At 35.4% G+C, this 72,089-nt stretch overlaps 3 protein-coding genes across 3 annotated transcripts; 2 read left to right on the top strand and 1 right to left on the bottom strand.

Moving 5' to 3' along the window:
* Positions 1-1,055: 1,055 nt before the first annotated feature.
* LOC149409269 (uncharacterized) lies at positions 1,056-6,935 on the top strand. The gene is made up of 4 exons (XM_089649981.1): positions 1,056-1,217; positions 2,097-2,290; positions 3,100-3,240; positions 6,901-6,935. Exons 2-4 carry the CDS (start codon positions 2,152-2,154, stop codon positions 6,933-6,935), a joined length of 315 nt encoding a protein of 104 aa, XP_089506107.1. The 5' UTR covers positions 1,056-1,217; positions 2,097-2,151.
* Positions 6,936-10,108: 3,173 nt separating this feature from the next.
* LOC149409268 (uncharacterized) lies at positions 10,109-10,756 on the top strand. Its single transcript, XM_089649980.1, has one exon. It carries the CDS (start codon positions 10,109-10,111, stop codon positions 10,754-10,756), a length of 648 nt encoding a protein of 215 aa, XP_089506106.1.
* Positions 10,757-19,612: 8,856 nt separating this feature from the next.
* On the bottom strand, positions 19,613-64,995 carry LOC149409267 (ionotropic receptor coreceptor Ir8a-like). The gene is made up of 11 exons (XM_089649978.1): positions 64,882-64,995; positions 60,790-60,888; positions 57,111-57,210; positions 50,762-50,939; positions 44,616-44,799; positions 38,882-39,003; positions 38,453-38,656; positions 35,474-35,697; positions 34,851-35,159; positions 22,183-22,309; positions 19,613-19,733 (listed from the first exon to the last, which is right to left on the bottom strand). The coding sequence occupies exons 1-11, from the start codon at positions 64,990-64,992 to the stop codon at positions 19,613-19,615; spliced, it is 1,779 nt and encodes a 592-aa protein (XP_089506104.1). The 5' UTR covers positions 64,993-64,995.
* Between the last annotated feature and the right edge of the window lie 7,094 nt (positions 64,996-72,089).

The raw sequence follows: 72,089 nt of genomic DNA, 5'->3' as shown, positions 1-72,089 counted from the left end.
TATTTCATAATATCTTTTGTTGTTTTACAAGCTATATTTATTTATAAGCTTTTATTATGTACACGATTTTTATTTCTTATATTATGGTTTATGTATTAGGTATGATTTAAATTATACCATGTAAAAGTCAAAAGGCGTTACTATTGTTGTTCGTCTAGTCAGGGTCGGCCCTGAGCCAAATGGCGCATGGCACAAGTAAAATTTTAGCGCTCCTTGTCAAAACCAGTAGATGCCTAGGCCCTATGTAGTAGATAGGCGATCACTGTAATCAATTATATTTTGATGATTTGTATGTATGCGTAGAGTGGTTTTTATGAAAGATAATCTTACGTTGATTTAGGTATTATCACCCTTGGAAAATCAGGGCCCGAAGTGGACTGCTCTAATTGCGCCTGCACAGGGTCGGCCCTGCCTCTAATTCTTTTTTTTATTAATTGACATAATGAATATCTTTCAACACGTTGAATATGTATTTTGTGTATTCTTGTATTTGTGTGCAAGGTCAAATAAAATCCTATTAAGTTGTTGCAGTAAGACAGAAATCCTGGGTTCGAATCCTAGTTGAGACCGTTACTTTTTATGTTTCTGTGTCTTGTTCTGTTTTATGTTTGGTTTAGATATATTAGTATTATCTTCTACTTCAATGATAAATCAATGCTCAATACATCGGTTGTACTGACCCTGTTTTGTATTACTGTCCATCGTCTTTTTGAAAATAAAAAGTATTTTGATGTGTGCATAGCTGTGGGTTTTTTTTATTTTCTTTTTCCTGCATTCCAATATTTTTATTTTTAAAATATAATCTTTTTGGGCTAGTGAATGAACGATGTTAGCTGGGATCAGTTATATTGTTTATGTTTGCACTTTTTAAATGGCCTTGAGAATTCTTTATGGTCCACAATATATTTACCTGTCTGGACCAAACGACCGTTTTATCTGTGGTCGTCTGTGGTTAAGGGGGTGACAAAATGGGGCCATACAAAAAGCCCGAAGATATCGATCTAAAGCGAAACGTCGAGCTGTCACTTTGAGTTTTCGATTAAATTCGGGTTTACGACTTGCTAAAGAGTACCAAAATCAGTGAAAACGGGTTTGTCAGTCATAAACCCGCGGTACGGACGCTTGTGAGAGATACAGAGTCAGCCCCCAGACTGTCTGTTTGTGGGTGTTAATGTTATATAATATGTGTTATATGATCCTGCCCCGACTGTCTGTCTGTTAGTGTTAATATTATGTAATAAGTTTTGCCCGAGTTTAATGATAAGTTATTGGCATCGAACCATTTATTCAACCGTTTATTCTACATTCGCAATGTGTACTGTTCTTCGGGCTATGGCTGGAGATAACCACTTTAACCAAAATCCAAAATAAATGCGTATTTTGGCCGCCAAAGAGGAATAATTATTTTACCTGTCTGAAACTTTTGCATGTATCGTTTTTTTATCAATTTAAATATGCATGCATTACTGCTGATGGCATAAAACATGTCTAAGACTTCATTATTGTCTGTGTAAAACTAACCCGATTTGTTGACTCATCCTTTTTTCATCGCCAGTTGGCCAGTCGCATCCCCCGGTTTTTACTCTCTAATTCTACTTTATATCGCTTAAACTGTTGAACCCACGAAGTTAAATTTATCTTCCCGTGCTTGTGATATTTATTAGAAAGTACTTATGCTTTTATGAATCACGCATCATCGTGTAGCGGCCGTTATCGGTACACCTAATTTAACAAATCTATTGGAGTTTTGTTTGCGGAACGTTCAAACTGTTACTTAGACGTCTGCTTATAATAGTAAAAATATTTTTTAAATTAGTTTTAAATATTCTGTTAAAAGCGCATTGGCGAACTTAATAAAAGCTTTACTTTAATAAAGTATTTGCATTACTTATGGTTATAGTTATATTGAGTTATCCGACGAATCTTTCAACAGATTTTAAATGTCAACTCCAAGGTCAAGATATTCACAATATGTATATCCCTATTTCCCAATAAAAGTTTCGCATATGATATCATTGTTTTGACAAAATATTTAACCAAACAAAATGAAAAGCTCATTTAAAATAGGGTTCCGTCACAATTATATTCTGTTTCAGGTATGCATATTTGTTTGGGCTTATACCAATTACCAAAGCCTATGACAGCGGTGCCATGGATCTAGTAAATCCAGAAACTGTTTCCATCAAGACGGAACCAGGGCCCCAGGAAGAAGGTGGAGGTGAAATGGATTTAGATTTCCCAGATGTAAAGAAGGAATGTTCCCCATATGCGGAGAGTACTCAGACAGCCAGTTAGTTGCATTGCTTTTGTATAATAAATTATGTGTTATTAATTCAAGTCCATTTTGGATTGCCATGGCGACAGAACATAATATGTTTTTTAACGCTGCCCTCTTTTGCCGTAGTTATTTTAGTTTTTATCTTTGCCAGAAACAGCCAATCTACAACATTAGTTAAACTAAATAATTTTAATTTAGTTTTGTGAATACTCCACGCGTGTTCCAACTGCTCTCAAGCTCTTGGCGTAGTAGTACGTTGTGTGGCTAGAAGTCAAAAGGAGGGAATGGATATAGAGTGGTGAAAGATGGGAAGTACTTGTCATTGGAACGTGCCGCAAGAATATATTGTGAAATATCATGTATCAATCAAAAAAATTGCTTGCGCACGCTTGGATTTTATCCCGGAACCTCCAGATTACAAGTCGAGAGCCATTCCCTTTGATTACAGAAGCCGCCAATGCTCACAATAAGTGCTCGATTCCTCAAATTTTCCATTTTCTTCCTCATGAATTAAGAATACATATTTATTTATTTGTTTGTTCACGCCCAATTAGGGCTCTTACTATTATTGGAAGAAAACAACATTTCGTCAACTTATAAAAAACTACATAATTCAGGTGCTCTAAAGCAAATGCTTATTCCTTCCCAAGCGGACATCTGGGGTTGTCCTTATTAATTTGATTAAATTAACCTTGAACTCTCTTCATCTCATTTTCAATTCTGCAGGATTAATCAATGGTGTATTTTATCGTAAATATTATAATTTGAAAACTTGTGTTGTTTAACATCGATTATCAATCTATGTACATGTTTTTTTATAGCTTACATTAATGTGGAGACTGTTACCGTTAAGGCGGAACTCGGATGCCGAGAAGATAGTTATGGGGAACTTCCTTGTATGGAAATTGACATAGACCTGCCGGATGTCAAAAAGGAATGCTTAGAACGAATCTACCTGTCCGGTATAAACAATTTCCTTCCTAAAATTTTACATTTTCTGCCATCGTAATTTGTTAATTTTTTTTAATCTATTTTAGTGCTTTATTGTGGTAAGTGTAGATATTTAGTCGAATAAAGCTTTTATAATCATATTATTTTTTTTCCACAGATATCAAGACGCATCCTGTGGAAAAACAATTATTTTGTCCTAATTCTATCTTCTCCCTTTCTAATAAGTCGAATTTAAATAGGCACCTATGCAACCCTACAGGAAAAAAACATTTTCCATGTTCCGAGTGCAACTATACATGTTCTCGAAAGGGCCATCTGACGATCCACATGCTGACTCACAGTGGTGAAAAACCTTTTTCATGTTCCGAGTGCAACTATTCATGTTCTCGAAAGGACCATCTGACGAGTCACATGCTGACTCACAGTGGAGAAAAACCTTTTTCATGTTCCGAGTGCAACTATTCATGTTCTCGAAAGGTCTATCTAAAGAGGCACATGCTGACTCACAGTGGCGAAAAACCTTTTTCTTGTTCCGAGTGCAACTATTCATGTTCTCGAAAGGGCAAACTGGCGATCCACATGCTGACTCACAGTGGTGAAAAACCTTTTTCATGTTCCGAGTGCAACTATACATGTTCTCGAAAGGGCCATCTGACGATCCACATGCTGACTCACAGTGGTGAAAAACCTTTTTCATGTTACGAGTGCAACTATTCATGTTCTCGAAAGGACCATCTGACGAGTCACATGCTGACTCACAGTGGAGAAAAACCTTTTTCATGTTCCGAGTGCAACTATTCATGTTCTCGAAAGGTCTATCTAAAGAGGCACATGCTGACTCACAGTGGCGAAAAACCTTTTTCTTGTTCCGAGTGCAACTATTCATGTTCTCGAAAGGGCTATCTACCGAGGCACATGCTAACTCACAGTGGAGAAAAACCTTTTACATGTTCCAAATGCAATTACTCATGTTCTCAAAAGGGCTCTCTGACGATCCACATGCTGACTCACAGTGGAGAAAAACCTTTTTCATGTTCCGAGTGCAACTATTCATGTTCTCGAAAGGTCTATCTAAAGAGGCACATGCTGACTCACAGTGGCGAAAAACCTTTTTCTTGTTCCGAGTGCAACTATTCATGTTCTCGAAAGGGCAAACTGGCGATCCACATGCTGACTCACAGTGGTGAAATACCTTTTTCATGTTCCGAGTGCAACTATTCATGTTCTCGAAAGTACAATCTGACAAGCCACATGCTAACTCACAGTGGAGAAAAACCCTTTTCATGTTCCGAGTGCAACTATTCATTTTCTCGTAAGGGCCAACTGACGATCCACATGCTGACTCACAGTGGAGAAAAACCTTTTTCATGTTCCGAGTGCAACTATTCATGTTCTTGAAAGAACAATCTGACAAGCCACATGCTAACTCACAGTGGAGAAAAACCCTTTTCATGTTCCGAGTGCAACTATTCATTTTCTCGTAAGGGCCAACTGACGATCCACATGCTGACTCACAGTGGAGAAAACCCTTTTTCATGTTCCGAGTGTAACTATTCATGTTCTCGAAAGGGCCAACTGACGATCCACATGCTGACTCACAGTGGTGAAAAACCATTTTCATGTTCTTAGTGCAAATATACATTTTCTCAGAAGAGCTATCTGACAAGACACATGCTGACCCACCGTTAAAGAAAACCTTTGTCTCGTCTCGAGTGAATATAATATTTATCTTTTGTGACGAGCCACATGCTGACTTACAATTAAATTTGATCGCTCGTCACGGAACCCCGGGCATCATCACCACGGACCATGGTCGTCAGTTCGAGAGTTGTCTCTTCAAAAAACTCGCAGAAAAGTTTGGCATCAAACACAACAGAACTACTGCGTATCACCTACAGGCGAACGAGATAATAGAGAGATGGCATCGCACGCTCAAGGCATCCCTCATGACATGTGGTGACCGGAACTGGATCAAAAATCTCCCCCTTATATTGCTCTGGTTGAGAGCGACTGTTCGAAGAACTAAAAAGGTTCGCCTGCTGAACTCACCTATGGTGGAACACTAAGGCTACCTTGCGATTTCCTCACTGAAACCCCCCGTGAGGAACCCGACACGTACGTAGGACGTCTATAAAGGAAGTTCGAGCATATTAAATCGACTCCTGCCAGCAAACACAGTACTAGAATTTTTTTCGTACACAAAGACCTACCTGTCACCACGCACGTATTCCTGAGAACGGATAGTGTAAGAAAACATCTACAGAATCCATATGAAGGTCCTTACAAGGTAGAAGAGCGCGACGACAAAACATTGGTCATTTCAATAAGAGGCAAACCTAAACGCGTCTCCATAGACAGACTCAAGCCTGCTTTCGTTCCGGTCGAAGAAAATATCACTCTGGACACACCTGTCGCTGTCACACCTGTAACCAAGACGACAACTCGCTCAGGTCGGCAAGTACATTTTCCAAAGCGATTTGGATCGGAATATGCACGAAAAGACATTTCTATTTGGCATTTTTTTATAACTCATGATAGTAATTAATTTATAAATTTCGCCTAGCTTTCTCTTGCAAACAATATTCTTAAAGTATATCTTTTTTTCTTAAAAAATACTGCAAATCAAACATTATTAAATTTACACATTTTTGATTGAAATTTGACTTTTATATTGTTTGTTATCAAATGATAGAATCTAAAACTTAGATAATTATTATGTTTTTTTTTTTTTTTTTTTTTTAATAATAATTCTTTATTGACTGAAAATTTTTAATTTTTTTTTTTGACAATGTATAGATAGTCCCACGAAGCTGCCACATGGCTGCTTGTCTGCAGGTTCTATCTCAATATACAATTATAACACAATATAAGTCTCCCGTTATATAAAATAAATAACAGACTCTTACATACAATCATAGAACTCACTAAAGCGTCCCAAGTACACTAACACTTTAAATGACAATACGATAACGTACATTCAAAAGTACAAGACAATATATCACACAGATAACACACATTCAAAAATAAGACATATACTATAACACACATTGAAAGTGAATAATATCGTACTGTAGCACAATGTAATAGAATTATAATTCTAGTTAACTAAGTGAAAAAGGTTTTTTTTTTTTTTTTTTTTCTGGAAATCAAAAGCTTGTTAGTGAAAAAATAAAAAAAATAGTTACATTCATTTATATTAGAATTAAAACTTTCAAATAATGTCTTTCCTTTTCTTATTTGTTTGCTTTATTTTTTATAGATATATATATAGATTTTTCATTTATAAGCCACACCTTTACAGTTTTCATGCTTAAACTCTTATTTTCTGAAAAAACAAATTTATTTTTGAGCTTATTAAAAATCACTGGTACACAGTACTCCAGCGTTCGGCTTCCATACTTATTTGTTATTTTAGGTATTTTCAGCCCTTTTTTTTCTGTAAGACGTGTGCTGTGGCTATGTACCAGTGGTTTTTTATAAGTACTATTGCCCCAGTTATCTTTAATGGTAAGGAACCATTATAAACCTTTTATAGGGAGCAGGCCCTCAGAACAATATAAGAATTGCACATTATGTCTTTGTCTATACATATTAGGTGATACAATTTTTTTATGATAGAGGTTTGCAAATTTTGAACATACTTAATATATGTCATGCTTGTATTTCCCCAGCTTCTAATTCCATATCTAAGAATAGATTCTACTAATGAGAAATATACTAGTTTGAGTGTGCTATGAGGCAAAACAAATTTTAATTTATAGAAACTGTTTGCTAGAGCTCTTAGCTGGTTACATATTTTAGTAACTTGCTTATCCCATTTAAATGTGTTATCTACTTTTAATCCCAGATAAGTATACTCGTTGACAAAATCAATTTTCTCACATTGGCAGCTAGATATTATTTTTCTATGGATGCATTCAAAGTTATGTGCGGTTAGTTTGGGAATATTCCACATTTTCAAACTTGGTGATCTGATATACATGCATTTTGTTTTCTTTACATTTATAACCAATCCTACATCGTGTGCCCATTTTAGCAGTTCATCGAAGTCGGTTTGCAATTCTTGAATCGCTATTTGAGGATTTTCATTAGATACTACAAGTGCGGTGTCATCTGCGAAAATGAATCTGCGCGCTTTTCTAAATAGTTTCGACATAGCTATGACATATATAATATATAATTTTGGACCCGAAATTGACCCCTGTGGGACACCAGACCTTACAAATTTAGATTTACTCATCTCATTCAATATTTTTACCCTCATTTTTCTATTTGATAAGTAGTTATTAAAAAAAGTTAGCAGTTTACCACGGATTCCAATAATTTGTAGAAATTTTATTATTTGTTTATTTTTTTTGTTACATACATGGTTTTAAAATACAAATTATGTTTTTTACATACATATTAAAAAAAGAAAGAAACAATGCGAATTACAGAAAAGTATATGTACACATGCACATATGTATACATATATAGTGTATTACACACCATACATAACATACACACACAATACACGTACACACACACGAGTTCATAAACAGCATATACATAAAAATAATAATATGCATAAATGTATGATAGCAAAAAAATCCCACATAGGCATCGCCAGTTCGTGGGTATACTTGTGTTTCTTTAAGGCAGTTCAGTTAAAATTACTCTAAATATACATATTTTATCTTTGTAGAAAATTGAAAAGAAAAGAATGAAAATATTTATAGTAAAATCATTATTTACTGTATTTACGGGATTAAATATGAAAAATAAAAGTTAATAAGGATTTGTTAAAAGTTAATAGAGATTAAGATCAGATGTTACAGCAGGTAAATATTAATATCTATGGTATTTATCCAAGACTTTATTACATTTTTATGTTTCCTGTAGGATGATATATTTTCACATTTGATTTCTGTATTGGTATAGAGTGCATTATAAATTTTTGGTGTAATAAAATAAGCATGTCTTTGCGCAAGCCTTGTTTTGCACAGTGGAACTTTAAATACATTATTTACCCTATTACTAGACCGATTTTCATTTTTTATAAAAAGAAAATTTCGAGCAAATATATATTTTAAACATTGTGTACAGTAAATTTTTCTTATCTCTAACAATTTAGCCTCTTCGAATAATTGCAAGGAGGGGTAGGTCATATCTTTATGCAACATTATTTTTAGTATTAGTTTTTGTGTTATTTCTAGTGGCTTAATATGGGTGTTATAAATCCCCCCCCATGCAATTATTCCATAAGATACTGATGATTGCACCAATGCATGATACACCAATTTGATTCTTTTGATATCTACTATGTTATTTAAACGTTTAAAAATATAAGTTAAATATCTAAGTTTATTTACAAGCTTTTCTACGTGATTTGTCCATTTGAGTTGGCTGTCTATTATAATTCCTAAATATTTAACTGTATTCCCCGATTTCATTTCTGTACAGTTAGTGCATAAGACAGGATTGCAAGTATTTTTGTGAAACCTTATACTTAGATGAGTTAAGGGTGCCGCTTTTTTGGTATTATAAAAAGGAATATATATAGTTTTTTCACAGTTCAGAGTTAGAAGGTTTTGATTGAGCCATTCTTTGACAATAATTGTGCACTTATTTGCATTTTTAGAGACCTCGTCCCAGGATTTACCATGAACTGTGATTGCAGTATCGTCAGCATACGAGAAAAGTTTTCCCGGAATACTAATATTACATAGGTCATTAATATAAATTAGAAACAAAAGCGGACCTATAACTGTTCCTTGTGGAACCCCATGTCTCATAGATGCTGGTTTACTAATATTTACGCCAATTTTTATGGATTGTCTGCGATCAAGTAAATAATTTGTTAAAAGTGACAGACAATTATTTTTGATTCCCATATTATTAAGTTTTCCAAGCAGTTTATTATGATTGACGGTATCAAAAGCCTTTTTTAGGTCTAAGAATATTGTTAAACTTTTCATATTCGAATCTAGATTGGTGTATAATTTTTTTGTTAGATTAAATAAAGCATCATCAGTACTAAGACCTGATCTGAAACCATATTGGTTTGGTGACAAGAGTGCATTAGATTCTAGAAACTCTAGTACTTGTATCTTTATGATTTTTTCTAATATCTTTGCAAGTTGGGATATCAGCGATATTGGTCTGTAGTTGTCAAGTTTAGAGATCGATCCAGATTTATGTATGGGTACAATAATTGAGAGTTTAAATGCATTTGGGAAAATGTTTTTTTCAAGGCAGGAATTAAAAATGTGTTGTAAGGGCATAACATAACAGATTACAGTGTCACACACACGTCATTTTTCGCTCTCTTAAAATAATTGCTTTCCTACAGTTAAAACATCAAATTGTATCATTGAACCTCGCAAAATTTTTCAGTGAACTCACATAAAATTGACTCTTATATAATCTCTACAGTGTTAATGTTAATTTGCTGTGAAACCAATATTATAAAGTCCAGTAAGGTGCAGTTCCGCGTAGCCATATTTAATACTACCTACTAGAGGCAGTGCAGTGCCGTGCGTGCTCTGACAGACATACATACTCAACTATATATCCACTTCATCGCCGGTGCCCGACAATCCAGAGGTGCCCAACCTTTTCAACATGAACTGTTCTAAGTGCCAACTAACTATTACCGACGGCATCACGTGTTACTCCTGCAGTAAGCAGTTTCATTACGAATGCGGAGGAACATCTGAAACTACATTCAGAAAGGCTAATAACGAGAAAAGAAGAAGCTGGCGCTGCACTGCATGCAAACCTTCACTCCAATCATCCGCTACGTCAACCAACCCAATAGAAGATGTAATGGTAGAAATAAAAAAAATATCTTCTGAACTTGCCTCTCTCAAAACACTTAATAAGCAAGTCAAGGAAGACATGTCAGAACTGAAAAAATCTGTGGACTTCAACAACTCAAAATTGGATGACTTTTCCAATAGATTCCAAGCTTTCGAACAGTCAATGAGCAAAGTAGACTTTTTGGAACAAGAAGTTTCCTCCCTTAAATCGACCATCAAACGAATACAAGAAGATTCCAACAAAAGGGAGCAATGGATGAGACTACAGAATGTCGAAATAAAAGGAATACCTCAAGATAACAATGAAAACATTCCAAACATTCTATCAGAGATGGCAAACAAACTTGGCTTACACAACTTTAAAACTAACGAAATTGAGTTCGCCACCAGAGTCTCGGCGAAAGACCCACTTCATTCCAAATTAATCAAACCAATAATTGTTAAATTTACCACCCGCTCGCGTAAAAATGAATTCATCACCGAAATTCGACGAAGGAAAGGAATAAGCACGAAGGACCTGAATTACCCTGGTGACGATAGAAAAATCTATGTCAACGACCATCTGACTAGTTCTAACAAAAACCTCCTTTTTCGGGCCAAGGGTATTGCCAAGGAGAAGGGATTCCAGTTCACGTGGATAAAAAACACCCGGATATTTGTGAGAAAAAATCCCACTTCGCCTCCCATACCAATTTTCAAGGAAGAGGACCTAAAGAAAATAGCCTGAGTCGATCTGCATTCTCTTCGCGTCGTAAAATGGATTTTTCATATACTCATGTGTCTCCCCATACATTTCCCCCCTCCTTTTATCCACTCCTATTACACTCACCCTCCCTCTACCATTTCACCCTCTCCCACAAACTTTCTAATTCTTTTCTAAATCAGTCAACACTTCTCAAGAACCAACCTGGAATACATTTTACCGCATGTTGGCGACCCCCTGCACTCCCGACAATCAGACCTACTCGACGGACAATCGCGGTCTCACACACACTAATTATATTCTCCGCCGTGGTAAGCAAATTACCGTATACTCATTTGTCAACAAATATTTCACTCAAATATAAACTGAATAGTATTATTAACCGCTCTTACCTCAAATATGGATATCTACCTCCATCTAATTATATCAACATCAGAATAATATTATCACTAGCCGAGCCAGAGATGCGTATTACAAGATTTTTATACCATTATTATTTTAAACTACTTTATGCACCCATACCAAGAAATTATTGTGTTAGATGTACTTACTTTGTAAAACTGCATGACCACTATAACCGAACTCACTTATTGAAGTTATCATTTATATGTATAACTTACCGCCTACTCACTAATATTTATTCGAATACTCCCCATGTCTTTAGCAATATATCACCAGAACTGTAGAGGTCTTCGTACCAAGACTACGACGATCCTTCAAAATACCTTTTCAAACGATTACGATTTAATTGCCCTCACAGAATCATGGCTCACCAAAGGTATCAGAGACGAAGAACTTTTCGATCCTCGATACTATGTATATCGTAGAGACCGCGATTACGCTTCCACCGGTCAGCGTCTTGGCGGTGGTGTAGTGATAGCTATTAAACAGGAGCTGATCAGCGTCGCCAGACCAGAATGGACTTCTTGTGCTGAAGACATTTGGGTCACCATTCGCACCAATACTACACCTCACAGTTTGGTCCATATATGTTGCGTGTACATCCCCGGAGGGACTCAACATCAATATTTAATCGAAAATTTCCTGAACATGTTATCAGACGTAGTATCAAATAACCCCAATGATTCTTTTATTATCTTAGGTGACTTTAATCTTCCTGAAATTTCATGGATCCAAACTACGCCATCTGCTCAATATGCAGCTAGTAATTACTCTACTCACGTTAGTAATTACTTCGTAGACTGTATGCATTTTCTGAACCTCTCTCAATATAACGGTGAACTAAACTCAAGCGGCCATATCCTAGATCTGATTCTGTCAAATCTACTAATCTCCGTCGAATCTAATGACGACCCGCTAGTTCCCGAAGATGAACATCATAAAGCTCTATCCATTAGTGTGCCATTTCAGGAAACTCCTTCATTGACAAATGCGAAAAGAAAAGTTTTTCTATATAATCGTGGAGACTACGATTCAATTAATTTCGCCCTTGAACAAGCTGACTGGGCTTCCATTTTTTCTACCTCTCAAATAGAACCAGCGCTTGACGGTTTCTATACGTTTTTGAAATACCTCATAAATCTTCATATTCCTCATAAACTTTCGTGGAACTCAAAATATCCTCCTTGGTACAGTGCTGCCCTTATTAAGGTAACTAAGGAAAAATCAAAATACTTTAGCAAATATAAAAAACACAAGAACCAGGCTGACTATGACGCATTTTCCCTGCTTCGTAAACGGCACAAAGACTTATGTCGGAAAAGCAAAGCCCGTTTCTTGAGTAATATTGAAAACAATATTTCCTCAAACCCTAAAAACTTCTGGAGCCACGTCAAATCTTCTAACGCATCCCAAGGTGTCCCAAAATGTATGTATTTTGGAGAGCTGAAAGCCAATAATGGAACGGAAATTGCAAATTTATTTTCAAAATATTTCAGTTCAGTTTTCAGTAAACCCTCCGATCCACTTACCCTTGATCCAACTGACGTCGGGAACCATACATCCAATATAAGCAATATTGAGGTGACACGAGAAATCGTCTTAAAATACCTTAAGGAAATTGATATTCGCAAAGGTGCCGGTCCTGACGAAATACCTTCAATCTTTATCAAACAATGTGCACACAATCTAGCCTTACCCCTTTCATTAATTTTCAATCGTTCCCTAACCGATTGCACTGTCCCTGTTATATGGAAATCTGCTTATGTGTCTCCTATTTTCAAAAATGGCAAAAAAACAGACGTTAAAAACTACAGGCCAATCTCCAAACTTTGTATATTTAACAAAATTTTTGAAAAAATAGTCTATGACCAACTATATTCTGCTCTTAAGCCCAGCCTGAATACGACCCAACACGGTTTCATTAGTGGTAAATCTACAACCACAAATCTTTTAACCTTCACAGAGTACCTGCAGGATAATTTGGATAACAGAATACAAGTGGACACTGTCTATACCGACTATAGTAAGGCGTTTGACAAGGTCGATCATTCAACCTTGTTGAACAAGCTTTTAAAGATTGGTATTCACGGCAATCTTTATCGTTGGCTCTCTTCTTATATCTCCAACCGTAGTCAAATAGTAGTGGTTGCTGGATTTAAATCCGACTCTGTTGCTGTAACATCGGGAGTTCCTCAAGGCAGCCTGTTAGGACCGTTACTATTTAATATCTATATCAATGATATTGGTCACTGCTTTTTACACTCGCAGACCATCCTATATGCAGATGACATGAAAATCTTCTCACCTATAAAATCAATCGAAGACTGTCACAAGCTGCAAAAGGATTTACAACGTTTAAACGCGTATGTTAATGCCCATTGTCTGGAATTAAATATATCCAAATGCTTCATCGTACACTTTACTAGAAACAAAAACATATTTATACACGAATACTCAATTAATCATCAACCTTTATCTACCAAATCAGAAATTAAGGACCTTGGGGTTATACTTGATAGTAAACTGAATTTCAATAAACATATTGACCACGTAGTCACTAACGCATCTTCTATGCTGGGTTTCATAATCCGTTCCTGTAAACAATTCAAAGATATTGCTACTTTCAAAACACTGTATTTCTCATACTTTCGTAGTATCCTTGAATACGCATCACAAGTGTGGAACCCAGGCTATGCAATACATAAAAATAGAATTGAAAGTGTTCAAAATAGATTTTTAAGGTACCTTAATTTCCGCTCTTTTCGATCTCACATCAGTAATGAAGACTCTGCAAAGTTCTTCAATATACAGACGTTAACTTTCCGAAGAAATATAGCAGATTCGGTAATGTTATTCAAAATTACACACAATTTAATCGATAGTCCTGATCTTCTTCAACGCCTATTATTCCATGTTCCCAATCGCAACAGCAGACAGTCGCTTACTTTTAATATCGCTCATTGTAAGACAAATTCCAAACAAAACTCATTTATCTACAGATCCACACACTTTTTTAACTTAAATTATAACCATATTGACATATTTAACTCGACTTTACGCGACATAAAACAAAAACTCAATAATCAACAAAACTCAAACTAGTTCAATTCCTATATATTCCCGTCCTTTGCCTCTTAATCCTTATCCTATATTTCCCCTTCCTCCCCCCACCCTCCTTTATTTTAATATTTTTAATATTTCCTAACTAAACAAGAAATTAATTTAAGAGAACATCTCTATGCCATTGTACACCATTGTAACACCATTAACTATTCATCAGTGGAAAGTTCATAATTGGCATTATTAATAATATTATTATTGTATCATTATATAATTACAGATTTGCTGTCAACTTTTCCAAATAAATAAATAAATAAATAAATAAATAAATAAAGGGCATAGAAATGTGTTGTTTAATAGACTTGATTGTGATACAGCTTAATTCATCTGGACCATTGGCTGTATTTGTTTTAAGATTGTCAATGTGTTTTATAATTTCAGATTCAGTTATCCGTTTAAATTGAGATAAATTAGGAGTATATTCGGGGGTGGGTATGTCTATTTGGGTTGATTTATGTATACTGTTTTGAAATGAGGGATTATTATTTATTAAATCTGCGGCAACGTTTGTAAAGAAATCATTGAATTTATTTGCGATTTTTCCTACATCCGTTATGACTATTTTATCGTCTGTTACAATTTTTTCGGGAAATCTTTTTATTTTGTGTGTTCTATTCGTTATTTCATTTATGACTTGCCATGTTTTTTTAGAATCATTATCAGCTTTTTGCAATTGGTTTGCATAGTATTCTTGTTTACATTTCTTCATAAGAATATTAAAAAAATTTCTATAGATTATGTATTGCTGACGTAAATTTCCATTAGATGGTACACCTTTTACCATACAGTAATTCTCATGGTTTTTGTAAATTTTGTACAGTTTGTTCCTGTGTTGACTTGCAATTATCAGTCCACGCGTGATCCATGGTTTAATTTTTTTATGTTTTCTTTTAGGTGTCCGTGTTAATTCTAGACTATTTTTGATATTATTATTTAATATCGAATAGAATGTATTCAGTGATTGATTTGGGTCATCATTGGATAAAACTTGGTTCCAAGTTTCTTTTTTTAGAGAATTGTTTAGTGTTTGGTAGTTAATTTTATTTTTTTCCACTTGTTGTTCTTTAGTTGTATGATGAAAATTTAATTTACTGTGACCGAAAAAGGTTGGGTAGTGGTCTGTGATATCGAATTTTAGGACAGCTGATCTGGGTATAAAATTTTTATTAGTTTTGAGTAATATATGATCGAGGCAAGAATCAGCGTGATGGCCATATCTAGTGGGTTTATTTATGTAAGACAGATAACCCTCGCTATATATTACATTTAGATATTCGTTTGCAATAGGGTTTAGGATCGAATTATCAATGTTGATGTTTATATCACCTACAATAAATGAGAAATCGGATTGATTGCAATTATTTTCATTTATAAAATATTTAAGTTCTGTAATAAAGGATTTAGAGTCTAAGGAAGGGGAGCGATATATAGCAAGTATAGAGTATGTTTTACTGTTATGTGTGAAGGATAAATGTATGGCATTAGAATACTTAAATTTGGGGATATTAATTATTACGTTAGTTATTTTATTTGAACTGTAAAATATTGAGAGACCATCGTGAGAAGTATGTTTACAGGGTAGTGAGTAAGTCTCATAATCGGAGATGTGGTAGGGTATTGAGTCACGCATTTGCGTTTCGGTAAGTATGATTACATTTGGACGAAAATCTAGAGAATTGAGGAAAATACAGAAATCATCAAAATGTTTGCGTATGCTTCTTATATTTAAATTTATTAAATTGAAATCTGTATTTCCCTCAATTATGTAGTTATTTAGTTCTGTCATATTTTCATAAACCTTAGTGTCTGGGACCGAAAAATCGTCATAGTAATCCATTTTCAAATTTAATTATAAAAATTTCTTACTCTAGTAGGTACATGATTATTGGGTTGGAATGTCGTTAACATCATTTATTCTTATTATAGGGGATTCTTCGTTCTTTCTCAGTAATACATTTCCATCCTTCGTCCAAACGTATTTATATCCCAAAGATTTGGTAGATTTTGTTAACCAAAGAAGTTGTTTATTCTTTGGGGTAAGTTTATCATTTATGAATATTTTTTCAGTTGATTCTGAGTACCTGATGTCCTTGGGAGTGAAGATTCCTTTAATTTTTTTTTTGTTTGATGACCTTATCCTTCGTTTCCTTTGTATCAAATTGAATAGTAATAATTTCACCGGGTTGTTATAGTAATTCACCAATGAGTTATTTTTTAGGAGGTCACTACAGTCTAGTGTCGACATCAGCATTTCTACTGGTTTTCTGATGTCGTCATTTTTTTTCAGTGTGATTCCTTGAATTTCAATGGATGTTTCTAGTGAGCTCTGTTGGATATGGTTTACTGACTGTTTAAGATTTTTTATTTCTTTTTGTAGTTCTTCAATTTTCGATTCATTTTTTTTTTGATGTTCATGGGTTTTTTTTAATTCATTTTCGAAATCATCAATTTTGTTAGAGCAGAATTCTACGCTCTTAACTATATCCTGAATTCCTTTTTTAATGTCTAAGAATATTTTATTGACATCTTTTTTTAGAAAATTTTTTAGTTGAAGGTCAATTCTGTCGCTCATTGTTAGTAACAATTGTTCTTTGAAACATTCTAATTTTTGTTCCATTGTATCACTTTTGGGAGCCATTTTTAAATGATTTTTATTTATTTTGGATATTATAAAATTTCAATTTTGGGCTAGAGTGACATCTATTGGCAGCAACTATTTATGGTGTTTTTGGCAGCAGATTAAGCTTCGTCTGTTGGTCGATAGATGTGATAAGATAAAAATAAATAATCAATATCAACTTTAGTATTATTTATTGCATTTGAAATTTATTTTTATACTTAATTATTAATTTTTATGTATGATGAGTAAAACCGTAGATGATTTAATGTCAAATTGATTGTTTTGAGTATCACTTTTTGTATCCACTATTAATTGTCCAAATTGTTATTGCCAATTTCTAGGTTAAGTTGATAAAAGTTTTTAACTGATATTCTTTTGCTTTATGTTGAACTAATCAGCTGATTATTATTATTTAATTGCTATGGAAAGCCACTGTTTTGTTCACTTTACATTTGCACTTATTGGATACTGAAAAAATATAGTGTTGACAAATTCTATTCAAAGATAGTTAGAATTTGTCAGATAAAGTTTGTTCTATTGGGTTTATTTTTATTTAGGATTCACTAACTTGTGTATCAATTTAGGATTAATTCACTAGAACAGTTTTCTGTTACTATTTCACTTCAAATTCTCAAAGATTTCAAAAAAATATCGGAAGATACTTTGACAGCTGGTAACTGCTATAAATTCCAGGCTTGCAAAAATGTATGTAAAATGTATGTTATGGCATAGTGTATCAAAGGCTTTAGAGAAATCAATAAAGAGTACAAGTACGTGTTTTTGAGAGTTGAGCTGGGTGTTTATGAAATTAGAAAAATTATTAAGTAGTGCGTCACAGCTTTTTTTTTTCTGGAATCCGTACTGACATTCGTCAATGATACCAAATTTATTTAAATATCCATCTAGGTATATTGCTATATATTTTTCGAGAATTTTTTCCAAGGCAGGTAATAGGGAAATAGGTCTGTAATTATTTATAATTGAATGATCACCGCCTTTAAAAATAGGTCTAACAATACTAGTTTTTAATTCTTCAGGTATTTGGCAAGTATCAATTATTGTGTTTATAAAATGAGTAATTACTGCGCTCAGAATTTTTACATGTTTTTTTTATATCATACATACGTATTTGGTCCAATCCTGGTGTTTTTGAGTTTTTCATTATTTCGATAATAGATTCGATTTGTTTTACGCTAGCTCTGGGTAGGTACATAGAATGCGGTAAATCGTCTAGCTGGCACGGAGACGCACGGACATCACATTTGTGTAGTAACTCATTTACTCCATCATCAAAGAAGTTAGCAAAATTTTCTGCAACTTCATCCGTCGGTTTGGTCTTCAAGAAATATTTGGATATAACTGCGTCACAACTGGATTTGTTTTTTCTTCCTAATATTTTGTTTATTTCGTTCCACGTTTTTTTTTTATATCCTTAAAACAATTATTGAATTTGTTATTAAAGTATGTTTTTTTTGCATCTAATATTTGCTTATTTAGATTATTTCTGTATTTTTTGTAGTCTTTTTCATATTTCTTGTTTGTTGGCATGTTTTTCCATTTTCTCCATAATTTATCCCTCGTTTGTATATTTTCTATGAGAATATCGTTCATCCAACTTTTTTGATTATGGCGATACGTATTTTTTACTAATTTTGTGATACTACTTTTTTCGTAGATTTTTTTAAAGTGTGATTTAATGTCTTGATATATGATATCCGGATCAGTGTGAATTTGAATTGAGTTCCAATCAGTTTTTGTAATCATTTCTCCAACTTTTTTTTCAGATAGTACAGTGTTGTATTCATGGTGCGATATTTTGCTTTTGTCCTTAGTATAAAGGTATACAGACACGGCAGTTATATAATGATCTGCTATCCTTGTTTCACATACGCATGAGTTAATTTCACACTTTTCTTTTTCTCTAATATATATGTGATCCAGACACGTCGCAGTTGTGTAGGTAATTACCACCGCTTCTCTCGTAATGTCATATATACATTTCACTAGACCGTAATTAGCCATTAAATTTTCGTATTGCAGAATTATTGAGTCGTGTTTATTTAATAGGTTTAAGTTAATGTCTCCAAGTATCAAGATGGTTTCCTTAATATCAATGTTTCGTATTATATTTTCGAGCCGTTGTAGGAAAGTTTTTTTGTTCGTGTTCGGGGGTCGATATAATGCAAATAGATGTATGCGTTTGTGTTTGTTTACGGAGAAGGTTCCATAGACGCACTCGAATGTATTAGCTATTATATCTTTTTTTTCGAATATATGGTTTTCTTTAATATAAACCATAATCCCGCCTCCCGATCTTTTTGTTCGGCAATAATAGAATGAGTTAAATCCTGATATTTTGTATAGATTTACACTGTTTTCGTCTATCGAGGTTTCACAGAGTATTATAATATCAATTTTATTTAGTTGACTATAAATACTTAGTAGGAATGTATTCCAGTACTTGGAGATAGACCTAATGTTCAAATTAACGACAGTTATTGCTTTATCGCCTGTTTCATGTTTGAATTGGGTCCAGTTTTCGAACTTTTGAATCCGTTCATATTCTATATCTGAGGTCTCAAAATCAATATTAGACGCCATAGTCAATTTTAGCTAAGTCCTTTTGAAGGGCTGCCTAGTAAGCCGGACAGTCCCTATCTCCGGACGGGTGGTTTGCGGGCTTGTGAAATCTCGTGCATGTCGCGCAGACTGGTTCCGCAGTAGCAGAAGGGCATGTCTCACGGGTATGTCCTTCCCGGGCACAGTGCCCACATCTCGTCGTCTCCTTGCAGAACTTGTAAGAATGTCCTATCATCTGACACTTTGAGCACATGTGTGTTCACGAGTGTGAAACATTTTCTATACGATTAACACAAATCATCATGTAAACCGCATAATTCATGCACCTTAAAATGTATAACAATAATTATAAAATAACTCTACGTTCGGATGAAATCTTTTTACCGCTTTATAGCATTTATATATGCATTGCTACTCGATTAATAGCATCAACCGTCATCACAAGTGTGATCGACTACCAATATAATGAGCATAGTTTTTTTTTTTTTAACCACGTACCAAGGTACTTTTGTGTACTTTCAAATATGCTCCTCCGGACGTATAAGGCACTATATACTTCTAGAGAACCATATAATCGAAATTTTCTGTTATTTAATATTTCTTTATTATTTTTTTCATGCTATAACAATAAACAGCTGATGATGTATCACTTTCTAACTACGGAACATTAACCCACTTTGTCATACGTATGTAAATAAGCAAGGTTATTCGACTTTTTGTCTCCAAAAAACACATATTTACATACCGATGACAGACGTGTTGCATAGTTAATTTCAAATTACCAATTCACCGCTACAGATTAGCGTAACACATTATATTTCTAATACCATAATGAACACCTTATTTAGGTTACCTTATACATGTACTTCTTTAATTAAGACAACTGTATTATTTATGCTTATATTGCTCTAAACATTTCATACTCTAGTTATAGCTCACTATACATTTATATTTTATGTCAAACAAATATTTCTCTAAACGCAGAAATGTTTCCTAAGCTAATTATGACTACATATTTTCGATTCAATTATCATGTACAATGCTAATTTCAAGTTTATCATAAATGATAGGATTAAATATTTTTATATTCTATTATATAATAATTTCATGACCAGCGCTACATAGTACGCACTCTGCGTAAAAATCATGCAGTTGCACTGAACATAGTTCAGCTTACAAAAATTTCACGATTTATACAGTGATCTAAACCACAAACTGGAATCAAACTTTGATTTCCATGCACCACAAAATAATAAACAAATGCTTCGAGCAATTAGTTCGTTGATGCACCTGACACCGCAAACGCGGAATATCAGCAAACTTTTAGTTTAAAGCTATTTTGTAAATAATTTAATATAATAATAATAATATTGGACAATTTTTATAGCGCCGCTTTTGTGAGTTATCACCTCAGGGGCGCTTTACAGTTGATGCAGGTATTACAAAAAAATATATATATATTACCAAAATAAAGTGAAGTTAAGTAAAGTAAAATGAAGAACAGGAACAGGTGACATGAAGACAGAAGATGGAGACTCTGCAGCAAGAATCCTAGGTGGTGAAGAAACTGGACCTGCTGCTGCATCGAGAGAGATTACCGCGTCCACCAACAGTGCCAGCACGAGGTTCGTCATCCGTTCAGGTATGTGTCTGCTGCTAATAAAGCGCTGACATGTGTCTGCTGCTATTAAAGCGCTGACACAATATCCTCACATAGATAACAGACCTTGGCAGCACCGCTGTGACGTTCGACGAAGATAGGAGATGGAGACTCTGCAGCAAGAATCCTTTAAAACTACAAACAACTTATTATAATTAAACTTAGCAATAATACCTATAGTTGTTATAAGAAATCTAATACTAGTAAACAAAACGTTATGTTTCCATTTCATCACATATTATAAATATTGTATTAGAATTAAGTACTCTTGCTGACCATCTATCTTCTAATAATTGCTAAGCCAACAATGTCTTCCAATGTGTTCCCGAAAACGTTGCAACTTTAAACGCTTAAAAAACAATTTGTCATCTCACCAAGTCCAATCATAACTTCTCTGAACATTTCTTACTCTCCTGGACACATTGGAGGCTGCTCACATTCTGACTGAAGGTGCCTCAGTCAGGATATGACCAATAAATATGTCTTCTGTTTCCGGACACCGTGTATAATGCAGAGAGGTTTTGCGAGTGTTTCGGCACAATTAGTCTAATGTTCTTTACTGTATTAAATAAATAGGTTCTTTTATACGAAGTTAACTGTATTAAATAAATAGGTTCTTTTATACGAAGTTAACTGTATTAAATAAATAGGTTCTTTTATACGAAGTTAAGTTTATTAATAATTCAGTTGTTTATAAAAGTACAGTGCAGTCTAACTGCAAGGAAGGAATCTACAAGAATGCCCTCCCGCGCTCCCCGACTGCCCGCTGCCCAGCAGAGTCGGAAACGTTCGACAACCCTCGGCTATCTCCGGTCGTGCACGAACGCCTATATGATATACTACACCCTTCCCTCTCTAACTGCAGCGCTACGACTACTATATAACAGAGATATAGGGTCCCTAGTTACCGCTTTATGTGGTAACCCTACGGCTAAAACCTTATCATTATCAACAATAAACTTGAAAAAACCTATAAAATATACCACACACATAAACTACATTTTTAAACTAAATATTTCACACAATTAATAATAAGTACATAATTTATAACTCTTCAATAATGTTGACTTGAGAAGTAGCCTGCTCTTCTGGGGTATTTTGTCTGGGCCGAAGTCGATTCGCCCACGGACTCCTTTGTGTTGGTATTGGTGATGCTCCTGATGGTCCTGGCCCAGCACCTTCCACATCTGCCAACCTGAAATCAGGAGAATACCCCTTAAAACCACGTAGTAAAACCGAGGTCTCCAACTCCTGAGGGTCGTTCCAACTGATCTCAGACGCGGACTGCGACCCGTTGAACTCCTCACCCCAGCTTACTGACAGCTCCCTGATTTGATCCAAGTGTCACTTCCACGTCACATTCGAATCTCCCACTCTTACAATGAAAACCTTTTTCCCCAGAGACTTACAAATCACAGCTTTTGTCCATAATACTTTATTATTTTGGCGATAATCTCGCACAAGGCATTTTTGACCTATCCTAAATTTGCGAGCCTTGGCTCCACCAAAACCTTTAATCTGTCTATCCTGACTTTTCACAATATTATCGTTCGCACGCTTAACCAACTCTGAGTCTAGCTCTAGCTATCCCACCTTGGGTAGAACTAACCCGTCAAACGAGGAACGAAGCCTCCTGCCTACTAACAAAACAGCGGGTTCAACACCCGTCGAACAGTGAGGCGAGTTTCTATAATCTAACAGAAAATTCAGTAGTTTTATTCTATAATCTTTGTGTAAGCTAGAACCAACCATCACCTTTTTAAGAAAACCTTTTACAGTTTTCACTGCGTTTTCTGCTAGTCCGTAACTTTGCGGGTGCCTTACCGGTGACGTCATAAATTTAATGTTATTTTCACTCAAGAACTTCTTAAAATCTTCACTCGTGAAAGCAGTACCATTGTCTGACACAATCAATTCAGGGTTACCAAAAATCGCAAAAATTTTTCTTAATTCTAAAATGGTGTGAGTACTATCTGCCTTTGTAACCTCGATACAGTCTATCCATTTAAAAAATGAATCGCAAATTACTAAGAACATCTTGCCTGATAAAGGCCCACAGTAATCTATATGCAAAGGACTCCACACTCTTCCTGAATTCGGCCAAACAATTAATTGACTCTTTGGTGGTGATTGCCTATTAATAGCACAATCCTGGCATGATTGAACCGTCTTTTCTAGATCCTTGTTCAACTATGACCACCAGAAATACGCTCTCGCAACGCCTTTCATCTTGACTATACCTAAGTGCGACGTATGTAACAAGGTTAACACATGACTCTGTAAAGAAGCTGGCATAATTATCCTATGGTTCCAGAATAAACAATCATCTACAATAGACAGTTCGTTTCTCTTAACCCAAAAATTCCATAAAATATTGTCACGTTTCATAGACTTAGGCCAGCCCTGCCTCAGATGAGTGACTACTTGCTGTAGAACTGTGTCTGAAACGGTCGCTGCTTTAACCGAACGCAAATCTAATTGTGTTCCTTCTTCTATAAAACTCACAAAATCTGCACTAAAATCATCATTGTGTTCCTCGACCGCATTTTCTAACGGCAAGCGAGATAGGAAATCCGCTTGATTATTACCCGATTTAACGAATTCCGTCTTATATGCAAAACTCGCTAAGACAATACCATACCTCTGCAAACGGTTGGCCGCTAAAACTGGTATGTTTTTGTGTTCCCCAAGAATTCTCAATAAAGGTAAGTTATCACCACATAATGTGAATTCTCTTCCGAACAGGTACTGAAAGAATCTATTCAGCCCGAACATGATTGCTAAAGCTTCAAGGTCTAAAATGCAATACTTTTTTTCCGCGCTAGTAAGACTACGTGAGGCAAATTCAATCGGCCTCATCGAACCGTCCTGAAAAACATGAACTAGACACGCCCCCAAACCGGATGTACTCGCATCCGTATATAGCTTCAACGGTAATTCGGGAAAATAATTAGTGAGCACGGCGTTTTCACTCATTAAACTCTTTACTGTATCGACAGCCTTTTTACACTTGTCAGAAAAATCCCATTTAACGTCTTTTTTTAATAAGTTATGCAACGGCTCTAATATCGAAGACATTCTGGGAATGAAGTTCCTGTAAAAGTTTAAAACCCCTAAAAGGCTTTTTAATTGGTGCACATCCGCTGGATATGGTGCCCTTTTAATCGCCTCCAACTTGTTAGGTTGAGGTTGAATGCCTTCCCCTGATATCACATAGCCTAAAAACTCAATTGACTTCACGAAAAAATCACATTTCTCCGTGTTCACACGCAAACCGCACTCTTTTAAGCGATTGCACACCGCGCGAATATTCGCCATTAAATCTGCCTCGTTAATGCCAGCGATAATAATGTCATCTAGGTAGAACGCAACACCCTTCAGACCTTGCAGACAACCCGCAATCGTCCTAGCAAAAATTGCAGGCGCAGATTTGAACCCAAATACAAGCCTGTTATATTGAAAAAGACCCAAGTGCGTATTTATAGTCGTGTATTTCTTGCAACCCTCTGCTAACTCCAACTGTGCGTAAGCTTGCTTAAGGTCGAGCTTAGCGAACAGTTTGCCTGAGCTAACTTTATGAATGACCTCATTAATCGTAGGCAGACGATATCTTTCTAAATCTGTCATGATGTTCAAGGACCTCTTATAATCAACACATATACGAATATTCCTGTTTTTCTTAATGACCGGAACAATGGGTGACGCGTACTCGCTACTAGAGACTGGAGATAAAATTCCGTCCGCCACCATAGATTCAAGTTCTTTCCCGATTTTATCTTTTAACGCGAACGGTACCGGTCTCGCGTTATGAAACACTGGGTTTGAATCCCGATTGACTTTAAAACATACTTTATGTTTGTTAAATTTCCCTAATTTGTCTGAAAAAACTTCTGGAAATTCCTTAAAAAGTTCCCTTTTTTTTCATTCACTAAAAAAACTGAATCACGATTAATCGGCGCAATTCGCAAGTCGAAAAGTTCCATGAAATCACGACCCACAATTAATTCTGAATCCTTAGCGACAACTATAAAATACATATTATTTTTAGTGTTGTTGTATGTTACCGAAAAAATTGATTTACCCACGATTTTTAATGGATAACCGTCGTAACCAGAAATTGTACGCTTGTCAGTTGACAACTCTATATTTTTAAACGATTTTTAAAAAACAATCTCAGGAATCACCGATACACTCGAACCGCTATCTACCATAGCTGAACATGAAATCTCATTTTTGTTGTTTGTTTTTGGGGTGTTATGCCGTGTTGCGCTAACTCCTTCTTTAGCCGACGTTTCGGACAGCGTTGCAGTGTCCATCATCAGGGCAGATCTGGTAGATCCGAAGATGTGTCGAAGAAGAACACATCTTCGGATCTACCAGATCTGCCCTGATGATGGACACTGCAACGCTGTCCGAAACGTCGGCTAAAGAAGGAGTTAGCGCAACACGGCGTAACACCCCAAAACAAACAACAAAAATGCTTTTGGCCGTGAGAATCTAAAAACTTACATGAAATCTCATTGATTTTAATCTCGACTTTATACGGACTAATAAATGCAATGTGCTCTTTATAAATTGCCTTTTTTACAAACAACGGAGACACTTTATTATTCTTACACATATTTTTAAGATGACCCACTTGTTTACAGATGAAGCATTTTGCGCTTTTAAACTTACAATCACTTAACGCGTGATTCGCTCCACAACAAGTACATTTCTTAAAACCCTAGAATTTCCTGACACTAGGGCTTCTCAACCGTGAATCCGTTCTTGAAATCTCCGGTTTCCCTCTAGAACGCGACCTTTGATCCCCCCATGTATTCGTCTTTTTCTTGATTGTACTCACAAAACTACCTACAGAACCCTCATCCTTGACTTTCACCCCTAGATGGTCCAACCCCGCAATACTAATCGCCAGTTCCTCCATCTTAATGAAAGACAGACTAGGTCCCTCCAGATAAATTTTTTCCTTTGCCCTCCCAGGGATCAACCCCAGAGCAAACACATCCGCTAAATTCGCTTCTAAACGCGTCCCAAATTCACAAAATGTGCTAAGACCGCGTAATCGCACAGCAAAGTCCTTAGACGACTCCCCCTGTGATTGTTTAGCTGAAAAAAACAATTCTCGTTCCCTAAAAACCGACTTTGGCTTCGAACAATGTTTTTCTAATAATTCCAATAAATTATCGAATGACGTATCTGTGACCTTGGTAGGAAAACATACATTGATCAAATAAGTGAGCGTTTCAGCTTCGAGAGAGCTCAACAAATATGCTCTCTTTTGAGATGCATCGAGTTTGACGGTTTTCGTGTCATCACGGATCAGCAGGAACTGCTCAATCCTCGGGCGGAAGATTCCCCAGTCATCACGTAAGTGGCTAAACCGCGGGATTCCACCTGACTCCATAGCTGCCAGATGCCTGGACCGACACCCGAACCATCAATGACACAGCAAAAACACCAACACAACTCGACAACAATAACCTCCAAAAGAGAAGACTACTTAACTCAACCAGGGTCCACGGCGATGGGCTGCTTGGCTAGTTAATTTACTGACTGCTTGGCTAGTTTTAAGGTCTTCCTTCTGGTCGGATTGACCGTCTTCCTTCCTTCTAATCTTAATAAAATAGACCGGAAACTTCCTCCACCGGATGGCAAGTCTTCTTTCCTTCTAGATATTAAGATCCAGCCACCTTGGCCTGAATTTCCGTAACTTCTTCACAACTGATGCTCCTTTCTCCGGATAGTCCTTCCACAGAAGCGACCAGATGACGTTGGACAGATGTAGTATTCTCCGGATGCAGGCGGTGATGGCAGGTCAAGCGCGGGTCTGTGAGTCGACGCCGGGCGCTAGTGACCGGACTCGTTGACTGTCAGGCACTGGCGATCTTGGCAATCAGTACTCCAGTGCTGACGGGAAGGCCGAAGGTGCGGTGGACCTTGTAGGCGGTTGAGCGGGAGTTGAGCAGACCAGTGAGGATGCTGCGTGTCCTCGTGGTGGTCACGGAGCGTGGATGAAGCGCTGGTCAGAGACGTTGGAACCAGGGCGCTGTAATCCATGTAGCGTTGGCCAGGGACGGCGATCTGGGCCAAAGCGCTATGATGATAACCCGATGGAGTCCATGAGCAGAGCCCGGAAGAATGTCCTTCGCGCAGGTGAGGTGCGCGGATTATCACTCGTTGAGCACCTTGTTAACTGATGGCGGATTGATGACTGACTAGATTCTTCATGCTGTCGTTTTTAAAAGGTGAAGAAGCTTCTCGAACAATTTGGTTGCTATGTAGAATTTTTCAAACAAATAAATAAAAGAACATCCAAGAAGCTTGTTTGGAAAAACCGAAACTTCTAGAATTCAGTTCGAATGAAGTAGTGGCTTACCACTACAGGTAGTTCCGTAAATGACACAATAGACCTAACACAAATATAATAGACTGAGAAATTACTTATTTGATCTCATAGAGTATAAGGTCTTAAATATACGACAACTCCACCTAAAATTTTCGCTAATACATTTCCTGTTCAAATATAAAAACAAAACTCTCTTACAACATAACTACATCACCAGAACAATAACCAACGGTCACTACAAAGTACCTTCACTACATACCAGGTCAGCTCAAAGACAATTTTTATTCCTAGCTCCTAAAATCTTTAACCTTATCCCTGAAAACCTAAGAACCGTTAGTCAACCCCATTCTCAAATGGATCCTTACACACGGAATACATTACAACTAAAATACCCATTCGTTCTACACTCTATAAATTTAATCAACTTTCAGACAAAACATAATAAATCCTTATTCCCTTACTTGGCGGTATAGTATGTACATAATTAATTAGTGTGATCTATTTACTAATAATTTTTCATCTTCTTATAATTCTCTAACTTCTCCATCCTCTTCTTGCAACCCAAACTAGCTATACATCACTTTTCTTATTTTTCTTTTTTTATATTATAGTAATGTATAGATTCTATGTCCGCAAACTGTAAAATTCACCCGCCATAACACAGGGTCATCCCTAGCATGGAGGATGAAATATCACAAAAAACCACATGTACTCTCTAAATCATGTATCCATAAAATAAAATTAATAAATAAAAATCACTAATCAATCAAATCTCTGTAAACCCAGATATTCTTAGTAAAATCTCTTATCTATAAATCGCAATGAATCATATTTATTATCTGAAGTAATTTTATAAGTAACACATTAAAAAGAATATATATTTACCAACAGAGTTGATTTTCTGTTCACGTGCCACAAAGGTGATGATGGACTCTTCCGTGTCTTGAGGAATAGAATAAAATAACAACGAAATATCAGAGTTTACTCTGAACTGACTTACAAAAGTCACTGGAATTCTGTCAACCACGTAAAAGTCTTCTAAGTTTTCGAAAACTTTGGTTCCCAACTATCATTAATATGAATGGCATTTTCGTTTAACTTTATAGTCCAGTTATTTTCTTCTACTTCAGTAAATCTGTAATTTTCATTGTAGCACTCTTCACCGAAGACATCATAAGCGAAGAAAAACACGCAGAACGCAATTTTTAAATACATTTTTTGATAAAACACCGTCTTTAACTGTTGAAAAACCCAACTGAACTGTTAATAAAATCAGAAGTTTCCAATAAAAATAAAATAAAGATAATTTTACATTACTTTAAATTACAATTTAAAATCACAATAACGATGTTAAACATCACTGAAATGCTGAAAAGATCACTGTCGAATTTATATCAATTATTTACTACGATGTAGGAACTGAAAACCAATCAAAACACTACATAATTTGTTATAGATGTTCTCAATTCATTGTAAACATACTCCAAAACAAACGTTTCAATTTTAAAACACTCTAAATGTATAATTTATCACTATAATTATAAAAATCACTTCTAAAATGTGTATTTTTAATATAAAATTCTTCGATTTTAGCAACGACAAAAAACTGACTAGAAAAACTACAAAATTTCTCGTAAAATTGCCAAAAATTGGAGCAATTTTCTAAAATAATTTTGACACGTGAATATTACGTCGATGACGTTTTGTTTGACAGAAGGAGAATCGTACCTCCATTGTTTATTTTTGATGATTAACCAAATGATAAGGACCTTATCTGGTATCGCATGCAATTTTACCTACTTAAATCAATATTACATTTTTCTTTTTTTATTTTCTTATCTCGTTTTACAAACCTATGTACCTAGACAGAAATCGTCAATTTTATTGAGTAGTGTTTCTATAAAGAGAAAAATATCTAGAATTTTCTTTTCATGAGACAAGTGATTTTAATTGAACTAACTAACCATCACGCTGTTTCCCCGCAGGAGTGGGCGGAGAGGACGGACCACCAAACAACTTCTCGCCTCAATCACGTTCATACATCGTCTCATACATACTCTTCTATTATTTTGAATCTTGACATGACCCGACTCGATTATCTGATTCACTTGATCGTGCCATGTCTTCCTCGGGCGTCCCCGATTTCTGCTACCATTCGTATTGGCATCATTAATTTTCCTTACACTCCTTCTTTTTTCGTTCATTCGCTCTACATGCCCAAACCATCTAAACGTCCCTTTCTGAATCTTACTCGTTACGCTTACGTCAGCCTTGCACTCTTTGCGGATCTCCACATTCCTCACAGGATCATACATGGTTTTACCACACGTACGCCTCAGAGAAATCATTTCAACAGCATTCAGTCTACTTTCATTCTTTCTTTGCCAGTTCCATGCCTCACTTCCATACATCAGGGTAGGTACCAGCACTCCATTGTGTACTACTAATTTCGCTTCTTTGGATAAGTTATTTTTGGTCCCTTAGTTTTAGCGACTTCTGTTGAACGTATTACTAAAATCTCAAATGTTTCTAGAGGGATCCCCACAGACGTAAGTGTTATTTATATTTATGATAAAATGTGCGATTCTGGCCTCGGCCCGCAGATTCAGAATGCCTGTTTGAAATAATCAATAGAATAATGACTACGATAAATAGCTTAAACATTTCGAGAAATACGTAAATGGTATTTGATTAATTTAAAGTATTAGAAACCGTAACATGGGGCGACATTGATCATCCTGGTTATCTGCGTAATTCTTGCTACTACTCGGAAGTTACTCGATTCGTAATAATGGTTTTATTTCGGGCAACGTCGGTATGATTCGTGGAGCGAAAATGCGTGTAAAATTAACCCAACGTGACTGAGGTCGGGTATGTCATACCCGAGAAGTTTTAAAACGCAGAATTGTTATGTTATTGTTGCCATGCAAATCCCGTAGTCACTGTAGCTGGATGTAAAGGAGTGGGGGGCGAGGTGCAGTGATGTGTTTAGTGTCGCGCTTTCGCCAATGGATGGAGTCCGTCACATAGGGTTATTTGATTTATATTAAGACTAAGTCATTTTTTTCTATTTATATAATTAGAATAAATTATAGCAATGTACAAAAAATGTTAATATAATCATTTGTTTTGTATACATTTTTCAATTCATGTTCCCTTACATATTACAATACAAGCCAATCATTTATGGGAATTTCCCGTTACACGCAAATCTCTAAGTATTTGATTTTTAATTTTTTTATTAGAAAAATTAGTTGTTTTTTTCCAACCAAAAATATGGAAAATCATTAGTAATTGGACATCGATTTTAAGGCTAAGGACTCACGGAGCGATTTTTACCCGCGTCCGCTGCGGTGGCGGAATGGAGTTTTATTTTCAAAACTCACGAGACCGCTCTTTTTTGCGGTGACGCAGCCGCCGCGGTCGCGGTTATCGCCCGCAATCTTGGCGGTTGATTATCGCAAGACGGGCGGTTGCAAGACTGAGTTCCACTAACTCGCCCGCCAACCGATCGCAGAGCGCGCGGGGGCAACCCGCCGCGGCTGCGGGACCGCGGCCGCGCCGCCGGTACAAGATGACCGCGGGTGCAGCGGGCCCCGCAAACAATCGCACACGCCGCGGGCGTAAAACGCGTCGTGAAATGTGCTTTAATTTTTTACATACATATCTGCATTCTACAGAGGCTGCGGGCCCGCAACCGCGGCGGGCGCGGGTAAAAATCGCTCCGTGAGTCCTTAGCCTAAGTGTTATTTGAAGAAGAAAAAGATAAATTTTCGAATGATAATAGATTAAATTTATTAATTTAGAAACAGTGGTAAACTGATTCCAGAATGCAAGACTTGGGTACGAACTTTGATAGCAATTTTCTTGCCTAAAAAATAAATTGTTTTATATTTGTATATAGATTTTATTATCGTTCCAAAATTTTTAATTAATTTTATTATCGTTCCAAAATTTTTAATTAATTTTATTATATAAAAAAATAATTACGAGATAAAAAATTATATATAAATATCTAATAACTGCATGCTACAACGTTCCAACCTTCTTTTTTTTTTTTTTTGGGACTGGTGTATCATTGTAATAAACGGCCTCGTGGTTGTCGGAATCCGGTGGTCGAGGGTCCATATCCAGCAAGCAAATTTTATTTGATTGATTTGTATTATTTCATAAATTAATCATTTAAAATAATATATGGTTTACAGGCGGCACCTTCTAGAGTGGAATATACTCGTAGCATCGCCCCGATGTGAGATCACCATTCAGAATTGAAACGTTGCTTCTAATGGCTTTAGCCGTGGATGGTGACCAGATCTTAACACCTTCAGTGTTTTACAGACGGCACGTTCTAGAGTGGAATATACTCTCAGCATCGCCCCGATGTGAGATCACCATTCAGAATTGAAACGTTGCTTCTAATGGCTTTAGCCGTGGATGGTGACCAGATCTTAACACCTTCAGTGTTTTACAGACGGCACGTTCTAGAGTGGAATATACTCTCAGCATCGCCCCGATGTGAGATCACCATTCAGAATTGAAACGTTGCTTCTAATGGCTTTAGCCGTGGATGGTGACCAGATCTTAACACCTTCAGTGTTTTACAGACGGCACGTTCTAGAGTGGAATATACTCTCAGCATCGCCCCGATGTGAGATCACCATTCAGAATTGAAACGTTGCTTCTAATGGCTTTAGCCGTGGATGGTGACCAGATCTTAACACCTTCAGTGTTTTACAGACGGCACGTTCTAGAGTGGAATATACTCTCAGCATCGCCCCGATGTGAGATCACCATTCAGAATTGAAACGTTGCTTCTAATGGCTTTAGCCGTGGATGGTGACCCGATCTTAACACCTTCAGTGTTTTACAGACGGCACGTTCTAGAGTGGAATATACTCTCAGCATCGCCCCGATGTGAGATCACCATTCAGAATTGAAACGTTGCTTCTAATGGCTTTAGCCGTGGATGGTGACCAGATCTTAACACCTTCAGTGTTTTACAGACGGCACGTTCTAGAGTGGAATATACTCTCAGCATCGCCCCGATGTGAGAGCACCATTCAGAATTGAAACGTTGCTTCTAATGGCTTTAGCCGTGGATGGTGACCAGATCTTAACACCTCCAGCGTTTAGGGTCAAATATGATAGGGCGTCTATATTTTATAAAAGTATTTTTATATATTTATTTCTATCATGCAGAACTACATAATTAAACAATAATAATTTCCAGTTTTTCTCAAATATTTATACTGGTATCCGTTAATAAAATCCTAAAAATATCCAAAATTAAGAACTCATAATTCTCGCCGCTATTGTAACAACTTGTTTAGCAAATTATTTCTTATTTTTTATTATATGAACAAGATAAAAGTAAAGGTACAGTTTTCTAACGAATTATTTAGTAAAAAAATTTCGAAATTATCGAGATCTCTAAATTTAAAGTAAAATATTAAGTAAAAATGTGGTTAGAGTTTTTGACAACATTTTTCACGTTTGATATTAAAATCCTATTATTTAGAAATAGTAATGTTTATTTTAAATGCACACATTAGAAAGATATGTTTTATCTTCTTTCTAAAACATTATTTGTTTTTAAGGAAATTAAGAAAATAAGATGTGTTTGAATTACACATAAAACATTGCAAACTGAACAAATGTTTGGAAAGTACTGAAGGGTTAATAACCAGGTACTTCCCAACCTTTCTCTTACCTATCTTCTTCCCTTCCCCGGTACCTTCAGCATCACAACATACCCCAATAGGGGATGCCATAGTCTCACTGGCTCCAGACGATTGGGAGCAGGCCCAAGGAGTCTAATGTACATCGGTTATCTTTCTCTTACCTATCTTCTTCCCTTCCCCAGTACCTTCAGCATCACAACATACACCAATAGGGGATGCCATAGTCTCACTGGCTCCAGACGATTGGGAGCAGGCCCAAGGAGTCTAATGTACATCGTTTATCTTTCTCTTACCTATCTTCTTCCCTTCCCCAGTACCTTCAGCATCACAACATACCCCAATAGGGGATGCCATAGTCTCACTGGCTCCAGACGATTGGGAGCAGGCCCAGGAGTCTAATGTACATCGGTTATCTTTCTCTTACCTATCTTCTTCCCTTCCCCAGTACCTTCAGCATCACAACATACACCAATAGGGGATGCCATAGTCTCACTGGCTCCAGACGATTGGGAGCAGGCCCAAGGAGTCTAATGTACATCGGTTATCTTTCTCTTACCTATCTTATTTCCTTCCCCAGTACCTTCAGCATCACAACATACCCCAATAGGGGATGCCATAGTCTCACTGGCTCCAGACGATTGGGAGCAGGCCCAAGGAGTCTAATGTACATCGGTTATCTTTCTCTTACCTATCATCTTCCCTTCCCCAGTACCTTCAGCATCACAACATACCCCAATAGGGGATGCCATAGTCTCACTGGCTCCAGACGATTGGGAGCAGGCCCAAGGAGTCTAATGTACATCGGTTATCTTTCTCTTACCTATCTTCTTCCCTTCCCCAGTACCTTCAGCATCACAACATACCCCAATAGGGGATGCCATAGTCTCACTGGCTCCAGACGATTGGGAGCAGGCCCAAGGAGTCTAATGTACATCGGTTATCTTTCTCTTACCTACTTTCTTTCCTTCCCCAGTACCTTCAGCATCACAACATACCTCAATAGGGGATGCCATAGTCACACTGGCTCCAGACGATTGGGAGCAGGCCCAAGGAGTCTAATTAATCTTAGTTATAATCAGTTATCTTTCAAAGGGCAAAGATCGCAATATCTAAAAAAATATGACACTAGTTTATACGGAAATAAAAGACAAGAAAAAAAAATTTTTTATGCCATTTTTATTATTTGCATGAATAAAATATAACTTAGTGCTAAAATATGCGACTCGCAACGCTGCCCAACCGGGTGGCGACATAGCTCCCTACCTTTACACTGTAAAGACAAGGGTGCACTTGTGATGTGTGATGAAAAAATATAATAATATACATAACAACATAGAAAATCAGTAGGAATTGGACAGCTAAGGTTGATGTGAGGGGTTGAGCGGTTACTCGACCGAGTGACTATTGTCCACATGTGGAAGATTTAAAAATAAATAAAAATTGATAATTTTTTAAACACAACAAAAACATCGAAAAAAAACACCGGATACCAAATTTTCATTTTGTACTCCAAATAATTGTCGGGAGACACTTGTTAAAGTAAGTCAACTACGTACCTTAACAACCTTTATAAACATATTTTAAAAAGTGGGATATTTGATGAGAAGATACTTTTTGTCAACCGTTTACAAGTGCTTAAAAGAATATTATTACAAAGTTACACCGTGAATTAATATTTCTAATGAATAAATAAAATAAATGTTGACTCGAATTCCATATGTATGGGTTCCATTGCAGCTTTGGTTCTACATTTATGAAGCTGACTTTATTCTTATTCTTGTTCTTCACGGCTTTGAAGTTATCTCCGAAGGTGATGGTCTTCACGGATTCCTTCGGCTGCTTCTTGTCCTCAGTTCCCTGGCTCTTGAAGGCCTGCATCAGACCCTTCGGCGTCGCAACAGCTATCTTCTTGGTAACCCGCTGAATCTTCTCCTTCCTCTTGTAGTAGAATATCTCCCATACGAGCGTGATGAGAGCAAGGACGAGTCCGAACAGTGTGGCGATGAATACGCCACCTGGAACGTTTAAGGAAATTGGGGTGATGGTTCTTTCTGCTCGAAAACATGTTTCGTCACTGGGAATAGTTTATATTTTTCTGCTTAGCTTTAGTTTGCTCGCGAATATGGAAAACTGACCATAGATGATGGATTTTGTCAATACCGTATTGACAAGGGCTTCGTGGATCGAAATAAAATCATCGGTAGTTACGCCTATTGATCCGTCATTGTAAAGTTATCGATTTGACTGTGCTAAACACCTTAAAGATGTCTTGCCAAAACGATGGGACCAGAACAAAACTTAATATTTATTAGGACAGAATTCAACCCACCAAGACTATCAAGGGTGATGCCCTCCGAGTTATCATTGTCCTCACAGCTGGTGTTCCAGTAGCGGGCAATGAGCGAGTCCAGGAATCTGTCCTTCTGCAGCTGGAGGATGGCTCGGGAAAGTTCTTCCTGGATCCTGGAGCCTTGCTGCACGGCCACGGCGAAGGGTCTCTCCCCGAACACCTCGCCCACGACAGTCAGGTTGCAGTTCTTCTTCACATGATACCTGAAGCATAACGGTCTTACTAATAAAAAATCTCTTATTACACATTGTGGAAAGATAGTATGCGTTACACTTTTAATAATGTCTCGCAACATTAAATTTTCAGATTTATGCGCAATACTTACACGCTACTTTAACGCGTGCGCCCCATACAAGTGAGTTTCCCAGCAAACGAGTTTTGGTTTGTCATTTTTTATTAAAATTATGTTTTTGTTAACAATTTCGATTCTAATGACCATTATTATATTAGTAATACAATATATGTTATTTTTCGTCAGTTTTTATCCATTGATAATGTCATGTGAATATAGTTTTATGCCATCGGAAAAAGCGAAGATATTTTGATCTTTTTAATTTTTTAATTAACTTTTACTTCCATAAAACTTCCATGATAGTGATGAAAATTAATTTTTCAATTTAAAAAAAATGCATTTTATATATTTTAAAAGATTACAATTTTGGTGATTTTCTAAACTACCATACTAGGCTCATTCTCGTAGTATGGTAGTCGTACATGATTTATTTAAGAATTGTAATCGCAAGGCGAATCAAGAATGGACTGTAAAATTAATTGTGAACTTGAAGTTCACACAACGATGGTTAGAGATGGTGAACAGGAGGGAGTAAGGAAGGAATCCGACTTACCCCTTTGATGTTCGTCAACGATGTTGCTGGTTGGTTTCACTCACAGGAGATGATTTATTTCACACGCAACTTCCACAACATCTGGGTTGGGTAAGAAACACACTGATGGGAACCGAATATATTCACTGCACAGTAGGTATTCTACCCCGAGTTGATATCAATAATAGCACTGATCATAAAGAGATGTTCCTCAAACCGGCTTCATCAATAAACTGATTTGACAGTTAAGTTTATGGTTGTAAATGTCACACAAACGTGGGTATTGTCGGATAATGACAGGTACTTGTAGGTAATAGGATGGGAAAATATCAAGGACAATGTTAAAGGAAGATTGTTGCGTCAACAAGAATAATAAATGTATTTTTGTGAACAAATAATAAAACATAAGGGAAAACGACAGGTTATAGTAAAACAAAAAATACATATTACTATAGAAACCATATTAGAAATAAAATAAAGATTAAATTGATTGTTTAAATGATATTTTAAAGAATATAGAAATAAAAATATTAGAAGTAAGTAAAGTTATACCAAATTATTTTATATGATTATTTTTTTATTTAACACAGGTTAATCGTTGTACGTACTTATCTAGAAATGACTTATGCATGTATACGAAAATACACAAAATGGCAAAATGACCAAATGGATCCAAAATATCTGTTCTTTTTATAATTCTCTGGAAATCATTTTTATACTTTTTAACTGTAAGGACGAGATAAAAAGTAAAGTAACAGCGAATTGTAAATTTCTTGTATAAATGGACAGTTATTTGGAATTTTTAATTCTCGAAAATTTTTCAACGTTTGATTTAAAATATTTATTATAAGCTTTTTCTTTATTCTTTTCATGTTGAAATTAAAATATTGCAATTTTTAATATTAGTGGACATTTCAAATACAAAAATCTAAAAGGTAATTATAGTATGTAGTTTCCAAATTAGTATTAAAATAGGTATAAAAAATTTATAGAACATTTAAAATACCTTAAAAAAATTCCTCAAATTTGATGGGAAATTATTATTATTTCATATTTATACAACAGATAAACTACCCTCTTTGACTGGATAAGCAGTGTGTATATGATATCAATACAATATCAAAATTCCAAAATGTAATACCAAACAAATGCAAAATAACTATAAATATTTAGGAATAAAGTGTTTCAACAACCTTCCGATTGAAATAAAGAAATTAAAAGATATTAACATACTTAAACTAAAACTGAAGTAACTCTTTCAGAAATAATTAACTAAATAATTACCTGTTTTTCCCTTCATTGACATTTATTATCAGTATATACTCGTCTCCACTGTACTTAGATTTTGTCTCTTTATATATTGTTCCTATCATATATATACTTACTCATAGAATAATGATATTCTATTTTTCTTATAATTAGTGTAACTCTCTCACCAAGCACAAGAACCAGTTTATTCATTGGTGAGATTGCGAACATAAATAAAATTTTGCATGGTAAATAATATTTTTTATGTACTCATATTATATCCTGTACCCACTTTATATATATTAAATAAGAAAAATAAAAAATATATATAATATATATATCTTCCCGTGAACTATTTTACGTTTCAATTAGTAAGGTTTTCACTTACACGGTCGTTTAAAAATTTTAAAAAATTCACCGCGTTTGTTAGTAAGACCGGTTATCCAACACAATTATGAAGTAATCAACAAAGTCAACAAAATGTTGAGACTTCGTATTTCAAAAACTTTCCCCTGTATTGAAGACTTTGTATTTCCTTTACGTTAGAAATAAATCTACATTTCCCCATACAACACAAAAATTCACAACCTACTCTAAGTGGGTAGGATTTTCCACCCTTTTCCATCCCTCCCTATATAGTGCAAGGCCGATAGAGTCAGACTGGATAGGTCAAAAGGTCTTCCTCAACCTGCCTCTCGATATGGCCTGTACGTGAACAGACGCATCAGCTGCCAAGACCTGGAAAAACTTCACCCCATGATTTCAGGTATCCCTTTTAAGTCACCGACCGGAGCTTCCACAAAAGGTGACCTATGGCAGAGATGGTGGTTATACAACAAATGATATCCAGGGCGGTGGAACCAATATGCAGCAAGCAAGCACTCACTTGATTTCTGAAGAGTCGTGTATGAAGGCGAAGTCAGCCTCGAGGCGCTCGTCCACCTTGCGGAAACCCTCCTCGGTGGAAGGCAGTGGGCTGGAGCTATTGATTGCCAGCAGGATGTGTCCGTACTGTTCCCTGACGGGGTAATCCCATACCTGGTACTGTACCTCATCCGAGCTGGCGTTCAGCGTTATCTCCTTCCACACCCTACAATAATGCAAGTTCCTTGAAATACACCTATGTTTATTTACCAAATATAATTAAGCATACTTTAGTTTGGAAGAGTGAGAGAAGTGTCAAGTGTGTGCAAGTTTAATAAACGGCCATGCTAATTTGGGGTTACGAGTGGCAGGTCTTGTTTGTCAATCGTCAGCGACGTGCATTTGACCTCTCCCTGGGACTAGTGTATTGGAAACTGTTATAGTTACTCACCGGTACAGGGTGTCCTCTGCGTTTTTCATGTTCATGAAATATCTGTGCGCCATGCCTCCTTCAACCACCGTGTAGTTGATCCTTGACTGTCGCGCCAATTGCTCCAGAGATGACACTGGCGTCTGTCGAATTAACACACTTGTATAAGCGATGAACTGTCACGTCAGCAATATCATATTGCACATTCTTCGGCAAGGCAATGACCGCCGCCTTTGGCTAATGTACTGAAGCATGGTTTACAAACCATCCAACCCTATTATTGACGACTTTAATCACAAAAAGTGGCGGCTCGTGACTTTTGAGCCGGATAGAGTGCTACGTTTTAAAAATTCGACACTATTGATGATATTTAGAGCCATAACGATTTTTGTTTCTAAAATTCGATTTTTGGTATGAATATTTTCAGGAAATTTCAGTTTAGCCGCGCAGATTCGCCGAAAATCTTCAAACAAAAAACCGAATTTTCGAAAAAAAAGTAGACGTTTCAGTTACAAAAACATCAATATGCCATTTTTTGTAATATTAGCACTCTAGTACACACAAGAGATGGCTTATTTCCAACCCGCCAAATAATTATAATATGTACTAGTAACTCAATCAACAATTACTGCTTATTATATTTTTTCCACCTGTAAACATTCTTTAACTTTATTTTTGTAGGAAAGGCTTTGTTAGTGCTAAATTTCTCACTAGATGGCGTCGAGACAAATGATATCTTCATTTGTTGGTGAAATATTTTTGACTTGTCAAATTTTATTATTTTTCAATGATAAACTCATGTTTATAAGACAAGGTTTTATGCATAGCATAGCTCAGTGGTTTCAGAGCACCTGACCAAACATCAGAAGGCACGGGTTCAATTCCCGCTGGCGGCATTTATTTTTACTCGGGAGATATTTTCAATTTGTACTGATATTTCAGGCGACTAGTTATTTCTTATAATTATTTTAAAATATAACCATTTGTTATTTCAGCTACTGGCATTATACCTAGCTCTCTCATTCAAAATTGAGGCGTATTAGATCTGTACAATATTTAAAAATGCAAAAATCAGTTATTTTAACCCTCTTCTTGGCAATGTATCCTATAGTATACATAGTTTTCATAATTTTTTCCCACTTAAACTGGTACATGGGTAAAACAGATTTTAATGAAATCTGCTTTAACATGTTCTCAACTTGATAATTAGTGCCACTAGATCCATCTATTGTTTAATTAAGAAGAACAGTGACAGTTCAAACTCATACCGCTGCAAGCTGGCTGCCAACAGAAGACGCACAACTAATTTGTCTGTAAGTTATCTTTATTTATTACTTGCATTATTAGATATTTAGTTATTTTAGGAATGAATTCGTGTTTATAAGGGTTCAGTGAATAATAAAAAATATATTCTGAATAACATATGTGACAAATCTTGTTTATATTGCATTCCAAAATGGTGTGTATCCTATGATATACACCGCCAAGTCTGCAGTGAATTACATTTGATTGAATGTGTATCCCCTGAGATACAATGCCAAGTTATTAAGAGTTTATATTATCTTATGTACAATGTCAAGTATTTATTGTTTATTGTATTATGTAGTAAGCCCCTTTGAAATCTATATATTATGATTTTTTTCATTTTTCCATAGGCTCGCGAAATTGAAGAAATGCTAACTATAATACCAATATCGGGAGCAGATTCTGATATTGAAAGTGACGAAGATGATGAACTACAAGATGATTCATCTGCAGTGCGCTCATCAAACTTTGGAATTGTTCATGATGCATTGGAGGAAGATAATGAACCAATGGCTCATGTTGCTGATCTTTCCGCAAACACCTCAAGCGCTGAACTACGGACACGTCGACATGTTAATCGTAAGAAAAAAATGAACTTTGATTTGAAAAAGAAAGATTTTATGTCAAAAGTAGACATATGTGACAATCATTTTACAACTCCAGAGAAGATAAAATCGCCCTTAGAGTACTTCAAAATATTTTTTTCAGAAGAAGCATTCAATATGATAGTTTGAAACACCAATTTGTATTCCACACAATCATCAAGCAAATGCATTGATACTTCCTATAGTGAGATATGTGACTTTCTGGCCATTGAAATTTTAATGGGCCTAATAAAACTACCAGCATACACTGATTATTGGTCTGAAAAAATGCGAATTGAGCAAGTGGCAAGTTTCATGCCACTCAAAAGATACCAGTCCATCAGAAGATATCTTCATTTTGTTAACAATGAGGATGTTGATGGGGATGTTTATTTTAAAATAAGGCCTCTTTTTGAACTGGTAAAGCAGAATTGTTTAAAAATTGAAAAAGAGATAAAAAGTTCTGTCGACGAAATGATGATACCATACAAAGGAACAAGAGCAGGTTCCCGGCGACAATATATAAAGAGCAAACCTAAAAAATGGGGCTTTCAAATGTTTGTCCGATCGGGGGTTTCGGGCATAGTATATGACTTCTTGATATACGGTGGAGAGGCAACATTTCGTGGTTGTGAATTTTCAAACTACGAAGAAAATCTTGGAATGGGGGCAAAAGTCGTTCTGACTGTCAGTAAGTCTATTCCCAATGCGGCATGCTCTGTTATATATTTTGACAATTTTTTTACCTCTTTTGAACTTCTGCATCATCTTCGTCATGAGTACGGAATTTTAGGTTTGGGCACCATGCGGCGAAATCAATTACGAGGATGTAAACTTAAACCTGATAAACAACTCAAGAGACTTGGAAGAGGAGCTTTTCATCAAATGACGGATGAGAAGAAAAAATTGGCTGCAGTCACTTGGTTTGACAATCGTGCTGTCATTATTGGAAGTTCATTTGTAGACTCACACCCATTATCTACAATACAAAGATATAGCAAACGGGACAAAACAAAATTGACGTCACCTGCCCCGAAATAATAAAGCAGTTCAATGCCCATATGGGTGGTGTCGACTTAGCCGGTATGCTGATAACTTTGTACCGATGCACTTTTCACACACATCGTTGGTATATGGCGATATTTTCTCAATTACTCGATATATCTATCAACAACGCATGGCTACTTTACCGGCGTAAAGTGGCCCTACAAAAAGAAGGAAGCAAAAAAACAATATGTTTGAAGGATTTTCGTCTAAAAATTGCAAATGGTCTGCTTTACAAAAATAAAATACGTGGCCGTCCTATCGGAAACATCACAACGCCACCAAACAAAATAAAGAATCCGGTAAAAGCCAGGCCGGATGATGAAGTCCGGTTTGATAACTCAGGACATTTTCCGGAACATAAAGAAAAAGGAAGATGCCGACTATGCAATTCTGGACAAACGTCTGTATTTTGCATAAAATGTGGCCTAAGGCTTTGTTTTACTGATAAGAGAAATTGCTTTCTATCATATCACACAAAATAATAGTTTTAATTAGCTTTTAAGACATAATTTTTCATTTTCCATAGTAATTTTTTTTAAATTTTGATTTGTAACAACCTGGCAATGTATCCTATAGGATACAACTCCAAATAAACTATATAAAAAAACAATAAAAATATTTTTCATTTGTTTTTGTGAATCTGAAGCATAAAAGACTTCAAATATGTAAAAAAATATTTTTTGTGATGCTTAATTCTATCGGTGCCAAGAAGAGGGTTAAATACATGTAGGATTACGAAAGATTTTTTTAAATATTTATGTTGAGGGATCAGTAGAATTAATAGGTCCAGTTAGAAGTTCTACCGAGCCGAACCCTCTGATATGAAAATATCTGGAGTCGTCGAATTATTTTCCCATTTGATCTTTGGTGAGTTGACGTGTTGTTCTTGTATTGTTTTGTATTTATTTTGCTTATATAATGCACTTTCATAATGTGGATTGACTAGATGATCATTTGTGGAAAAGTGTGTGGAAGGGTTTATTTTTTCCGGTGGGGAAGATTTAACCCGGACATAAAGTCGGAAAATATATATAGCATTTGTATAGCGTAGTTAAGTGTCATTTCACTTCACGTGCGCTTGTAACTAGATTAACTCTTAAACCCTACCACTCTGGGAATGTAATTATTCCTACCACGGGGTACTGAAGTACCCCGGGCAGAAAAAAATTAATAAAATAAAAGTATTTGATATTTTTTTAAATATTATTTGTATTATGGCAAAATAATAAGAAAAGACAATAAAATTTATTAATAAAAACTAATAGACATTTTTGTCGTCACATGAAGGACAGATTTTGTATTGATGGTCAGCATAAATATGGCGGCGACAAGTGTTACAGACAGATCAATATTTTCTGTCCTTTGTGCGCGGATTAAAACAGCAGCGACCAGGTTTGAGATTATCAAGAACCGGCCTATGATCCTCACTATAAATATTCAAGACTGCACGTATAGTTTCTCTGATATCCCGGGCTAAACTTCGCCATTGAAATTTTGCTGTCATATGAGACTTTATGAGTGCCATAGACAAACTCTTAAGAAATTCAAGCTGATTAGTTATTTTCTCTTTATCAATGTTAGTTGACAGCTTGAATAAGACCCAATAGTTGACACCAACGGCATTTAGCAACCCGTAGAAGAGACACATGGGCCACCTTTTGGTCTTCCTGGACGTTGAGTACTTCTTACAAAGTTGGACGAACACATCCACCAGGAATTTGGTTTTATTATTGAAATGTATGATTTCTGGAAGGTACACTTCATTATCCTTGTCAGGGCTATCATGCATGGTGGACAGCATGATAACAGCTTTCTTCTTAGCTGACTTCAGAGGACAATACGACAAAAGTGTGAGAGGTTCGTCGTAGGCAAACATTGAGGTGAATCTTTCTCGTGTCCAAGTAAACAGGAAGAATTTGTCGTTTATTCTTCTTTACAGTTCCAACTAATGTTATACCTTTTTCCAGTAACTTCTTGGCCGTAGGTATAGACGTGAACCAATTGTTACATGTCAGGTTTCTGTTAAGACCTTGTACGGGAGCAGTCAGTTCCATAACATTATTATGACATTTTATGTACAGAACTAATCGAGCATCTAGCACACAAACCAAGCGCCTATCTTCTTCATTTATACCAGCCCCATCATTGTCAGGCACTAAATACTTTTCATCTCCTTCCACTTGATCACCGTCTTCATGAGATGCGACTTCAGAATGGTCCCAGAAATCCTCGATAACACCGTCGGGCTCAACTTCTGAATCTTCTCCTAGGTTTAGCTTTTCGTCGTCAGAAACCAACAAAGCAGCTGCAATTTCACCCCCCCAAGATTTCGAGTCTGGGATGCCATACCTGAAAACAATTCAGACACCTCATTACACTGCATACACTGTCATTACATTCATAACACATTATTAGTCCATGAATGTCGCGTTACTGGGCGCAGGCCCTCTCTATCAACACTGTACTCTAGCCATTATCACAAAGTAAAGTAAATCATAAATAATGTGTAAACTTACCAGAGAGATGTCGAAAAACAACTTCAGTAATTCAATATAACTGGAAGGAAGAACTAACACTATTCCTACCACGGGGTACTGGGGTACCCCGGAACACCTGTGGACGCGACTGCACTTGCCGGGAGGTCACGGCTTACCGACGTATTTACGCGCCAATTATCGAGAGTAGATTAGCTAGAGCGATTTTTGCAACAGTGCAATATTTTCAAAATTGTGGATATTTTAAACACCAGGGGGGTACTCCAGTACCCCAGGTAGGGTTTAAGAGTTAATAAATAAGGATACGCTGTTAAGCTGGATTACCTGCATCCTCTCCACTGTAAGGAAGGCTGCAAGGTTAGCCGTGAAGGTGGCCAGCATGAGAACGACAAATAGCCAGTAGGCAGCCACCAGCGCTCGGCTGCTGAGAGCTTTTGGTGCTTCTCCACCTCCCTGTGGCGTGAATGACGTCAGCGCGAACCACAAAGACTCTTTCAGCGTGAACTCCCTGGAATAATGTAGTAGTTGACGAAGTTATAATAATGAAGTAATATTGATATTTATTCTTTGGAATAACAATGAGTCATTCCTCAAATTGTAAATAATGTAACTGTAATATAATTGAATATCCAAAAAATAAATATTTATCCTAGACTTGCTGAAGAGTCGCACATTAAGGCGATGCCATACGTAGTAATGAAAAATCAAGTGTTTTTGTTTTGAAAATTTGGTCGCCTAGAAATGTTTCAGATGCTTTAAATAAATACTGCGAGTAGAATACATCTTGGCCTTTAAAATAATCGAGTACTTTTTAGATAAGTCTTTTTATAAGCCCGGAAAAAATAATGTATAAGGCCTATGAAAACTGCTTTAAAGTTCAAAATCTCCTACTTACGAACCCATTTTCGGTTATGATTTTATTGTATAATGTGGCAAATTAAGTTATTTGTAAAATGATGGAAAAAAATTAAATATTTATTCCTGAACATCAACAAAATAAAATAAAAGGCACTTTTTGGCCATGTTTTTTTCTTGCATAAATCAAAACAGGCGGATGGTGTTAAGCGGGAATTTAAACCTTATCGCCATCTACGTAAGGGTTGTTATTGATAGCGGCTCAATTTAAAATATAACACGACGTATTCCATCGCCTTAAAAATAAAAATATAGATATGTTTATATAAAGACACTGTCTAGACTGCATTTAGTTTGGGTTGAATCTAGTGATCATACATTAAGATAACTGCCAATAAAAATGTGCGGTGAGAAAAATGAAGACAAATGTTGGTAGTTCTTATTCGAAGTATGATACAGTTAAAAATGACCGAAGGAGATAGGGTCCCATTAGCTCAGTTGTAGAGCGGCAGCCCCGGTAAGGCGAGGGTCTTGGATTAGAGTAATAGATGTTACCTATCTTTTTCTCATTTTTCTGTTTCAGATTTTCGTTTAGGAATCGCTGAAATATTAACTCCATTGACGTTCTGGGGGTCTAGCACAGATAACTCGATAACTTTAAAATATCGGATCGATAGGCGTAACTACCGATGATTTTGTAAAATTTTCCGAGCACGGTCACCTGTTGATAGCTAGACCGATATTGATAATGCAATAAATGAGAAATCTCGACATTTCTTGAAAATTGACATTCCTAAACATCAGACGGCTACGTAAAAGTTAAAAATTCTTATTGATTAAGAATGTTGACATCAAATATTCATTTTAATACACATTCGCAATTCGCATTTACTTTTCAACGATACTAATTCGATTACCGATTCCAGTAACATTTAACAACATTTATAATTACTCACATAGATACGAGTACATTAACCAATTACAATAAATAATTATATCAGTTACTATGCAGAATCTTATAAAAAATGCTTACTCTAATCTTGAATTCAATTAGATTTGACTAAAAAATGTCTATCGTAGAAGAAAGGTGGTTTAATAGCGTATTCATTCACCCCAGAGGCATGATCATTGGTAGGTTGGTCCTCCCTCTTGAAAAAATAAAAAGCTCTTGTGAAGTCATCGGGGACATAAAACGTAACACGTCCCAGAAAATCAGGATTGCAAATGCCTCCATTGAACAGCTCATGTGCTACAAACACCATTGCAATTTTTCTTCTAACGTCTAGACTCTAGACCAGTGTTTCCCACGGTGGGGCGTACGCCCCACCAGTGGGGCATAGCGCCTCAGTGGTGGGGCACCACGCTTCAGAGATGAGACACGTGGGCATTCCACATATAAAGGGGAATACTCATCGGTCGTACAAAAAAATGCTTGAGATGTACAAAATTGAAATATACGCCAAATTGTACTTAATAAATGAAACCCGTTACAATTTCAATAATTATCTAAAATCACAGAAACTATGCAGGATGTAGCTGTAGTTGTTGTATTGCTTAATTGTTTTATACCTACATAATAGTGAGGAAATCTATAATTGGTTTCTCAGTTGTAAATTGCACATGTATAAACCAACCAAGTTACTGTTAATTTTCCTAAAATAAACTAAAATACTGTTAATCATGTATCATGTTTTTATACGATTAGAACATGATACATGATTTTTTCTAAGCATGAGTGTGAATTTGTAACATTAAGCTGAAAATTTGTGAACACGAATGATCACAGTAAGAACATGAGAATGGATTTTGCTTAGTATGAGTGCGAATGTGTCTTTATAAGCTTGACTTTTCTAAACATGAATAGTTACACTAATAAAATGAGAATGGATGATCCTAAATATGAGTGTGGATCGTCATATTTAACTTCCATAAACATGAATAATTTCCGTAAGAATTGTTTTTTTTTGTGTGAATGCTATTGTTTCTAATCAAACATGACTTCTGTGAAAATGAATTATCGCAGTAAGAACATGAAAACGGTTTATCCTTAGTGTGAATGCGAATGTCACTAAGTCACTAAGTTTGTCTTTTGTGAACATTAATGGTTACAGTAAGAACATGAGAATGGTTTTGCCTTAGTATGAATGCATATGTTTGCCATTAAGCTTGACTTCTGCGAACATGGATAGTTACAGAAAGAACACGAGAAAAGGGACGGGTTTTCCCTAGTATGAGTGTGAATGTGTCTTATTATGCTTGACCATGAATAATCACAGTAATAAAATAAGAAGAAAGTTTCCTTAGAATGAGTGAGAACGTGTTGCGATAACTGTGACTTCTGTGAAAATGAATAATGGCAGAAGAAAATAAGAATAGAGTATCCTGAGTCCTCGTATGAGTGACCACGTATGCCATTAAATTTGGCTTGCGTGAACATGAAGAATTACATTAATAACATGATAACGGTTTTTTACTCAGCGTGAGTGTTAAATTAAGGCTTAAAGAAGAAACTTACACTAAGAATTTGCAAGAAACTAACAAAAAATATCCTAACATTACATTGCATGCCAGTAAATTATTATTAACCTTTCCCTCAACTTATTTGGTGGAATGTGGTTTTAGCGCCATAAGCGATTTACTCATTAAAAAACTAAATCGATTGGAAATAACTAATAGAGGGGACCTAAGACCGAAATTAACTAAGTTAGATCCGGACATCAAATTTATTTGTAGCAAGCGTAACTGAATTTAATTTCAGTTGTAATATATGAATTAGAAAAGGATTTATTCAATTTCATTAGGGGTTCATATGTTTACAAACATATGACATTATGATTTTAAAATTTACCTGCTGTTTCATAAAAAAAGATGCCGGTGGGGCATCTGACTTTTGAAAAGACTACGGTGGGGCATGGCATAAAGAAGGCTGGGAAACACTGCTCTAGACGATCTAGTCCTAGCATTCCAGCGAGAAGGTCAGAGTGACACAACAGAGAGCTTTCATCTCTTGGAAGAATACGAAACAATGTAAATAAAGAAACATGTCAGATAATATTTAATAAAATTATATCACCACATTTTAATTACTGTTCAAGTGTTCTTTTTCTCTGCAACGAAGATAAAATTTAAAAAAAAGCAAAATAACGCAATGCGAATCTCAAGCGCAACATATACACACGGGTAAGAAACACGTTAAATGAGCTAAATGTTATGACGGTAAAACAAATTATATATTTGAATGTACTTATTTTTATACATAAAATTAAAAAGGGATGATTTCTAAGGAACTGATTAGAAAAATAAATTACAACCACCAGATATCAGATTGCTACCAAGAAAAAAATCAAGCACCCAGAAATTTCTCATGTACCAGGCTTTCAAATTGTATAACAAAATCCCGAAGTTATTGAGATTGAGAAGATGGTTAAGTTTAAAGAGGAATTGAGAAAACATATTTTCCACAAATATTGATGTTTTTGGTTACAACTAATATTTACATACAGTTAAATATTTAAAGATCCATTGTTTGACAATTACTGTAATTTTTATCTTAAGGCGAAGCTTAATGCCAAATCACTATTTTGAATAATCTTTATTTATTTATTTTATTGATACATGATTTAGAGAGTACATGTGGTTTTTTGTGATATTTCACCCTCCATGCTAGGGATGACCCTGTGTTATGGGCAGAGATGTGCTTTATTTCAAATAAATCCATTTCAAATGGAAATGCAAAATGCAAAATGGGTATTTTCCATTTTGCATTTTAAATGCTTTTCTAAAAGCCATTTTGCATTTTAAATGCTTTTCTCAATGCATTTTCCATTTTAAATGCTTTTTTGCAACATTCTTCCTACTATCTCCACTCATCTTTTTTTCATAAGCCCCAAATATCAGTCGGTCCTCAACCTCGCTATGAGAGATAATTTACATTTGTCAAGTTGTTGCCCTGGCAATTGAGTGATACCATTTTCTGTGACAATTTCAAATCTAATTATCATGCGCACATATCGTTAAATCGAATACAAAATTTTGGTAATAAATTTGGTAATGTTGTTGATATATTTAGTGATTCCGTAGCAGTGCTTAAACGAAATCTACATAAACACTTTGCTGAAATGTATGACTTCTCCACTCCATAGTAAAAAACCCATTTTTTAGCTTCTGTTTTTTCACTCTTTTCTTTTATGACTTTTTAACTTTAATATATACGTTTTAACATTACAAATTAATATTGTAATTTAAATAACAATTCGAATATGATTTTAAGTCCCTATAAATGCTGATTAATTTCAATCCATTTATTTTTCTAAGTAAGTATAAAAAAAAAAAAAAAACTGTTCTCCATAATGGTATTCTGTATTATTTGTAAAACATTTATGTACTACAGATATAATAACTATTTTATTTATATATGTACGTAAACTTTTAAATGTCACATAGTTAATGTAATAACACTAATAACAATATATGTAAAAGCCCAATGGGCGTTTAAATAAATAAATAAATAAATTACAAAAAATACTGATTCAAAAACTGAACATGGGGCCATGACGCTGTAATATTAACTTTCTATGTTTTTACGTTGGCAACATTAGTCCCGCGCAAATTTTTTGTGGTTTCATAATCTGTAGTCGTGGTGTTTTTGGATTTACCATCATGTATAATGTTTGTTCTACATTGATATCCATTATTAAATGACAAAAATGTTTAAAAATTATATAATTATTTTATTGTTTGACTTGAGAAACCATTTTGCATTTTCAATGCATTTTGAAAATAGGTATTTTGCATTTTGCATTTAAAATGCTTTTGTAAAAACCATTTTGCATTTTGCATTTTCAAATGGAAAAATTTTGACCCATTTCCATTTTGCATTTCAAATGGTTTTGGGTACCCATTTTGCACATCTCTGGTTATGGGGGTGAATTTTACAGTTTGCGGACATAGAATCTATACATTACTAAAATATAAAATAGAGAAATAAGAAAAATGATGTATAGCTAGTTTGGGTTGCAAGAAGAGGACGGAGAAATTAGAAAATTAGAAAAAATTGAGAAATTGTTAGTAAATAGATCGCACTAATTGATTATGTATGAATGTACTATATAACGAATTGGTGTACATTATGAATACCGAAAAATATGCTTTAGATAAATTGAAGGTTTTCCTATCGTTTCGCTAGAGAAGAATACAAATAAAAAAATAAATTACCTACTCAATTAAAAATATAAATGAAAACTACTAAAAAAGTTTTTTATTCAATAGAAAATTATGAACGCGTAAAGGAAACAACTTTTTAATACTACTGTTTTATGGCTAAGATTATCTGTGACAGTTTCACTTGATTTACTTTTTTGTTTTCTTTTAAAATTATTTTCAAAATAAATAAAAACCAATTTTGTGCTTGAAATCAAACATTTGTTTGTCAAACGATTTTAATGCACATTACCTACAATTTAAGGTATTCCAAGAATATTAACATTTTTGACTTGTAGCTTCCTCTTAAGATTAATAAATAAGTACACATACTCTCGGATGTAAAGGTATCGCATAATAGCAATTCTATTAACGATTCTATAGAAATGAGTGATTGAGAAGTAGTGAGATTTAACCTGCACGGATATGGATAAGCGTCCTTGTTGTTCCTGGAGCTGTATGGAGAGTACTTGTCCAATATAGTGAGCAGAATGGCAGTCAAGGTAAGAGCTCCCACAATACTCAACCACACTTCTACGCGAAGGACCGTCATGAACTTAAACAGAGATGTCGCACGAACTGGCTTCCTGATTACTACAATAGAACAACATTTGTCAGTAAAATTCAGGTTGGGGTACAAGTTGTCAAGAAATTCCAATTCAAGAAAGAAAACATGCACAACCTTCATGATATTGAGCCTTCGCAAACTTTGACACCTCATATCTCAGAACAAGGTAAAGTGAAGTTAGAACCCTGTCCAACCAAGGTAACGAATTTGCGCCACAACCCTTGGGCCACGAGCTCAAATGCTCTGGTGGGACCTTAGAATGAGAGCCATTTTAGAAACGTTTTCACTTAAAAAAAAATATTGATGACAATTACATAGTGAGACAGGGATTCATCAGATTTTATATAGTGTGTAATATTTTCGCCCTTTTCACCAACATTTTCTTTAGTTTGTTTAAAACAATATAAAATTTTCTTCTCTCTTGGCTATGACCGATATTTAATTTTTTTTTTTCTAAGGCTTTGCATATGTGTTCGCAGGGATGGAAAATTCCTCCCCTACAGCACATAAGCCTCCATGAAAATTGGACCCTTTTCTTTGATATCTACAGAAAGCTACTTAAAGCTCTCTTGTACTATATATCTTTATAGACATATGTACTTAACTAATTAATACGTTATTTACGAACTTGAACGCAAATATTTCCGTATTTATATTGTAATTAAATTCCATCAAACGTTGTGTAATTTTTTGATTTATGATATAGGATTTTCATTACCTTCATTTTTGTGGTAACCCCCTTGGTTCTGATCGAGGTGTTGAGTTTCACAATTCAATTGGCCTTTCCATTGCAAACCTAGACTTAAATGAATTCCCTGAATGAGCTAACTTTCCTAATGTAATTATTCTGATTCCCTGCACCGTAACAAAATCGTAGTTAAACGCTGATAAAAGATATTATACATGTTTATTTGGACAGGTAATTTAATATAACTCAAATGGTTAATTGTTAGTAAATTTGATTTTGGTAAACTCTTGTGTCTGTGTGACGCCACTCCTTTATGATTCTGCTGCTATAAGGTACATGTAGAGATTGATTTAGTAGGTTAATGTAATTAGTTAATTGCATATTTGACGAACTCGGAATAGCCCATTTGCTGGCATAATTTGGCTCCAAATCCTCCTGCAAGTAAACGAGATGATCTTGAGTCAACGAGAAATTCGCACAATCCTTTGACACGGCTCTTTGATTGATACCTAAGTTATCGCGTCCCAAAAAGCCTTCCACGTCATCATGCACTGCCTTCAAGTTTCCCCTCGAGTCCCGATACCCCCAAATTCCGACTCCTCCTTGGACTACAATTTACTTAGGGCGAACCGGTTTCGTCCTATATACAATCATATACTCACGGTTGGTGTGGACTTACGGGTCGTGAATCCTCATTCCACGTTTAAAAGAAAATGCGAGAGTGGTCTATAAGACCTAAAATGCAAGCTGTATGCAGGTCCGCATTCTCCAGTAAACAGTACATACGAATAAATATATGTATACATACAGTTTGGGAAAGGTTTATAACTCGCAATACGAGGCTATCTACCTCGCATTCCGAGCTCGGATCTCGCACGAAGAGTTCTGCGAAACTCTAGGATTGGTAACCGAATATATACGTAAGAATAAGGTTATACTAATAAATACTAGTAAAATAAGATCTTATTTGATAGTTTGTTTTGGAGAGCTATCGAACTCCAGGCTTTTGTTTGTTTGGTTTTGACGTTTTTATTTAAGAGAATCGCCATCTCTATTTGATTTGGTTAATGGTCTTGTTATAGGAGCGACCACTGCCTCCTATTGATGAACTGTATTTGTTTTAAATTTTACCTCCAGGGTTCAACATTAATTTTTGTTCATCCTATCCCGTGATTTTCCAATTGTTTCAAGTAGTTGGTTGCCACATTAGAGAGTACTCGACTCTTAAATGTCTCAGGCAACTGATGGGGTTTTGTATGAGCACCCAATCAATAAAATTCAAATGTTTCGTATAATTATTCGATATAAATCTTCTAACCCGTGATTTTCCAATTGTCGATTGTGAATGATAAGTATTTGTAAGCACGCATCTTCCAGCTGTTTCAGGTAACTAATAAAACTATGCGATTATCTAATCAATGGTATTCAAATGTTTTATGTAATTTTTCGATATAAATCTGGCTAACCCGTGATTTTTCAATTGTCGTTTGTGATTGGTAGGTATTTGAGAACACGCATCTTCTAGCTGTTTCGGGTAATTAATAAAATCCTTTGTGACCAACTAATTATGGCCAAGGTCGTTTCCAAACTATGCGGTTGACCCAATTCTCCAGTGATCCTTTGTTTTATCAACAAATTGAACAATGTAAACATCTCATTTGACCCACTAACCCAGATGTGAGATTGTTTATTTTAAAAAATATCTCGCGCTCTCTTTGTGATTCAGTTTTGTTACCGTTTATTGTGCATAGTTAATTTAAATATTTTAAATTCCTTTATTGAAGTTAAACTACTTTTCATTTTCCGAATTTAGTAAATTTACTAGAGTTTTAATTGAAGAATAAATATACATATATAAGTACACATATCTCGATTATCAAAATATGTTAACTAAGAGTACATATAATAATAAATAAATATAAAATATATGATTCTACATAGTCTTGAATATTAATAAATACATTTTTTTTTTTTTCAATAATATAGATATGTCCTCGGGTAGGTATTAAAAATCGCTACCATTTCGATGCTTCGATTAATAAATAAAATACATATATATAATTACATTACTCATATATATATTCTTTATATACAATATATTATTTTATATTTATAAATATATATACAAATATACAATATACATATATTAATGTGTAATTCTTTGTTTTGTTGTTTTAATTTAATATTCAATTGATATACTTCCACTTCACAGCCCTTCTGTGTCTCCTGGGATCTGAAAATTATTTATAAAAGGAAAACTTACCCACGTCAAGGTATTTCCGGTCGGGTAGTACACAACAACCTTGATGAAGAAATCCTACCTAATTAATTGTATTTTTCAACTAATTTCAAAATAAATCTTTTCGACTATTTATTCCTATTTAATATTTTATTCTCGCTTGAATCGTATAAATTAGCTGATATTTAATTTTTCTTCCGAACGAAATCCTAATTCAGAAAACCCGTTGATTTAATAACACTTTTCTAGTTTAGGCTTTTGAATGATAGCTGTTAAAATACTTTTTTCGAAATGGTAGATTGATGTTTAGAATTCCGGTTAAAATGACAAACACTTTTAACACTGTCGCTATATGCACGATGGATTTTAATTGATCAAATTTTTTGATTCTAAATTTCTTTTTATATATTTTTATAAGAAAATTTTTTCCGAATTGCGCAGACTTTTAATTATCTCGATTCTTAATAAATTAATTTCTTTTCCGAACTGTTACTTTTAGAACAAAGGTTTGAGCATTTGTTGTTATTTCTTTTCGAACTGTCTAGATTGTGTTTATTTTAAACTAAGACGTAAATATTTATTACTATTATTATTTTTAAACAAAATTATAATCTATTTTTAAATATCAATACGCGATCACGTTCACTTTAGATTTCCGAAAACTCTTAATTGAATTTGAATGTTTTCACTTTGAATGAAATAATTATTTTTAGAATTTAATTAATTCACAATTCACTTTTTTGCACTTCTCACTTTACTTTTTAAGCACTGAGTTTAAATTATATTTATTTATTAACACTGTTTGATTAAATTAAACAGACTTATTAAAATTTCACTGATTTTAGCACTTGTACTCTTTCCGAAATTCTCTAAGTCCAGGGGCTTATTCAAAATTTAACACTTAAAGATTTTTCACTGTTAATCCTACCAAAAACGTAGTACTGCCACGTAACAACTTTTCAAATCCTCGGCGCGACTGCCTGAAAACTGGTCTGTACCGTCATTTTATACCCTTCTCAGATTCCAAAAGACGTATCTGAATTTCCTCTGATGATCGATTCCATCTTTTACCAACTCGCAAATCCGAACATCCCTCCCATCAATATCGATTGTGCTTCCATAAGATGTTCTGCTTTCCGGCTCTAGGCGGTGGTCAGTTTCCATCTCACAAATCTAAACCGATAGGGTCCGAATCGGGTAAGTCTGTGTTAATCGCCCAAGCTCCCTTTGTCCTCTGTTCATACAAAATGTAGTTAAAATCTCATGATTTTGCGTTCCTTTTTTTTCTCAATTCGCGATAGGTCCGTATTCAATAACATATATACAGATCTCAATTTTATGCATCTCGTGCAAAAATTGTTTAAATCCATGTCGAAATCTTTACTACGCATTTTTGAATTTCGATTTGTTTAAATTCTACTTAATTTTATTGTCGCTTATATGAGTTTTTCCATTTCCACCCGTACTTTCTCTTCTTTATGTCGCAGATTCGAATTTTCCTTTATCTTTGAATTTTATTTTTATCCGCGACGTTCTCTTGCACAAATTCTTCTTGATTCTTATGTCATCTCTCATAACTCTTATAATTACTCATTTTCCAAGTCGTATTTATTTATTTCACGGATAAATTTGAATTGTATCACTTTTCTCCACTTGGATTATTCTTTATCTCCGTTCTTTACCCTTCCTTTTATCTTTCTCTCACTTTTCCCGATGTGTGTGGTCTCCAGGAAAATTTCATACTTCATTTATTATTAATTAATATATAGTTTTCCACACTTCTATGGAAGATATACCTAATTTGACTCTGGGATATCTGTCACTTTTATTGCCTGATCCAATCTCCGCCCATTCTCCATCCCTCACTTACAAGATTTTACATAAATTATACGTCTGGACATATGTTTACGCCTCAGATTTTATGTACTATGGTCGTAAATTTTATTTAATTTCAAACCTATTAATTTTAATCTCTTTTGCCTAATCTAAATATTCCATAAGGTCCACGTTAAAGTTAATCGTCTCTCCAATCGTTTATTACCTTAACGTAAATAAAAATTATGTTCAAATTTCGATTGTTTATCCTTCAAAATATACATGAGACCGCCAACCTTTTATCTTGTTTCGATCCCTCTGTAATATTGTGTAACTCTAATATATATCTAACCTAATAATTATGTAAAATGTCTACTTTTCCTGAATCTAATCTATCGCTATATGTTTAGTTTTACTGTCTTCTTCTGATACTCAATTTTCATGTCCCTAGAACCTTCGTAGCAATTCAAAATCTCTGTATTATCCTTCCATTCGGTCGCCGCACTTTTCTAAAATGTGTATTTTTTTGCGAGATTTTTCATTCAAAATTGATTTACCAATATGTCCGTTTCATCTTAAATTGATAATGATTAATTTCCATTGTTTCCAACACTCACTCCTCTCTTTAGTACGATTTTTTCGAACTCGACACCCTACTTCTATCATAAATAATTGCACTACAGTTGAAATTCCGCCAGTAACTTTCCTTCGCTTCTTCCATCTTTTTTTTATACTATTACGTTTATAATTTTTTTTCATTGCATTTTTGTGTGTGCGCTTTACAACTTGTAAAATCTTCAAAGCACTCGATTTTCTATGGTTCGCTATCTCATGAATGTCTCAGTCATTGTAAACATTCCCAGGAGTTTGTCACCTTGAAAGTCGATGTTGACCCTAAAGTGCGTTCACCTCTAATTTCTGTGAGAATCGAAATGTCGTTAATTATCTATTTTATTGCCCGATCCAAAGTTTATTCCTTTGTCTGTAGTAGATGCACGCCTCTCCCTTCACTGATTGGTTATTCAAAATTTTTATAGCTCTTTGTTCAGATCTATTGGTTGACAAAATTCAATATTTATTTTTAGGCCTAGGAAAGGGGAAGTACCAGTCGTCCTAGAAGATTTTACGACCTCTCTGCTTTCGTCCCGGAATCTTGATTTAATTTCAACTATTACAGGTGTCTACTGCAAGCAAGCTGGATCAATTCTTTCTCCGCCAGATGTCGTTAGCATGTCCGTTTTCATAAATAATTTGCATATTTTTTTTTGCAGCTATGGTTTATCTGTTTTTTTTCACTGTGATTTAAAGCCTTTCATCACAGTTGTAGTGCGATCTCACTCAGACTCAGCTTTCTAACTAATCCAGATAATCGTCCAAGCTGGACGCAATACGAGTTGTTACTTGCAATTACACACAGACAGACGCGTAAACGATATTAGTATGTTTGATATTCACCAATTGATAGTCCGGTCTGGTCGAAGTATGGAGCGACAAAGTCAACCACCTCCTCCCTTTGTGACGTCATAATGATGGCGGCCACAGCTATGTCGGTATCCTGAACAAAAAAGGCATACAAGCAAAGACGACAATGACATCGAAGAGTTGAATTAAATACCTGCCTACATCGATATCCTTTGAAGTTTCCATTGACATTACGACAAGAAGAGCAGAAGAAAGAAAGGGCCTGATTTAGTAGTAGTTCGATAGCGTTTATTGGTTTTTTGTTGATTGTGTTTGTGTTTATGCAGGAGGCTCTGATTAAATATTTTTTCTCATCTTTGGGGATGTTGTGAGGAGGGTCTTTTTGAGGAGAAGACGACGGCCGATATGGTCGAGGGGTTATGCAATCCAGAGGTTGCGGTTTCGAATCCCGGTGTCAACAAATCAATTTTGTTTGATTAATTTGTTATTTCACGATTAAATCATTTAAAATAATAACTTTACATATATTTGCGGCACGTTCCGGAGTGGAAGATACTGAAATATTCCTTTAAATGGCTTTTGCCATGTTTATTGACCAGATTAATAGCCATCTAATTCCCAACCATCCTCTATCATATAAAATATATATACATTATCACATAGATAAAATTTTTAAAAAATTGTCCAAGTGCGTGATTACATTCATGTCAATAATTTAAAGTATTCATTGCGCATACATATAGACACACACACACACAAACACTCACTCATACATTACACACGTCACACACACACACACACCTATAAACTACACAAATCACCTGGTAATTAAGGCGAAATAGGTAGACTTGACCTGAAATTTGGCATTTTTGTGGCCACTTTTAGACGTATGGACACTTTTCTAGAAAAAAACACAAATTGATTTCGAAAGATCGTTATTTTATCTTGTAAAGTAAGATGTAAAATTTTGAAAAATAATATTATTTTCATATCATAATAAAGTGTTACCGTTGGACGATGCGCAGATTTGTTGCATTTTCAAAGGTGAAGTTGTATTATACAACTAATATTTCAAATCATTTAATAATACAGAATAAACAATCAATAAATTATCTATCATATGTATGTATAAGAATTTTGTTTTTATTTCAAATAAAATTACTAATAAATGAATCCGAGCACGCGTTTTGTGACGAAAATCCCTCAATTGGACTATTTATTTATGGTCTTACAAATTGGTATACTTCAGATTTTTTTAGAAAAATAATTTACCAAGACATTATTGAAACATTAGAAATAATTTATGACCAAAAAATATATTCTTAAAGTACATAATAGTAATTAATTTCAATTCGCGTTTGTTGTTTGTGATTACCCCGGCGCAAGCCGAAATTCTATCATTCCCCGCTGCGACAGGGCGGCGAACGGACGTCTATTCCACGCCAGTCTACTTGATAACATTTTAAAGAAATTCCTCGCTTAAAAATGAGGAGGAAAATACCCTCGGAAATTTTTTTTATTAGATAGCACAAATTACGACATCAAAAACGTACGTGGGAGATATATTTTCAGAAAAAACAAAGGTTAGTGATATTTAATTATCCGTGTACATTGTACGTACTTATATGCTACAGAGTCATTCAAAGAATCAGTCAGAATAAGCACATATTTTTTATAACATTTGGCGATAATTTTGTGTTGTTTAATTTCCATGGAAAAGAATCAACTATGGACAGGAGTTTATGTCTGTCATCGTTTTTTCATGTATAAATGTTAAAACTTATGCCAAAGTACGTGGAACTGTTTGTGATTGGTAGTCAAAAAGTGCCACGAACCAAATGAATTTCGATTCGTGATGTGCGATTCAAATCATTTTTTTGTTCATAATTTCTATTTTATTATCCAATTCACTATTACATTGGAATAATTCAACATATTTAATATTTTTTGTGTTACTTTTTGTCAGTTTCATAATGTCATATTGTGAATTGAGCTTCTTGTTTTAGGAAAAAAAAAACAAGGTTATTTTTGACATACTAACCAATGATTTTTCAATCAAAATTTACTCGTGAATTTAATAACATTTCGAAAATTAGACGAGTCAGGTCGCTCCGTTAATCATGAAAACAAATACATGAACGCGATACAATATTATGCAATCGCATAACTACATATGTAGGAAGGTACCGTAGAAAATAGTTGGAAATAAAACCTAGTTTTAATATATATACTACTTCAGTTGTAAGGAATAAACCCTATTTTCAATGTCATACATATCAAATCAAGTAATACTTTAAAGATAAGTATTAGAAATAAAACTTTCCGGTAATACCTTTCGGACAAACGAATAAATAAGTAAAACAAAAGATTTTTACTCACCTTTGGAAAACTCATGTAAAATATTTAAAAAAACAAATTAAACAAATATTTGATTTTTTTTAAATGTATATTCATATACCTACATATTTTATATCTACCATGTCAACAAACTGCATCTGTATTTATTTATGTTTACTCACTCCGACGTATAATTTACAAATATGTATGTAACTACTTATTAGGAAGAAAGCTACAACCAAGAATTTAACAACAATAATTGTTATTTCATCGGAACCATGCTGTAGTTTTCACAGCCGCGCGTGTTATTCGGCTCGCAGCGGAATGAATTCGGTATTTCTGTCTCGGTCTAAAAAAACGTCCGATCGCGAGACCGTCTTTTAACGAAATTTGAATTCTCGTCTGCTGGTTAAACCGCCTTAAGGAATAAACATACCACTTAGCAGACATTACAAGGAAACATATCATAGGTACACAATATGAAGTATCTTATTCCTGTATATTGTTTCATCTCTGTAAATCATGTGCTGTTTGTTTCTATAATTTAAAATAAAAAAAATAAATAAAAAAAATGAAATAATAAAAAAATTACGAATTGGTGGCATTTTTTCATTAACAGTTGAAAGTCAAAAAAAAATTTATATTTTTTTATTGTATAAACGCGAAAAAAGTGAACTGACAGTTTTATTAATTTATTACCTACACGAAAGGAATGTGTTTTATAAATATCGATTTTTTTCAAAATTTTGGACGTTCCGTGTCAAAATGTCCTGGTAAGCTTTTTTGTTAACATTTTCAAGTTTGATATTAAAAAAATATTTTTTTAGAAAGATCAATGTTTTTTTTCAAATGCAAATATTTCAAAAGTAATTTAATTTAGTTACAAAAATAGTATTTCTTTTAACGACAACTTCAAAAATAAGTAATATGTAGCACATTTTAAATACCTTCTGGGAGAATTCCAAAATTCCAAGAATATTCAATATGTCGTTGGGATTTGTTGGTAAAAATATTAAAAAAAACCTTAAGCATTAAAAGTTTAAAAAAATTCAAAATGTGTTTTTGAAAAGAACATTTCATAAATATTTTTCTACATAAACTGAATACATTTTTGGTACCGTGATAACAGTTTTTTTAATCCACTGTCAAACCACTTTCACGATAAGCTGGTTTTAATTAATTCTTATTTGCGAAGCTTCTTCCTCCGTGATGTAGCTTGAACTGTGAAAAATGTGGAAATAGTTCGGTGCAAGGTTAGGACAGTAAGGTTGATGATAGAAATATGCGGACTCTGTCCAGAACGCCCAGTTTCTGAGAGGCTAACGAAAGGTATCAAAAATGTATGAACATAATAAATTCGTGCAAAAGAACTTACGCCTTTGGCCAGGTCTCCTATCAAACCGTCCCACGTCCCGTTGTTCAGTTTCCTTCCAAATTGCATAGCTTTCACAATTTCGTAGTCGAAATCCATGACCTGAAAAACATAGTTAAGTTTGGAGATAATTCCTTATTTGTTTCTTTCCTGATTTAAGAATTAAAAAGAAATAAGTATACTTTTAGAGTTTTAAAACTATACTAAAATTTTTTCTCTGGAAGCATAAAGGAAAGAATGCGTAACTTTCTGACAAACACTTACCCTAAAAGGACAAAAATCTCAAATCTACTGAAGATTAAATTAAATATATCTTTTGGCCAGAAACACCATAAATTCGTGGAAAAAAATTACATAATCCTCTTCCAAACGAAATTAAAAATACTCCACATTAAACCAAAAGTATAAAAAATATCAAATTTGAATAAATTAACACAACAATCTTCAGTCAACAATCATGAAGATGTGGAAATCAACTAATATGAAGATGAAGCCCAGCAACATGAAGATGGGGAAATTAACTAATATGAAGATGAGGACTATAAACATGAAGATAAGGAAATCAATTAATGTGAAGATGAAGTCTATAAATATGAAGATGAGGAATCTGAATTAACACCAACACAATCACCTACAATCCACCTCGGAGCAGAATTCTGTATTGATGAGGAATTAATAAAACACTGATATACAGTGTGTCTTTAAAGGTAATTAATAATAAAAAAGAATGACGAAGTCAAAGGTTCAATCTTTTGAAAAGATGTTTAGAGGATTGGTAGAAGTTATAACATGGGATCTAGATCTGCCTGATCCTAAAAATCTAGATCCTAGAGGTGCCTATCGTCATAACTCTACTGCTCGTCATAGAAAAATTGATAGTGCCATGACTTGAATGTATGTTCAAAATGCCAGAAGTACGACATCTGCACTAAATACTGACAGAAATTTCAAAGGGAAAACGTCCAGTGGGCCACCCTAGACAAAGTTGAAGAAAGCAACTCGAGAGGCTGGGCTGAGGCTGGACGAAGGCTGCAGAATTAGTAAAGGACAGGGACGCCTGGGAGTGTAGCTAACACTAGCGGAACGATTGGCATTTTGTGTGAATTTTACGAGCACGGTTGCGCTGTCGAAATCGACAACGAAATTAAAAATAAAACGCCCAACGACGGCCACAACGGTCGAATAGAAATAAATTATTTTTAATGTAGGCACATTCTGCACTCCAAATGTACTTTTTGATATAAAAAGGGACGTAATTGGTAAATGAGATCTTTATCCATTATTCGTGATATTCTGAACCACTTTCTGCATTCCGTTTCTCCAAACTCGAATGTATTCAATTGATTGCGTAAAGGTCGTTTTACAATTCCACGAGCTTGATGCAAAACATAGACAGGGGAGAACAAGAGTTATTTACCTCCGCTAGTTTGACGATCAGGTCGATACAGTTATTTACCTCCGCTAGTTTGCGGTCAGGTCGATACAGTTATTTACCTCCGCTAGTTTGACGATCAGGTCGATACAGTTATTTACCTCCGCTAGTTTGACGATCAGGTCGATACAGTTATTTACCTCCGCTAGTTTGCGGTCAGGTCGATACAGTTATTTACCTCCGCTAGTTTGACGATCAGGTCGATACAGTTATTTACCTCCGCTAGTTTGACGATCAGGTCGATACAGTTATTTACCTCCGCTAGTTTGACGATCAGGTCGATACAGTTATTTACCTCCGCTAGTTTGACGATCAGGTCGATACAGTTATTTACCTCCGCTAATTTGACGATCAGGTCGATACAGTTATTTACCTCCGCTAGTTTGACGATCAGGTCGATACAGTTATTTACCTCCGCTAGTTTGACGATCAGGTCGATACAGTTATTTACCTCCGCTAGTTTGCGGTCAGGTCGATACAGTTATTTACCTCCGCTAGTTTGACGATCAGGTCGATACAGTTATTTACCTCCGCTAGTTTGACGATCAGGTCGATACAGTTATTTACCTCCGCTAGTTTGACGATCAGGTCGATACAGTTATTTACCTCCGCTAGTTTGCGGTCAGGTCGATACAGTTATTTACCTCCGCTAGTTTGACGATCAGGTCGATACAGTTATTTACCTCCGCTAGTTTGCGGTCAGGTCGATACAGTTATTTACCTCCGCTAGTTTGACGATCAGGTCGATACAGTTATTTACCTCCGCTAGTTTGACGATCAGGTCGATACAGTTATTTACCTCCGCTAGTTTGCGGTCAGGTCGATACAGTTATTTACCTCCGCTAGTTTGACGATCAGGTCGATACAGTTATTTACCTCCGCTAGTTTGCGGTCAGGTCGATACAGTTATTTACCTCCGCTAGTTTGACGATCAGGTCGATACAGTTATTTACCTCCGCTAGTTTGACGATCAGGTCGATACAGTTATTTACCTCCGCTAGTTTGCGGTCAGGTCGATACAGTTATTTACCTCCGCTAGTTTGACGATCAGGTCGATACAGTTATTTACCTCCGCTAGTTTGACGATCAGGTCGATACAGTTATTTACCTCCGCTAGTTTGACGATCAGGTCGATACAGTTATTTACCTCCGCTAGTTTGACGATCAGGTCGATACAGTTATTTACCTCCGCTAGTTTGACGATCAGGTCGATACAGTTATTTACCTCCGCTAGTTTGACGATCAGGTCGATACAGTTATTTACCTCCGCTAGTTTGACGATCAGGTCGATACAGTTATTTACCTCCGCTAGTTTGACGATCAGGTCGATACAGTTATTTACCTCCGCTAGTTTGACGATCAGGTCGATACAGTTATTTACCTCCGCTAGTTTGACGATCAGGTCGATACAGTTATTTACCTCCGCTAGTTTGACGATCAGGTCGATACAGTTATTTACCTCCGCTAGTTTGACGATCAGGTCGATACAGTTATTTACCTCCGCTAGTTTGACGATCAGGTCGATACAGTTATTTACCTCCGCTAGTTTGACGATCAGGTCGATACAGTTATTTACCTCCGCTAGTTTGACGATCAGGTCGATACAGTTATTTACCTCCGCTAGTTTGACGATGTGGTCGATACAGTTATTTACCTCCGCTAGTTTGACGATCAGGTCGATACAGTTATTTACCTCCGCTAGTTTGACGATCAGGTCGATACAGTTATTTACCTCCGCTAGTTTGACGATCAGGTCGATACAGTTATTTACCTCCGCTAGTTTGACGATCAGGTCGATACAGTTATTTACCTCCGCTAGTTTGACGATCAGGTCGATACAGTTATTTACCGCCGCTAGTTTGACGATCAGGTCGATACAGTTATTTACCTCCGCTAGTTTGCGGTCAGGTCGATACAGTTATTTACCTCCGCTAGTTTGACGATCAGGTCGATACAGTTATTTACCTCCGCTAGTTTGACGATCAGGTCGATACAGTTATTTACCTCCGCTAGTTTGACGATCAGGTCGATACAGTTATTTACCTCCGCTAGTTTGACGATCAGGTCGATACAGTTATTTACCTCCGCTAGTTTGCGGTCAGGTCGATACAGTTATTTACCTCCGCTAGTTTGACGATCAGGTCGATACAGTTATTTACCTCCGCTAGTTTGACGATCAGGTCGATACAGTTATTTACCTCCGCTAGTTTGACGATCAGGTCGATACAGTTATTTACCTCCGCTAGTTTGACGATCAGGTCGATACAGTTATTTACCTCTTTTTTTTTCGGTCAGGTCGATACAGTTATTTACCTCCGCTAGTTTGACGATCAGGTCGATACAGTTATTTACCTCCGCTAGTTTGACGATCAGGTCGATACAGTTATTTACCTCCGCTAGTTTGACGATCAGGTCGATACAGTTATTTACCTCCGCTAGTTTGCGGTCAGGTCGATACAGTTATTTACCTCCGCTAGTTTGACGATCAGGTCGATACAGTTATTTACCTCCGCTAGTTTGACGATCAGGTCGATACAGTTATTTACCTCCGCTAGTTTGACGATCAGGTCGATACAGTTATTTACCTCCGCTAGTTTGACGATCAGGTCGATACAGTTATTTACCTCCGCTAGTTTGACGATCAGGTCGATACAGTTATTTACCTCCGCTAGTTTGACGATCAGGTCGATACAGTATCCTTCGAAAACTGGCTCTCCCTTCTCGTCCAGAATCGGTTTCCCGTTCTCGTCTAGTTTGACGTATGTCCACGGCATTGCCTGTGAAATATAATAATGTTAAAACTCGCAAAGAACGGTACGAGAACGGGTCGTTCGACGAGTCCATTCAAGACCCACGTTAACTCCTTTCTCTCCTCAAAAGACCTTCCACACAGCGTCCCCAAAGATGACATAGGCCCTGAGGGAAATTATTTATTAATAAAAATCCTCAAGACCTCTTGAATGGAGAAAATATTAAAATATTTAAAAAAATTGTGTTAAGTTAGTTACCGGTGCAGTCCCGACACTCAGGAACCTTCTGGGTGAAGTGATGTTAGCACGAGGGAGGGGTTTCATCTTTTCACCGGTGAACCACCTCGCCGCGGTGGTCATACCACGACTGCCACCGACCGATACCATCTGTTCCGCCTTGAAGTAAAGTCCTTGCCTGGAAACAACACTACCTAATGAGTGAACGCTATCTTTGTTAAATTGGCAATGGACTTTGACAAACAAAGATGTAAAAAAAATATGTAGATCACTTAGGATATTTTAAATTAATTTATTACGATGCACGTAACGTACGTTATATTCTACGCATAATATGAATGAATCCAAAAAAACTATCATCGGATGTGAATATATTCCACCAAATTCTAATATAATAATGTATAAAAATCATTGTGAAGATATCGAGCTACTCAATTCTAACCACCCTAATCACAATATTATAATTTTCGGTGATTATAACCTACCTAATTGTAAATTTAATGATTTGGATTACTTACCATTAACGGCGTGCGAGAGAGAAATCTTAGACATGTCGAACTATTTAGGTCTATTTCAATGTAACAATGTGCCGAATTGTAGTAATCGGACACTTGATTTAATTTTCTCTACTGATGAGGATATAAAAGTCTATGAGTCAGCCGAATCCTTTGACCCAATTGATAATTACCACCCTCCACTTACAATCCTAGTACCTATTACAATAGATTGTGACCCCCTAATTAAAAATTGTAGTCGTAATTTCATTAATGCTAATTACCAGGACATTAATCATGCACTTAACAAAGTAAATTGGTCTGTTCTCAAGGAAGGTGATCTCAACTATAGCGTAGAACTATTTTACTCTCAACTGAATAGTATCATTTCCGACACAATTCCTCTAATTCATCATAAAGTACGAAAGTATCCGATATGGTTCAGCAAAGAATTAATTCAGTTAATTGTTATTAAAAAAGAAACACATAAAAAATATAAAGAACACAGAACAATTCCCAACTATATGGCTTTCAACAATATTAGAAGAGATTGCAAAAGAATGACAAAAAGATGTTATAAAAATTACATTAATTCGGTTGAGAACACGATACTTCATGATGTAAAATACTTTTGGAAATACACAAAATCAATGAAAAACAATGATGCTGGTATTTCTGGTAATATACATTACAGACAAAATAGCTCCAGTAAAATGTATGAAATTGTTAACATGTTTGCTGATTACTTTAAGGACCTGTGTGAACCTGATATTCCAGATGACTTAATTCCTTACTTCAATTCGGATATAAATTTACACTTATCGCAAATACACATTGATATTGAAGACATTATAGTCTGTATTAAATCACTTAAACCTAAAACAAGCTCGGGACCTGATAAGATTCCTTCCATCTTACTTAAGAATTGTGTCCAAAGTTTATCTGTTCCGCTTAATATACTGTTCAACAAGTCACTCTCCACAGGACACTTTCCACAAATATGGAAACTTAGCTACCTAACTCCTATATTTAAAAGTGGTGATAAATCCTTTGTTGAAAATTATCGGCCTATCTGTATTCAATCGTCTATACCTAAACTTTTTGAGAAATTGATTCAGCTTATTTGTAAACTCTTGTATCGCAACTTGTCAACACGGCTTTATCTCCGGCAGATCAACTTTGACTAACCTAACAAAATTTTATTTCCAATGCACTTGCCAACAAACAACAAGTTTATTCTATATATACCGACTTCAGTAAGGCGTTTGATAAGGTCTGTCATAAAATCCTCATTAATAAACTTTTGAAACTCGGAATTAATGGAAACCTTTTATCTTGGTTTAAGAGTTACTTACTTAGGCGTCAGTTAACTGTCTGTATTTCTGTTCGAAGCTACCAGTGGCGTACCCCAGGGTTCGCATCTTGGTCCTATACTTTTTAATTTATTCATTAACGACGTAACAAATATATTCATCCGTGTTCTCATTCTAATGTTCGCTGATGATATGAAGATATATAGAATTATTGACAATATAGAGGACTGTCTAACACTTCAATCTAATATTATTAGTTTTAACGATTGGTGTCTTAAAAACAAATTAACACTTAATGTAAAAAAATGTCAACTCATGAGATTCCACAGAAAAAAAAAACCCATTGTTGTTCACCTACTTTCTCAATAATCACACCTTATTATCTGTTGATGAAATAAGAGACCTTGGTATAACCTTTGACACTAAAGTAACATTCATTAAACATATTAATAATATAACCAGTAAAGCAATGCAAATGTTAGGATTTGTCTTACGGATTTCAAAGGATTTTAAAAATTTAAAATTTGTCAAATTACTTTACACTTCACTTGTTAGAAGCCAACTAGAATTTAACACCACCATTTGGAGTCCTTACTACAGTGTACATGAGAATTCCCTTGAGCGAGTCCAACATAAATTTTTACGTTATATTAATTTTAAATTGGGAATATTCATCGAAAACATTTATTACCCCTCTCTGTTACAATTATTGGGACTCGATACATTAAAAGAAAGAAGAATTTGTTTTGACCTATTTTATTTATTTAAAATCGTTACCAACCTGTTGAACTCCCCTGAACTTCTTTCGTCAATATGTTTCCGTGTACCTAGTCGATCAGTTCGTTTCAAATTACCCTATCATTGCAACAATACAGGATCTAACGCTGAACTCAATTCCATAATGAATCGCCTACATGTACTTGGTAATAAATATGTTTTGGATGAATCTATAAACATTGCTAGTTTATCCTCATACAAACACCACTTAATTAAAACTGTATGTCAGCGCTTCTCTGATTGAATATAACCAAATACAGTTTTAAAGTATTAGTTTATCCGGGATTTATTGTAAATTAATTGTTTATATATTTATCTATACATATTAATGTATTGTATTTATAATAACCATTTCTATTGTTCTCTTTTATGTATTTTATATTTATATTATTTTTATCTTGTATATTCTGTATTTATAATAAGTAAAACAATTTTTATTCTTTTGTAAAAGCCGCTATAATCGGCGTTAATAAATAAAAATAAAAAAGAATAGTTTTGTCCGTACAAAAATTAATTTTTTTAAGAATGGCGTACATATACAATATCGTATCGATGATTCGGTTTGACAAGATACGGCCGGTGATTTTGGCGGGATGATGGGCCGGTTGAAAGAGATTCATTGACCTCTCCAGACGGCATGAATTCATTTGACCGTCAACATATTCCTACCCACCGTTTCCGACGTTTTTCCTTGCCATAACTTTCTCTACTGTCCTTACATAAAAAGGCACGAGGTAAATTATTTTCATCGGGGCCTCTTAATGTCCATAATGTAAGAATTAAAAAGCTGAAGAATGCGACAAAAAAACCTTTCCGAATTGATTTGCGAGTCTAAATTTAAACATAATAAATTAATTTTGCAATGCACCCTACATCTTTGTAAAAGGGGACTGCGGGAGACCTTTTCTACTTTTTTGAAGTCACATAGTGTTATATAATAGATGGAAAAATTAAAATTGCGAACATACTTTTTCATGTCACTGTAAAGCATCTTGTCTTCTTTCCCCGGTCTTGCTAAAAGTGTCATGAATTTTCTTCGCCTTGTCAAAGTTTCTGATTTTGCCTTCGAATGGTTGCCGCTGCAATCCGGTTTCGCCAAGAAGTCCTGCAGATTGGCAGCCAGTCCAACTTCCACGATCTTGCGAAGTATTTTTTCCATTATTATGGAGTTCATCTGGAAAGGATTATTATTTTATTTTTCAATTAGTTGTCTTTTATATATTTTAGTGGTTGTATCTATGTCGTATACGACGATGAATGAATGTGAACAAGGCGAGGAGCGTGTCAATATAACCTGCCCGGGAATATTCGAGATTGGCAGCGAGAACAAGTCGACATTTGCGCAGCATCTTAATAGATAAATATAGGTATAGGTAGTTACAAAGGGCTCAACTGCTTACTGTACAGTACACATGCAAAGAGCTTCTAAGAGCATTGCAGCCTGCTTCACACAAGATTTATCAAATAAATAAATAATAAATAAATAAATCAAGATTTATCTCTACCAACCACGGTGTCGAACATCTCACTGGAGAACCAGTAAGTTCCATGATCTTCACTACCAGCTGACCACAACATCACTGGGCACAGATTAACATCCGGGATGTGACCTAGCCGAAGTGATCAACATCCCATGTGATGCATACAACAATACTTACGGTTTACCTAACCTAACCTAATATAATATTAAAACCAATAAATTAATAAACGGACGATTTTTTAATCCTCAAGATGCTGAGTTGGCAGCCAGTCTGGCTGCTGACTCAGCTCTTTCTCGCACACCGATGACATAATGTCTAATTTATGTACTCCTCAAGATGCTGATAAGGTAGCCAGCCTGGCTGCTGACTCAGCTCTGTCTCCCACACCGATGATATAATGCCTGAAGTGTTTCTAATCACCGAAATTTTAACGTTCCTTATAGGTAGTTACAAAGGGCTCAACTGCTTACTGTACAGTACACATGCAAAGAGCTTCTAAGAGCATTGCAGCCTGCTTCACACGCAATACCATATTGCTGACGCAGCGATTCGGCATCTTAACTCTGAATTTAGTAAGATGCGTGGTTATTGTCTGGTTAATCAGTTTGAAAAAATCACTTGGCAATTATCGTCCAGTTCATTAGTTTGAAAGACTCACCTGTTTGTTGTTCAGTTCATCAGTTTGAATATTTCACTTGACAATTATTGTCCAGTTTATCAGTTTGAAAGACTCACCTGGTTATTGTCCAGTTCATCGACACAAGGCATATCGAGGCCCTGCAACCAGCAGTTGGTTTCTGGGACTAAACTAATAATTGTGGTGTTGTCCTTCAACACAGATATGTCCAGGGTGGCTGCCGTCAGGTCTGTACTAGCCAATATCCAGCGATCTGGTAAGGTCAACATCTTTGTACGATCCATCTATAAAAAAATCAATTACGACATATTTTTTTATCTTTCCGTGTAGTAAAGTCACCTCGGCTTGTTTTCGTCTTGTTTCCATATGGTTTGTCTTTCCGTTAGGATTCTAGATGGAATAAAAAAAAACAACCGTTAAAAAAAGGTTTTGTACCAAAATATTTTTTTTTGAATGCCCATCTCCTGCACGACCCCACTGAGAGCCAGCCTAGAATCTCACTGTCTCGTAAACTCTGGTCCACCATCAATAGGGTTAGGTCCTCCCATAGACGCACTGCCCATATGATGAATACAAACACGATGATGGTGTGGCCTTAAACAGTTGGCTCGTTACCATTTATTCACAACTCCTGAGGACCTAGACTGTCTCACTGACTTAAATATTCCCCCCTGACCCCTAAACAAGTTATTGTTACGATGATTGATTTTTGTGGTAATAAGCCGACAGTCATATATGCCCTGACAATAGATAGTACAAGGCTGTCCGAAACGTTGGCTAAAATAGTAGGAAGCGTTACAAGGCGCTTCAGCAACCACATGTTTTCTAAAGATTGCGAACTTCAGTAGTTCCTGCCAAATTCACGAGGCTAGCAGTCCACAATAGATTGATGATACCAACCCTGGTGCATGGCAGAGGGGCAAACTGGCAGGGGAAGGTTGAACGTTGACCCAAACCTGTATTAATGAGCAAACTGAGATCCCTTAGGCGTATGAGTAAAGCCAAGTGTGTGATGTAATATTATTATATAGTAACCATTTTGTAGGTGTCCTTCAGGTACTGCGTGGTTCCAATGATGACGAAGTAATTGGGAATGGGTCGCATCTTCCTGAGTTGCTCCACCCTGCTGGAGACGTCAAACAGAGCAAGTATTCTCAGCACGCTAGAGCCAAGGATGTTATACAGCGCGTGCTCCATTACTGGAAGGAAACTAACTTGTTGAATATTTTATTTTTCATAGTACACACATTTCACATAAATTGAACATTCATTATCTCATTGCTTACATTTCTTACTGCAGATACCCTTCTCATTTCAGCTCAGATCAATTTTCTCATTACAAATTAACTTTTTTTTGTTTTTATTATAGCGACTATTTATACATTTTACATACAAAATATGATATTGAATATATGTAGGTATATTAAATTGTATTTCTCAGTCATCTTCACTAGGGTGACCTGTGCTGAGGCGGACTAAAGTTATTCATTTCTGTTTCATTACTTTTCTATTTCGTTTTTAATGTTTTTTTCATTGATCTCTCTCTTTCAACCAGATTTTTATTATTGATTTATAATCTTCCAAATGTTCTATTCGCTTTATATCAGGGGGAAGGATTAATTTCTTTGTCCGAATGCGGTTTTATGAATATTGGAATATTTTTATGTCATTGTGATTTGGATTTGTGGACATTGTGAATACCGCGTATTCATCACACTAGGAATAACTATTTATTACACGTTTTCAATTCAAACAAATCCACTATCCATATTATTAGTTATCGTTAGAAAACTACTAGGTAGACACTTTATTTTAATTTTTTAATTATATATTATTTTTTTATTTCTGTTCAGTATTGAAACAGTTTTGGATAATATCTACTATTTTTCCCATCATATACCTACTATCCATTTTTTTCCTTAAAAACAGCCTTACCAACACTTGAAAAGAAGATGATTTGTTTCATTGTAAATTGTCGCAAGTACAACATTCGAATTCATGTCGTGTAGCAAGAAGGTGAAATCGTAGTGTCCTCGTCGTATTATTCACATGCTTTGTGCTCTGTTTGCAAATAACAAAATTATATTAAAGATTATCTCGTTTTGGAGGAAATTTCACCCCGTGAACAGTGCAAGTTCGTCAAGAGCCCTATTGCCGGGATTCTTGTGAAGTCAAGGTAGGT

This window comes from Hesperophylax consimilis, unplaced genomic scaffold (genome assembly GCF_061612785.1).
Source record: "Hesperophylax consimilis isolate HC1 unplaced genomic scaffold, BYU_Hcon_1.0 scaffold_32, whole genome shotgun sequence".
NCBI lineage: Eukaryota > Metazoa > Arthropoda > Insecta > Trichoptera > Limnephilidae > Hesperophylax > Hesperophylax consimilis.
This window is presented reverse-complemented; position numbering and strand designations above follow the sequence as displayed.

Coding starts and splice junctions, on each gene's coding strand:
- LOC149409269 (XM_089649981.1), top strand. CDS start 2,152: ATGGATCTAGTAAATCCAGAAACTGTTTCCATCAAGACGGAACCAGGG. Junction 2,291..3,099: donor GGAGAGTACTCAGACAGCCA/GTTAGTTGCATT, acceptor GTTTTTTTATAG/CTTACATTAATGTGGAGACT. Junction 3,241..6,900: donor AGAACGAATCTACCTGTCCG/GTATAAACAATT, acceptor GTATTTCCCCAG/CTTCTAATTCCATATCTAAG.
- LOC149409268 (XM_089649980.1), top strand. CDS start 10,109: ATGTCAGAACTGAAAAAATCTGTGGACTTCAACAACTCAAAATTGGAT.
- LOC149409267 (XM_089649978.1), bottom strand. CDS start 64,992: ATGCCGTGGACATACGTCAAACTAGACGAGAACGGGAAACCGATTCTG. Junction 57,211..60,789: donor TAGGAGACCTGGCCAAAGGC/GTAAGTTCTTTT, acceptor TTTTTTGTTCAG/GATACCGACATAGCTGTGGC. Junction 22,310..34,850: donor CCCATACATATGGAATTCGA/GTCAACATTTAT, acceptor TCCTGATTTCAG/GTTGGCAGATGTGGAAGGTG.